The sequence below is a fragment of the Solanum pennellii genome, chromosome 3, assembly GCF_001406875.1.
Source record: "Solanum pennellii chromosome 3, SPENNV200".
In the NCBI taxonomy this organism is placed as follows: Eukaryota; Viridiplantae; Streptophyta; class Magnoliopsida; order Solanales; family Solanaceae; genus Solanum; species Solanum pennellii.
In genome coordinates this window covers 10,238,547-10,298,629 of record NC_028639.1, presented here as the reverse complement: position 1 = coordinate 10,298,629, position 60,083 = coordinate 10,238,547, and the positions used below count along the sequence as shown (strand labels likewise).

Here is a 60,083-nt window from a genome sequence, read left to right as displayed (position 1 = left end):
AGACTTCCCCATCTTCCTTCAGCAGCTGCACTACGCTTCCACCTACGGACCGTCACAGACACGAAGGACCGTCATAAGCTCCGTAGGTGGTCTCTTCTGCATTTTTTCGCTCAAAATCTCCGCATTCAGCTTTGGACAGATTTCCTGCAAAACAAAGAAAAACTTATATCAAAATTAGCACAAAAAGGCTTTTGGACACACTAAACTTAAGGAAAAAGTATTAATTATACTGTGAAACCACGGTATATCAATGACCCATTTACTTTATTCATTTATTGAATATAGTTATATGGGTCATCAGAAAATAATAGGTCCAAATATCATTTAGATGACCCATTTCTTTTTTTTATTGTTTGAATAATAGTTAATGGGTCATCTGAAAATAAAAGGCCCAAATGTCATGCAGATGACCCATTTCTTTTATTCATTGTTTGAATAATAGCTGATGGGCCATCTGAAAAAATCTAAATTGGCCCAAATGTTGACCCATTTCATCAAGACCCAAACAAATTGACCCACTAACACAAAATCTAAACATCTAAACAATTTTCAAGATCAAACACAACAAAATAATGCCGAAAAAAGGTAAAAAAAAATAAAAAATAATAAACATAAGACAAAATAAATAAAAAAAAAATAATAATAATACTTCAAGCAACAACATCAACATGATAAACTTAAAGAACATTAATAACACAAATCCGACATCAAACGACTTATATGGTCAAAAGAAAAAAGATAATGATGAATTTGGATAAAGATTGAGAAAGGGAAAAGATTGACATAACTTCTGGGTAAATGAAGGTCATCAGAACACTTTGCCGGAAAATTTTTTGACGGATTTTGAACTTAAAATTTATATCAAATGATAGCCCTTCAAGAGCTCTACACATTTATGTAAAGGGTTTGGGATGGGAATGACCGAAACTTTATAAATCTAAGGAAAAAAAGTAAAAATTCATATTTGATTTTCCTTAGATCTACGGAGTTTGGCTATAGATATTATGGATGAAAGGTTTGTAGATTTAGGTAGAGGAGGGTTAAAGAAAAAGATGGTAAAATTTTAAAGATTTTTTCGGCCAAAAAGGTGGTGGCCACCAGGCGGTGGTGGCGGCAGCAGTGGCCGTCCGGTGGCATGGTAGTAAGGGGAAGAAGAAAAATATAAAAAAAATCTAAAATAAATAAAAAAAATGCTAATTTTTTTGGAAATTTGTATTTTTGTTTGGGTCCAATAATAGCCCTTAGATCAAAATATCATGAATGGTTGAGATTCAATCTTGACCATTTCTATTGACCGGGTCAAAATCAATTGGGCCATCAGAATCGATCTAAATCAGCCCAATTTAAACAAAATTGGGTCATTTGAGCCAATAAAATAATAAAAATAAACACCCAAAATACAAATAAAAATAAAATTCCTTACTAAAATATTATATGAGTAAAATAAACATGTCAAAAATTAGGTGTTCACACTTATATGAGGGCTACAACGACCATCTTTCATGATATGATTCACAAAGAGATCGAGGTGTATGTTGATGATGTCATAATCAAGTCCCAGGATATTTCGGATCACTTGGCTCATTTAAGGAAGTTCTTTGATTATCTGCGTCGTTAAAACCTGAAGTTAAATCCCGCCAAATGTGTTTTTGGGGTGCCAGCTAATAAGTTGTTGGGATTCATAGTCATTAGAAGGGGCATTGAGCTCGACCTTTCTAAGATCAAGGCAATTCAAAAGTTACCTCCTCCAAAAACAAAGAAGGAAGTGATGAGTTTCTAAGGGAGGTTGAACTACATTAGTCGATTCATAACTCAATCAACTGTGGTGTGTGAGCCTATTTTCAAGCTGTTGAAGAAAGATGCTTTGACAAAGTGGATCGAAGAATGTCAGACTGCTTTCAAATCCATCAAGAATTATTTGGTTAATCCACCAGTGTTGGTTCCTCCGCGAGAAGGGAGCCCATTGTTGCTATATTTGTCTGTCTCAGATAACGTGTTTGGATGCATACTTGGTCAACATGATGAGACAGGGAAGAGAGTACGGTCTATTTATTACATAAGCAAGAAGTTCACCCGTTACGAGTCCGTTATACTCTTTTGGAAAGAACATATTGTGCTTTAACTTGGATTGCCCAGAAATTGAGGCATTATTTGTCCCTTACACTACATATCTCATTTCCAGAATGGACCTGTTGAATTATATTTTCCAGAAGCGATGCCGACCGGAAATTTGGCCAAATGGAACATGCTTTTGAGAGAATTTGATATCGTGTATGTGTTCAAGAAGGCTATAAAGGCACAGGCCTTCGCTGATCATCTTGCAGAAAATTCTGTCGATGAAGAGTATGAACCGCTCAAGACTTATTTTCCCGATGAAGAGGTATCATTTGAGACGAAGATATTGCTAAGGCATACCCTGGTTGGAGGATATTCTTTGATGGAGTATCAAATCACCAAGTAAGAGGTATTGGAGCAGTTTTAGTATCAGAATCTGGTCAGCATCATCATGTAGAGGAAAAACTCCTATTTAATTGCATGAACAACATGGACGAATATGAAGCATGCATTCTTGGGTTGAAGATGGACATCGACATGAATGTCCACGAGTTGCTGGTTATTGGAGATTCTGATTTGTTGATTCATCATATTCAAGGAGAATGGACCTTAAAAAACCTAAATATCACACCGTATGTGCAATATATATAGAATATGTGCAAACGATTCTGCAAGGTTGAGTTCAGATGCTCATGCTACCATCGCTCAATGATTAAACATGCAGATACTGATCATATTGACCCTCTGGATATAGAGATGAGAGAACATCCAATCCATTGTTCACATGTCGAAGCAGAATCAAACGGTTTGCCATGCTATTTTGATATCAAGAACTATTTGGAGTCCGGGATTTATCCTAAGAATGCGATATTTAACCAGAAAAAGTAGATACGGCGTATGACTCTGAACTTTTTTCTGAGTAGAGAAGTCCTTTATAGGAGGACTCCAGACTTAGATCTTCTCAAATATATTGATGTTGCTGAAGCTGCGAAGCTTATTGAACAAATAAATATTGGAGTCTGCGGTACACACATGAATGGACTCACTCTAGCAAGGAAGATCCTATGAGCTGGTTATTTTTGGATGACTATGGAGCATGATTGTTAGAAGTTCATATAGAAACGTCATAAATGTCAAGTGCACGGTGATTTGATTCGAGTACCGCCTCACAAACTCAATGCTATGAGCTCACCCTGGACATTCGTAGCTTGGGGCATGGATGTCATTGGTCTAATAGATCCAGCCGCCTCTAACGGACACAACTTTATTTTTGTTTCCATTTTCTATTTCACCAAGTGTGTGGAAGCAACTTTGTACAAGTCCGTAATCAAGAAAGTTGTAGCTGATTTTGTTCGAAATAATCTGATATGCAGGTTTGGAGTACCAGAATCCATCATTACTAAAAATGGTGCAAATCTCAACAGTCACTTGATGAGAGACATATATGAGCAGTTTAAGATTACTCACCGAAACTCAACCGCTTATCGTCATCAAATGAATGGAGCTTTGGAGGACGCCAATAAGAACATCAAGAAGATTCTGAGGAAAATAATTGACAATCACCGAGGTTGGCATGAAATGTTTCCATACACTTTGTTCGGTTATCGAACGACCGTCAGAATGTCAAACCTGGTGAAGTTGAGATACCGTCCTTGAGAATCATACAAGAAGCTAAGTTGAGTAATGCTGAATGGGTCAGCAAGCGGATTGATAAATTGACATTGATTGAAGAGAAAAGAATGGTTGTTGTTTTTCATGGCCAACTATATCGACAGAGGATGATTCGTGCTTTTCACAAGAGACACAGAGCTAGAATTTTTTAAATCGGTCAGTTGGTCCTTAAGCATATTTTCCTTTATCAGGATGAGCACAAAGGGAAATTTGCACTGAATTGGTAAGGACAGTATTATCTGGAGGTGCTTTGATCTTGTCGGAGATAGATGGCACCGCATGGACGAAACCAATCAAGTCAGATGCGGTCAAGATATATTACGTGTGAAGCTTCAGTTTGTATTTCCTGTCATTTCCTTGTAATTCGCTCTATTTGTGTGTAATTGCTTTATTTAAAATTTTTATCCCTCTTCTAATGAACTACATGTGACCTGTTTTCTCAAGAATGAGATACGTAGGTGGTCGGCCTCCGTCATCCTTTTTTCCCTTTTTAATATTTCTTTGTATTTAACTAGGTTCGACAAGAATTTTTAAGAATGATATACGTAGGCGGCCTATGTCAGCCTCGGTTGGTTTTCTTTGTAAATTTCTTATTATTGTTTAACCTTTGAGGGGTACTACGTTTGACCTGATCCCTGCCTCAACGGCATATGTAGGCACCACAAGAGTTTGGTCATATCTCCCGTAAGATTTCTATTTTTCTTTATAATAGAAACTGGGAAAGAATTTTTGAGAGGGACTCAAAAATTCTCAGAAGAAGATTTTTTCTCAACAGAGCAAGACTGAAGTTACCTTGATATTAGAAACTGGAACAGAATTTGCGAGAGAATTTAGAAAATTCCGTGATTTTCTCACCAACAATTAAAGATAAGCCAAGACAGTTAACTGGGACAGAAATTTGAGGATGGCCTCAAAATTTTCAACATGGGTTTATCGGCTGCCTAGAACAACTTTGATCACTTTTCAGCGGATAATCAGATAAACCTCCAAGCATCAGACTCAAAAGTTTGTTAAAGCTTCACGTGACATGACACTCGGCAATGACCTTTTCCTAAATACTACTTTTTGAAAATCAATTTTCCTTAAAATTTTTTACTTTTTGTTTCATTTATTTTGGCATAAATATGTTGTCCTATCTATCAAGAGGCGGGAGATCCAAAAAATCAATTGGCGATAGCATGACAGGGAGCAGAAGACCGAAATATCAACAAAAATCGGTTTATTTCAAAATCGATAATTTTTCTGTGGATGCAGGTTTATAGGCTCACCTCAAAATCAATATATTTATCCGTTAGTGGAATATGGAGAAGTCAAAGGGGGCAAAGAGCTCCCCAAAATTAATACTCGGTGGATGTAGACATTATTTTGTATTGCTTATATCAAAGACTTGGGAACATAAAGAACATTGTTTCATCCAATTCCCAACAACATAAGTCTATAGTGAAGAAACAACTATGTTCAAAGATGAATCAAACGAAAACCCCAAGAAAGACATTAAGGATGTCATCTGCATCATATTATCAGACATTGATAATGTTACTATCCGGAGGGTCATTTTATTTGTATTTTCGATTTAGATGATACACTACATGGAGGGTCATTTCACTGTATTATCAATTGAGACGATATCACCATCCAGAAGGCACTTGGAAGATCACAATGTTGGACAATTGAAGCATTATCTTCATTTGGTACCAAGGTTATGCATCGCGAAAAATTCATGCATCATGAGAAATTATTCATGCATTGCGGGGAAAGTCATGCATCGCAAGAAAATAGTCATGCATCGCGAAAATTCATGCATCACGAGAAAATATTCATACATCGCGGATAATTCATATATCGCGGAAAGAAGTCTTGCATCGCAAGAGAAGAAATTCACGCATCGCGAAAAATGTCATGTATCGCGAAAAAGATTCATGTATTGTAGAAAGAAGTCATGCATTGCAAGAGAAAAAATTCATGCATCGCGGAAAATTCATGAATCGGGAGGGTCATGCATTGCGGAAAGAAGTCATGCATTGTAAGAGAAGAAATTCATGCATCTCGAAAGAAAGTCATGCATTGCAAGAGAAGAAAGTCATGCATCACAAAAAAAGAAATCGTGCATCGCATGAGAAGGAGATCGTGCATCCTAATAGAGATATTTACCCATCAAAAGAAATCAAGTCAAGTGCATCCCTTTATTTGGCAAGAGCAAACACCAAAAGAATTATCGATGACGACATCGAGAGAAATATCAATACTGCATTATTTTTTTGTTCATCTTGACATCAAATGAAGAAGTGCATTGAAGATTATATTACAGCTAATAGACATAAGCTTTATTTATTTTACATCAAACCCAATGTAGTGACGTCAAATGTTGAAGGAGAGAAATCAAGTGTCAACACGGTAAAAGACACTGTCTCCCTTTTGAATTGCATTTCTATACTAATGAATTTTATCTCAGTCTCTGTCGAGAGTATCCGAAAGGATGAGTTCTCTAAACAAAACCACAGGTGCGGATGACATCAAAAAGGATGCAGCACAATGTGGAACTTTTTCTTAGCAGGAAACTGGGACATAGTCCAAAGAGGAGTATCAAACTCCTAGGACGCGAGCAGAGGCTTGACTTCACCACAATCAAACCACACCCCTATAAGAAGACATGTGGATTTTTCTTTAGGTTCCTTGGTTTCAATTTTGCATCCGGAAGCTTTGATATCTACTGGAAGCAACTTTCCAATCCAAGTGAAGATGCACCAAAAGCTTTGAAAATTATGTCCGTGTAAGTTCTTAAATTATGGGTGTGAAGTGCACCACATTCATGACTAAGAAGTCACAATACTCTTTTTCATATTCGATTTATTTGTCAATCTTTCGGAACCGAAGGCTATCTAGCATAATAGATTTCCTTTTTAACCAATCAAGTCGAACTACAAACAGCCTGATTCCTTAGGTGTAAGGATATGTAGGCGGGCTCAATGTCAAAAACTCGGCTATATCCCTACATTTGCTCTTAAAATCTTGTTCTCGAGCATTCTGATCCCTTCATGATTTGGTATCAGAGTGGTTTTTGAATTCTTTCATAATCGTGCGTTAAGTCAAGCGTATTGAACTACAAGTGGCCTGAATTCTCATATAGCCTGAGATATGTAGGAAACCCATTTCCAGGGTTCGACCATAACTCTTAAAATCCGTACCAAAATCCTTTCCTAAAGATGAATGTGTGGTCGGTCAAAATTGGATTGGTCAATTTTATTTTTCTTGAATTTCTTGCATCAATCCAAGTAAAATGAGGGACAATTTCACAATTGTTATCCTCCCCCATATTAATTAATTCACGAGCTTTTAAATACCAAACGAGTTGAAATAGTTGACTTTATAAAATTCAAATGTTTTTCAAATCATTTTAAAGTAGATTTAGTGGATTTCTATAGTTTTTAAGCGATATATATTTTTTAAGTTTTATATAATTAATTTATTTTATAAATATTCAAAAATTATCTCAAAAAAGATTTTAGTTTTACTTAGCGCTTTGTTAAATTAGTTTTCAGTAGCTTGTAGTTTGCATCCTTAGTGTATAGTTAAATTTATTAGCTTATGTTGTTATAGTTTAAGTAATATATATGTTTTATATAATTTTATATATAATTAGTTTATTTTATAAATATTTGAAAATCGTCGTAAAAGATTTTGCTTAAATTAAATATCGAGTTAATTTGTTTAATCATTCAAATGACTATATTTTAAGCTAATTGATTTATAATTAAGTCAATTATTTTATTTCGTTAAGATTGTGAAGATCTTTAATTAATTCGTATTAATTTATTAGCTGATCCCCTAATTCCAGTTGAGAATAAATTTGGGCTTTGTTTCAGCATTCTAATTCGATATTCTTCCAGCCCACCTCTTTTTCCAATTTTTCCTTTAGTAGCCTAAAATTTCCAACCCATTCCCTGCCATCTCGACCCGATCCAACTTCTTCTATTTCCCTGACCCGACCCACAAACTGGTTCACAAGAACCCAGTTAATTATTCCTAGAAGATGTGAACAGTAGTGGCGCATACCAGACGACCCTGTACGTGATTCCTACTTCCTTCACGCGTCAAAATAAGACAGAGAGCGACTCACAATGCGCCTTCTTCCTTGGTACGATTTCCTTCAGCTTTCAACAATTCCAGCTGCCATTTCTCTGCAATGGCGCCTGCCATGTCGTCCTTGACTTACGTAGATTGGCGCCACTCGAGCTTCAAGGGCGAGAGACTTATCAAATCTGTCCATTCTCCTTTCTTCTTTGGGAATGGGTTCAAGCTTTAGAGAAAAGGTGGTGTCCAAAAATGAATATATAATTCAAGAAGATGGGCCTTGAACCCGGGTTTTCATCCCTTTTCCCTCCTAAAACTTAAACCCTAATTTCCTCCTTTATAAACTCCTTTTCTTCTTCTTTGTGAGGGGGAATTTTCTTTTATTTTGAGGCTGAAAACTTGATATGATAGAGAGAAAAAGTTTCTTTGAGTGGGAATTTTGAGTGATAGAACGGAAAAGAATTTTAAAAAAGTAGTTAGTAATACATAATGCAAATACTTTTTTCACAAAACAAAAAGATAAAAGGATTAGTTGTTTGAAGGTGATATTTTGTTTGGACTTCTAGGTTGTGGTTCGTGTTTGAGTTTACATGGTGAAATCGTCGCTTGTTCGTAGTCTCCGTTTGCTGCCTTCGAAAAGGTAAACTTCTTTCAACTCCAACTCTTTAGTTGAGATTTTTTTTTTTGTGAGCTAAAGTTGTCTGCTGGTTCTTCTTCCTCTTTGTTGATACAGTAGCATAGTAGTTGAGTTAGAATATTCTCCATGTTCATATGATATAAAAAAATGAGCTCTAAAAGTTGTGTCTGTATAAGTCTTAGATTTCTTTCTTCGATGCAACTACCATGTTGATACCCCTTGTTGCTTGCATAATATCTCTAATGTTTTGTGATGCTGCTGATTTATCTTTGGCTTGGCTTCACTGTTCTTTGTGATTATTATGGGAGCTTTTTCATACTCCCTTCCCTCGAGTTAGGCTGTCAGAAGATTACTTGTTGTTTAGTGTATTTCGGTTTATCGTGCTTTTTAGATTAAGTGTTCTTGTTCAATAATGCTATCTTTCGTATATTTGGTCCCGTCTTGTTGATTTTTCTTTTTTTTTTGTTATTTACTTTTATCCTACTATTTTCGGATGTACTAGCTGTGGTTTCGCTACTCTACTGGTTTTGTTTGGGTTTTCGGTTACTTTTCCATGTTGTTTGGAGCTCTCATATTAGCTTAATCGAGTTAGTCATGTGTTGTTATATAATCTGAATGTTTTAGCCAATTTCCTCAGTCTAGTATGAAATCGTGTCGTTCGCTTGCTCGCTGAAGTATAGATATGCAGGGGGTTTGCCTTTTCCTTCTTTAGTCACTGTTACTTTTTTCCCCTCTTTAAATCTCTTCTGCTTTAAGGTAATCTTTTACATACTAAAACTTGGTTCATTGGAGTGTTACATGTTGCTGTTAGTATAGTTAGGTCATTTAAGTATTCAAGCTCAGTTAAATGCTACCTCCTTGTTGATGCGGTATGTTAACATTTGGTTATATTGGTTCAAATTTGAAATCTTCGATTGTTTTGTTCCTCTCTCGCCTATCCTGTCAAATCTTGCTCATAATAAGTCGTCAAGTTTATCGTTTGCCGTTTCTCATCTCAATTAGCATGCTTTATTGTTTTATTTTAAAAAATATGAATAATATATATTCAATTTACTAGCACGTCTTGAATTTAGCTTATCATGTTACAGTTGGAAGCCATTGTGTAATATCAAAAGTGCATTAGTCGCAGCTACATATTTTTTTTTGTTTCATATAGTTTTCCTACTATTTAATATAGATCCTCTTCCCATTTTAATTTATATTAACGGACGATAAGTTAGTATCATGGAGTCAGATTTTCATTTCATTTTGTGATATTGACGTAATCCCTAAAATAATTTGGGTTTGTTGAAGCTTTGTCACCAGTAGTTAAGTTTTAATATCATCCCTGCCCCTCTAAGTTGTGTCAATTGAGCCTTATTTTTCAATTTAAGACAAAATATTAAATGATCTTAATTATATCTTATGTTCATCCTTCATTATCTCATGTGTTATAATAGCTAATCCTGAAGTCAGTATATTAAATCATAATCTATTCGCTAGTGTATTACATTACTTTGGTAGGTTCATAACAATATTAGTTGGACACTAATGTTTTCTTAATCTTTCCGTTGCATGTGAAACCGTTTGAGTCCAATTGAACTCCTATCATCTTCCTTTGCTTTTCGAGAGAGTCGTAAAGGCTCAAATCCCATTTATCGAGTCGACTAGCTATCAAAATCGATGTACAGGTCTCGAAGGGGAAAAAGGCAATGTGGAAGAGTTAAAGAAGTTGGGCCAAGAGGCCTACTTTATTTATTTATCTTTTTTTATTTATTCTTATTGTATTTTGTTGTTTTCAGGTCTAAGCCCTTGTCATCTTTGTGTTATTATTTTGCTAGAATTTAGGACATGTACAAAATTGAATGGGCTTAAGTCCCAAAAACAAAGGGGTTCAAATATCGGTCCAGGCGAACAGAAACCGGATTCGGACCCCAAATCTCTCCTGTCTCTCCTCTCTCTCTATCTCTCTCTCTCTCTCTCTCTCTCTCTCTCTCTCTCTTATTTTGTTGTTTATTTATTTGTTATCAATTGTCATTATTTTAGGGTTACAAATTAAAAATCGCCGCAAGATGCCACTTTATTTTAACGACTTAATCAAATCAAGTAAATAACTTAAATAAATTTTACAAATTAAAATTTACGTAGATAGTAAAATTCGTACTTCACTTCCAAACAACTCTAAATAACTTTTATCTAAAAATTTTAGTTAGACATTTTAACCAAAAAACTTAGTTATTGGATAATCGCCAGTTAGTGAGTATTTTAGGTGTGTAAAAACCTTCCTAAAATATAAATCAGAATCTCAAAACCCCTTTTAAGGTTTTCATTAGATTCCCTATTTAATCTATTGAAAACTAAATTTTCTTGATTTTTTAAAAAAATTAAGTGGCGACACTAAACCAAGTCTCTACAAAATAAAATATTTTCATTTCCGAATAAAACAAGTATCCTCTCCCTCGGATTGACGACTTGTTTGATCAACTCCAAGGGGTAAGATACTTTTCCAAAATTGACTTGAGCTCGAGATATCACCAACTTAGGGTGAGAGATAAAGATATTCCTAAAACAGCCTTTCGAACAAGATATGGTCATTATGAGTTTAGAGTAATGTCTTTTGGGTTGATTAATGCCCCGACGACATTTATGGACCGAATGAATAGGGTGTTCCAGAGTTACCTAGATTCCTTTGTGATTGTTTTCATATATGAAATTTTGGTATATTCGAAGAATGAGGGTGAACATATGGACCATTTGAGAGTGGTGTTACAAGTCTTGAAGGAAAACCAACTATTTGCCAAGTATAGCAAACGTGAGTTTTGGTTAAGGTCAGTGTTATTTCTTCGTCATGTCTTCTCTTGTGAGGGTGTAGAGGTTGATCGATAGAAAATCGAAGCGGTTAAAAAATTGGCGCAGACCTTTGGCTCCAACAAATATAAGAAGTTTCTTGGGTCTAGCCGTATACTATAGGAGGTAAATGGATGGTTTTGCGTCCACTGCATCTCCTTTGACTACTTTGACCCAAAAGAATGTGAAGTTTGAGTGGTCGGAGGATTGTGAAAGAAACTTCTAAATCTTGAAAGATAGGCTTAGCACTGCTCTGAGGTACCAAAGGTTTTGTGGTGTATTGTGATGCATCCCGAGTGGGATTGGCTTGTGTCCTTATGAAATACGGAAAGATTATAGCCTATGCCTCTAGGCAACTCAAGGTTTATGAGAAGAACTACCCAGCTCATGATCTTGAGTTAGCAGTCGTGGTGTTTGCATTGAAAATATTGAGGCATTACCTATATGGTGTTCATGTTGATGTATATACCGACCAAAATAACCTTAAATATGTGTTTACTCAAAAGGAGTTAAATCTCCGACAATGAAAGTAGTTGGAATTGTTGAAGGATTACGACATGTGTGTTCTCTACTACCCCAGGAAGGCCAACGTGCTTGTGGATGCTCTATGTCGTATAACCATGGGTAGTGTGTCTCATGTTGAAGAGGACAACAAAAGACTTAGTCAAAGATGTCCATAGGTTGGCTCGTTTGGGTGTTTGATTGGAATATTCTCCTAATAGTGGTTTTATGGTCCATTATAACTCTGAATTGTCTTTGGTGGTTGAGGTGAAGTCTAAGTAACACCTTGATCTATCATTGACGGAGTTAAAGGAATCGGTTCTTGGTAAGATTAATGAGTCATTATCCTTAGAGGGATATGGTGTTTTATGGTACCAAGGGAGGTTGTGTGCCAAATGTGGATGATTGAGAAATGAGATCCTAGAGGAAGCTCATGGTTCCCGTTATTCGATTCATCTGGGTTCTACTAAGATGTATCACGAACGTAGAGCAGTATTTTGGTGGGATTCCTTGAAAATGGACATAGCGGAATTTGTTGCAAAATGTCCCAATTGCCAACAAATGAAAGCTGAGCACCAAAAGTCGGGTGGCTTACTTCAAGAAATGCAAGTTCCCGCACGAAAGTGGGAAGACATTAATATGGACTTCTTAATAGTTTTGTCTCAAACACGAAAGCAAAATGACTCTGTACGGGTGATTGTGGATAGGTTGATGAAATCCGCTCACTTTATCCCTGTTAAGTCTACTTATTCGCCGAAAGAGTATGCAAGGATCTATATCCAAGAGATTGTGAGTCTTCATGGGATCTCTTTATCCATTATTTTGTATAGAGGTGATCAATTTACATCTTGATTTTGGAGGTCATTGTACTCAAGTGAAGTTGAGCACTGGTTTTCATCCCAAATGGATGGTCAAGCGGAGCATACGATTCAAACCCTTGAGGATATGCTTAGAGCTTGGGTAATTGATTTGAAGGGAAGTTGGGATAAAAACTTGTCTTTGGTTGAGTTCTCTTATAACAGTAGTTACCATTCAGTTATATACATGGCTCCATTCGAAGCTTTGTATGGTAGGAAATGTAGATCTCTGGTTGGTTGGTTTGAAGTTGGCGAGTCTTCACTCTTTGGTCCCTAATTGATATATAAGACTTTGGAGAAATTTCATATCATAAGGAACCGATTGAAAACAGTCTATATCCGACAAAAGTCTTATGCCGACAATAGGAGAAGGGACTTAGAATTTAAAGAAGGTGATAAGGTGTATTTAAAATTTTCACCCATGAAAGGGGTGAGTAGATTTTGCAAGAAAGGGAAGTTAAGTCCTCGTTATGTGGGTCCTTATGAAATTTTACAAAGGGTTGGCAAGGGTGCATACGAGTTGAGATTACCTGGTAAGCTAGCTTCGATTCACCCAGTATTCCATGTTTCCATGCTTAAGAAGTGCATTGGTGACCCCAAGTCCATTCTTCCTATTGAAGGTCTAGATGTGGATGAGAATCTCTTCTACGAAGATGTTCCAGTGGAAATCCTAGATCGACAAGTGAAGAAGTTGAGGAACAAAGAGGTCAGTTCCGTAAAGGTGTTATGGAAGAACCACCTAGTTGAGGGAGCAACATGGAAGGTCGAGGCCGACATGAAGTCCTGTTATCCTAATCTCTTTGCTAATTAAGATTAGTTGTTCCTATTAATAACTAAAATAATGAAAAATTGAATTTGACTTGTTTTGCAAAGATGTGCATAAAAATGGTAAAAGTTTTTGCTAAAATGAATTTTCATGGAAAGATGCTCTTTTGTTTTATTTGCACTTATTTGTGTATTTGGTATGTTGTTGCCTTAATGAAATGATATGGAGCATGTTTATGTGTTGAAATGAGTTTTAGCATAAATGATTCTATATGTGTTGATTAGCTCATGTTGTTGTTGAGAAGGATATTCCTCATGTTGTAATATTGAGCTCTCATATGTGGTAATTGATATTTTGAGTTACTATGTGTACATGCCATGTTGTTATGCTGATTTGAGTTGTAACTCATGTTTATATTATATTGTTGTTATTGGGGTGCTAGTATTAAGTCTATCCTTTCCGTACAAAAGATTTTAGTGTCATTCGGGGACGAATGATCCTGGAGGGGATAATGTAATACTCCAAAAGTCCCAGACCTAATCTAGAGCCTCACATTAGTATCTACGGTTTGTAACACTGTTTTAAGGTTAAAAAAAATGGTTATAAGTCATTTAGTTGGTTTTAGAGTCAAGACGTCAAGAAACGTTCTTGACGTCTGGAAACTAGTGAGAGAGGTGCTAATGTTCCTTAGCCTATTTCAGAAGGTTTTAGGAGTCGAAATTTGATGAAATTTGGTGGAAAGGTGTCAAACATATATTAGAGTATGTTTAGGGTTGAAACGTCTGGGTACGACTCCCCAAGTACCATCCTAAGGGTCCTTGAGGAGGACCCTTACATTTTGGCCAAAAAGTTGTCACTAGGCAGTATCTACCTTAGATTGCAGGCGACGAGGCTTAGGTGGAATGACGGGGCGTCGATGCCTCCATGGTTTGACACTTAGACACTTTTACAAAAGTGGCCAAAAATATGGTCTCTGAACTTAACTACGGACAAGCAGGACAGTGGGGGACAAGGTCATCGACTGACCTATGGCCTGTAGGTCGGGATCTCGTAGGTCAGGCCTGCATTCACTGTTAAGTTTTAAGGGAGTCAATTAATTAGTTAATTATTTAGGGGTTTAATTAGGGGTTAAGGGGTGTTTAATTAAGTTATATAAGTTACTATATAACCTACCCTAAGCCTAAACCCAACTTAACACCCCACAATTCCCAAACCCAAATCGCTATTCCTTCTCTCTACTTTCTCTCTCCCAAAGAAGACTCAATTGAAGACCAAGGTCTAAGGGTTCTAGGGCTTCAAGAATATAACTTTTCTTCATGGATCTTCGAGTGATATCAAGGTATGGTAACCTTTCAACTTTGGGATTCCTTTCCCCAAAGGGTTCTTTCTAAATTGATTTCAAAAAGATGAATTCCATACGAGTTTCTTTCTAATCTGAAATTGATCTTTCAAATTGTATTATTCTTGATTTATAATGATTATTATGATTATATTATGATGTATTATTTTTCTATTATAGTAGTTCTTGATGTTTAACCTAGTATGTGGAATAAATCATGAATTGACCTAAATTCCCTAACCCTAGGTGATGAACTCATGTTCAATTGATTAGTATTGATGCAATTGACTTAGTTATAATGCTAATTACTATTGAATGATGTAATTACACCTATTGATGGATGCCTTAGATTGGTTGAGGGTAATACCAATGATGATGACTTTTGAGGAGAAACTGGTACGACTTTGTGATCTTGACCCTTTACTTCAATTGTGATGGCATTGGCGATGAAGTTCAATTGAAGCATGTCTTGTGATTGGATTAAGTAGGTTTTGGTATGATTATGAAATTGAAATGTCTTGATTATGTGATTGTGAGATTATGCTTAAGATGTAATGATATAAGGTTGGTTATGAATTGCCTATGTGCCTTATTATGACATGATGATGATAATGTGTTGATCTCACATATGAGGGTTGTATTGAAAGGATATTCTCATGCAATTCCTAATGAGATAATAATTATGAATATATAAGGGGTTAGTCTCCTATGGCATAATCTAAGTTATGCTTATTAAAAGATTATCCAAAGACATTTTAAAAAGGGACTCTAGCTTAGCACTGAGCGAACTAGCATTGAGGAGTGTCCCTTCCCAATATGGGAAGGTAGGTTCACTATTGTAGTCATGAGATTGAGACTATAATGCAATATGCATAAAGTGGTCCCAAGCATATCTCCTAGTTCTTGCACTATATTTCCCCTATAGGAATACTAGCAAGTAGATCCACCTAGAATGTTATTTTCATGTTTTGGTACTACCTTGGCAAGTAGTCCACCTTCTTTCGGTGTAGGATTTCATGACACCGGGTTCCATATTTAGCTCTTGTGGTCTATGTCGGTTAATGCAAGTGTTCCTTAAAGTAAAATGAATTAAAGAAGTGAATACTAACTAGGGTGACTTGATGGGTTAACTTAGTCGAGGTAGGGATATGAGACTCTACCTATACATTACGCTAGTTGGATTTGAGGAAAGTCCTAGAAGGTTGTTCTTATGTCTATCAAGTAAATGATTATGTATATTTTGAGTCTACATGTTGATGATCCTATATGATGTTAGTTTCATGTATGAACATGCTAGTGGTCTATATTGTTAAATATGATGATGACTACTCTTGATGCTATGTTTTGTGAGTTTAGACATTGCTTGTGGTCCTTTGTTGGGTTTACTTGGTTGAGTAAGGCTATGGGTCTTTACTTGGTCATTGCACTTATGGACTTGATGATGGGTTATGAGTAAGGGTCTTGTATATGTTTTAATGTTATGAACTCTTATATATGCTTAGTTGTTATAATATGATGTTGGAGTTGTATTGATTATGTACTCAAGGATGCTATTAAACATGTTGACTTGGTTATACTTGATGATGTTGGTCTTGTGTTGTATATGGTTTTGACTTAAGGAATATATTATTATTGTCTTATATGGGTGCTTGATTGTGTATAAGGTTCTTCAAAGTAATTTTACACTGGTTTGAACAAATGTCCCATTTTAGCATGATTGCAAATGTTTTATGTGCATGTTTCCATACTTAGTACAAGTATGTACTAACCCATATTTCTATGTTTCTACAATTATGTAGGTTCCGGCCATTGAGATTTTAGAGGGCCATTGAAGATAACTTCGACTCTCATTCTCCAAATTTGGTAGGTCCTCCCCTTCCGAGGACGATGTCACTATCTACCTATTGGATGTTGTTTTAGTCTTGAAGACAATTTAGTTCATTCTCTTTCATTTGAAGAGTATTATTGAATATTCCTATATGTGGCTTTGTTGTAATGAAGTATGTGATATGCCCGAATATTGTACTTGATCTAGATGGTTTAAATGTGAGACAATTTCCTATTAGAATATCTTTATATATTATTTATGTGAAATAAAAGTAGAAGTCTATGTAATGCTTTCTATGTGAGAAGTTTATATAAACTCCCTATATATATATATATATGATGTGTAAGCGAGAGGTCTATGTAAACCTCACTTGTAGACGTAGATGAAAAATTTTAAATTTTCAGTAATTTAACCTATGATATGTAATAACGAATGCTAAGAGGATAGTCTTAGTCCTCTCCGAGGACGACAACACCGGTTACGTCTAGGGGGTGGTCCCCAGATGTGACATATTATCAACTAAATAATAACACTAATTCACATATAGATCAACTCTCAAAAGTAAGTAAAAGTAAATAAGACCTCCAAATATTTACAATAATAAATCCTCATCATCATCTTCTTATTGTGATTTGTTGTCTTCGATGATATCATCAGCTACAGTAACATCGGTGCTACTAACATCCAGATCATTTCTTTTCCAATTTATGAAGTCTTCATCATCCACAAATCTATGCGAGAAATAATTACAAGCATCTTGTTGAAAGATCTCGTCGTCAATAACACCTCCAGTAAAGTAACTAGAATGACCATTCAAAACAATTGACCAATTGGGATGAAGATTGTCCTTCATATAAAAATTTGTTCTACTTGAGATGCAAGTACAAATGGTTCATTTGTAGCTAATTGTAGCTAATTTTCTCTTACACTTTGTTTGGATCATTGTTACCCATTGTTTCATAATGTATTGTATTGTATTGTACTCTATTGTACTGTATTGTATGGTAGATACAATGTTTGGCTAGATTGTATTGTTTGTTATTGTTTAGTAACATTTTAATTGTTTGGTTTGATTGTATCATATTGTATTATAATTTATAAATTACTTAAATATCCTTAATTACTATAGGGCACGAGGTTTGACTAGATTTAAATAATTAAGGTAAAGGGTAAAATCGTATTTTAAAATATTATGTAAAGATATAATTGAAAAAAGAAATTAAGTAACGATCGAAAAACACCAAATTGGTTGTTCCATAAATAGGGGTTTCCATTGTTACGTAACAACAAAATTTAGCAATACAGTACAATACATTTTAAGTAACAATCAAAACAGACATTGTAGGTATAGTAACAATAGAATACAATACAATGGATAACAATGATCCAAACATAGTGTTAGTGTTAACACTAACATAATCATGTTTATCTATTTTCACTCCATTTCCAGTATTATTAACATCCCACCAATCACAGTTAAACAAAACAATCCGCTTACCTCCGAAATATTGAAGTTCTACTATTTCTGTTAAAACATCATAGTAATTGATATTTTGACCATTCACCACTCCTCTTACTAAAGCACCACTATTTTGCGTCTTCATGTTTTCCTTGAGTAGTTTAGTATAAAATTTAAAACCATTTATTTCATACCCCTTGAACCTTTGAATTCCATCAAAAGGACTTCTAGCTACAGAACACAATTCACTGCTTGCAAGTGAAGTTTCTTCTTTGCGCATTTGGACAATCTATACAAAGAATCAATTAATCAATGATAATAAATAATAATTGCAAATTTAATATATTATAAAGTAAAAAATACTCTATGGAAAAACCAATCATCAAAGTTCATGCTCTTATTGCTCTGCTCATATTCAATGTTATACAAATAAATGTTAATTATATAAAAAGTAAAATTCCCGTTCACTATTTCCTTATACTAGCAGAGGTTATGAAAATGTTAGGTAATGAAACTTTACTATCAAACACTAAAGAATCAGAATTTTTCATGGAAAGATGAAAACACTAGTTTTGCAAATGCACAACATGATCACTTAGAATAATGTTAAATAAAAAAATAGTTAATGAATTTTAGTTCGAGGTAACTTCAAAAATAACTGTAAGAAATGAGGGAAAGCTAACAAAATGTACCGTAGATATGGTTAAACTTCTTCACAATTTCTCAAGGCATAAAGATGAACTTGTTTTAGCTCAAATTCTTCAAGATCTGTTGATGTATCTCTTAATAAAGGAGAACCCTTTTGTTCCAACACTGATAATCCACTGTATTTCTTAGAATGATCAACTTAATGATTCTTGTCCATTCGATAATTCCATTTTGCACTTCCATGTAAATACGTTGAGCAAAGTATTATACATTCTTCAACAATATACCCTTCTTCTGTACACCCTTCCGGATTATTTTTATCACACACATAACATTTCAATATGCGTAAAACTCGGCATGATATAACATATCACTCAAACTTCTTTCTAACATGATAAATTAACAAGCAACATAAAATTAAATCAAAATTATATATTTTAAACATATCGCTCAATAGGATACATCCACCTATTTTGTACAAGTCCGCCAAGCTTAGCCTCTCTTGGAAGATGAATGACTAAATGAACCATAACGTTAAAAAATGCTGGTAGAAATATTTTTTCTAATTTGCTCAGTGTTATTGGAATTTGAGCTGAAAGTTGATCCAACACATCAACCCTTACTGTTTTTTAACACAATTCTTTGAAAAAAATATTTAACTCGGTGATAGCATCATAGACATTGCTTGGCACGACTCCACAAATTGCAAGAGGAAGTAGTTGTTCCAATAAAATATGTGAATCGTGACTCTTTAATCTATTAATTTTACGATCCTCTGACTTCACCCACCGTGATATATGTGAAGAATAACTATTTGGAACCTTAACCACTTTCAAGAACTTGCATATTTTAGACTTCTCATCTCGTGATAAAGAATAACATGTTGCTGGGTAGTACCATCTTCCATCTCTATAAGTTGGATGCAAATCTTTTCTTATACCCATTTCCTTCAAATCGCGACAAGCATTAAAATTTTCTTTTGTTTTTCCTTCAATATCTAGTAATGTCCCAACAATATTATCAGAAACATTTTTTTCAATATGCATCACATCCAAATTATTGCATATTAAATTATTTTTCCAATAAGAAAGCCTAAAAAATGCATTTTTTTTCTCCAGTTATGTATGCGTTTACATTTTTTCTACTTTCTTTTTTTCTGGGTCTGACCAAATTTTATGTCTCCCAAAGCAAGCAGTTGGCGTACAGCATCATCTCCCGATAGAATAGTTGGAGCAGGTTTCTTTCAACTTGTCCATTGAAATCACGTTTATTATGCCACCACTTAAAAATTAGATGCTAAAAACCTCCGACCACCCATGTAAGATAACTTACGACCATACTTCAATCGAGTAGATGGAGTATCTTTGTTGCATGAAGGACAAGCCAAAGCTCCCCTTGTGCTCCATCCAGACAAGTTTCCATAAGATGGAAAATCATTGATAGTCCATAAGAGAGCTGCTCGCATACAAAAGTTCTCTTTTCTTGAACCATCAAATGTATCGACTCTATAATATCATAATTCTCGCAACTCATCTATCAATGGTTCTAAGTACACGTCAACATCATAAATCATTTCATAACATATCATCATCTCGCTCTTTTCTTTTCTTTTGAGATCGTTCGCCTTGCTCTTTTTCTTCTCCACCTTCTTCATCCTGATTAATAATTTTCTTTTTTGGTGCAAATTCTCCATGTTGAAGCCAACGTGTGTATCCTTTGACTATCCTAAAAAGTATTAAATGTTCCTTCACTTTATCTTTAGATCCGTTGGAAACATTATTGCATTGAGTACAGGCACAAGGAATTTCACCTTCTACTTCGGAGTTTTGAAAGGCAAATTGAAGAAAATTATCAACTCCTTTTAAGTAAACATCACTCGACGTGTCAGTACAACGCATCCAAGTCTTATCCATTTTCAAATTTCCTACAAAGAAACAAACAGATAAACATAGTGTTAGCATAAAAATCTCCCATAACAGAAAAAAAAAACAATAGAATGAAGAGGGGCAGAAGGTGACGATATATTATTAAGTGTTTGTTGAGTTCATCGTCCATTTCTTAGGTGATAGAGGTTGTTTTCAATAAATCGACTTTTGAAATAACTAAATCACATTCATACTATTATCCACTTAATGTCAAAGTTAATAGGAGAAAGCCTTTCTTGACAAGTTTAGGTGTATGATTGTGACATTAAGTAGCCTTGGAAATGAGCCTTTTCTCGTAATTCTACATGAAGTACTGTAAGAACCCTTAATATGTAAACCTAGAGGGACTAATATTTTATCATTGATGAATTAGAGTGGACATTGTCAATTGATGTCAACTGATTTAAGTGTTTTGGGTTTGGTTGGTGCTTGTAGGATAGCCTAGAGTTTGTCTCAATTAGACATAGAGCAAGATCAAATAAAGATAAACAAAGCAACATGAGAACAGAATCAAGAACATAAAAAAGATAACAAGGAATAACTGCCAAATTCATTTTCATTGGGTATCATTGTACCAATTTTTACTGCTGCATTTACAGCAAATTAAAAGGTGAGACTGACAATTATGATTAGGATTAACAATTATGAAAAAAGTCGTTCAAAAACCACTAGCAACATATTTTATGCAAAAAAACAAATAAGTCAAACAGTAAAAGACACCAAATCAACATTTGGAAATAACATTGCAAGAGAAGAGTCCAGAGCATGATATAAACAAGTTGTCCCACATATTATATACTCTTTTCGTACTTTTTTACTTGGCCATAATTTACTTGATATACCATTCACGAAGAGACAAGATATTTGTTACACTCAATTATAGTAGATTGAAGAGTATAATCTCGATTCAAATAAAGAATTTGGCTGAGATAAAATATCAAATAAAGGTTCTTCTCATTCTTAACATATCCTCTATGGTCCATTAATAAATAATCGATTTTAAAATATGATGAGAAAACAAGTTAAAGTAAATTTTGCAGTAAAAGAATTTTAGATAGACGGAGAGGAAAAAAAATTACCCTTGATGTGATGATGCAGGAGGAAATGAGAATAAGTTTGAACTTGAACTTCGAAAGACAAATTGAAGAGATGAAGGCTCACTTGAGCTTTGTGATTTGAAATTTGAGCGAGATGCAGTGTAAACTTTGTCTCAAATTTAGGGATTTAGAGATTTTTTTTTTCATAAAAAAGGAAGAAATAACTAATGAGGTCTATATTCTATCAAAATAAAGTAGATTTAGTTCTCTTATTTAGGATATTTTACATTTAACACTATTATATGTACATTTTGTCATTCACCTATTAAGGCCCGTTTGAACGGGCTTAATAAAAGCAACTTTAAAAAAATAATTTTGAAAGTGCTGAAATTTATTTTTAAAATAAGCAGTTATGTGTTTGGATAAAAGTGCTGAAGTTGCTATGCCAAACGTGAAAAGGGAAAAATGGAAGAAAGAGATGTTAGGGTTATGTGGGTAATTTGGAGATTATATAAAAATATTAAAGGCAAAAAGATAAAAATGTGGTCAACTTAAAACAGCTTATAAGCTAAAAAAAAAAAGCACCCCTACCCCAGCTTTTAACTTTTGGCTTAAAATAAGTTTTTTTTTAACTTAAAATAAGTTATTTTGAATATTGCCAAACAGCTAAATAAGTCAAAAATCAGCTTTTAAGCTGAGCCAAACAGGCTCTAAATGTACATATATATGTCAAAGTTGTACGACATACACTTTGGTTCCCAATATATGTGTGTATATAATCACATTGTTTTTTCTTTTATTTTTTACTTAAAAAATATAAAAAAAAATCATGTTTTACATTTAATATTAATTACTTATTTCTAAAAAAATCAAGACTTAAACATCGATTAATAAATATGAATATTTTTGTAAAATAGTCATACCGATAATTTTTTTAATAAATGTGGAACGTTCAAAGTGAATAAGTAAATAAAGCAAAGGAAATAATATGTGTAAATTTCCTTTTGTTCAAATTTCATAATTATCAAATTAATTAAATAATATATCAGTTGATAATAAAGATAACTAAAATATTATTTATTATTGATTTTTCAAAAAGTGTGAGCACAATTGAGGTGAGAAATTTTATATGATATGCGATTAATGTAAATCTTGGGGTGCTATATTTTTTTCCAAACCTTTTCTATCGAACAATACATTTATATAACTAATTCAATAAGAGATGTTATACATTCTATCTTAATTTTGATTGATTAATTATATCAAATTTAAATAAAATCAACTTCTCTAATTCCACCACAAACTTCATCTTGACAAGTGCTTTGAGAATTGTTACTTGATTAGAACTTGTTGTATCAAAGCAACATATTTTGGTGTAATAATAGATGGTCATTGTTAAATTTAATTCATTTTTAAAGATAAATATATTTGTAAGTTTCAAATAGTGGAAAAAGTCTGAAATATATCTGAACTTTGATTGAAATTGTTGTAACAATAATGAACTTTGGAAAAGACCTTTTATCTTCTACACTATTTAATAGTGTATTTTAAAGGTATATATGTGTCTACGTAGAAATCATAAATATTTTATAATTATAAGTAGTAATGCGTCCACGTCGGCACAATATATATACCTTTAAAATACAATATTAAATAGCGCAGGAGGTAAAACATCCTCCATAATATTTTGTTTCGTAACAACGTATTCGGCCAAAATTGGAGTATTTCTTTTTACCCCTTTCCCTTTCAAATAATATATTATTACATTAATAACATGATTAATTCTTATCTTTGTATTGTCAATATATTTGAGAATTTGGCCGTGCAATTTATTCACTTTTTGATAGTTGAACTTTGAAAAAACATATTTGACTATAAAATTTTGGAATCTAACTTGAAGTTGAGTTGTAGAATTTCCAAAAAATTAAAAACAACAAAAATGGCGTTTTCATTTTTTCCCCATTGTTCGGCCAATTTTTTGGCGAGTCATTATGTTCTAAAGAGAAGAAAAAAAAATCACTTTGTATTTCTGACCAACACAAAATATTTATTCACTTTAAAAATGACTATGGCACGCTAAAAATTACCAAAAAAAGTTTTAGTGACAAACAATTATTGTAACTAAATAGAAGAATGTCATTAATCATATTTATCATTGAATTGACAACAAAGTTCTCTTAACTAAGAGAAACAAAGCTTTGGACATGATAAAGTCCTAGCTAATTAAAATAATTTACACATCAATTTTAGATTTTAAATAACATTAATTAAATAAGTGATGAAACTTTTTATTATTATTCTAGTTATTTGGAGGGAAATCTTGATACACAGTAAATTCCCTATCATATATTATAAATAATGTGTCATATCTATTTTTGTAAGAAACACCACAAAATTAATTTTTAAAAAATCAAAATAGAAGTAAAAATATTTCAATCCAAACTTTTTCCCTCTCATTATTTCATGCCTAAATAACACTTTCTTTTTCTATTTTAATATAAGCCAAAGTTTAATAAAACTAGCGCCCAAAAGGAAGTAAACTCACCCTAACATCACTTATTCTCTATATTTAAATGCATATTCTAACTTCTTCTTTTGATTTTGTGACATTTTACAGCAAGTACTTCTTCTTCTTGTCTTCTTCTTCTTCTTCTTTTTTTTTTAAAAAAATTTCTGTCACTTTTTGAATCTATTTTTTTAACTTTTTAAATTTTATGTATATAATTTTTTAATCAAAGATTGATACATTAGCAAAACACTTACTCTTGGTTGATTATATTGTTTAATATGAATTCTTTATTTATTAATATGTGTCCATGTGTTGATTTTGAGTTACATGTTTTTTGTTTTTATAATTTTTATTGAAATTGATTATTAAATATATTTTTATATCTTACAGATACTTGTTTGCAATAAGATATGGGCAGCAATGGTCTTCGAAAAAAAATAGTTTCTTGATTGATAATATTGATGTGAAACTTGTGGAACTTCGTAAGAGTTCTAAAACAATGTGGATAAAAAAAATCCCACCAAACAACATGTTGAGGAACTTGTTTATCAGGGTAGTTAGGGGCCGAGCTACAACCACTGATGGGTGTGCAGATGAACACCCTTTGTTGAAAAAAATATATTGTATATAGAGGTCAAATCAATGAAATTATAATTATATACATAAGTTTGCACACACTTGACGTAAGTAGATCCTCTGGCTCAGTAATAAAGGGTAAGTTAGAAGCTTTGAGCCCCGAGGTTGAGGTAGAAGGTTCAATTCTTGGTGGCTTTAAGTTTTTAACATCATTTTTTATTTGTCAAAACTCACTAAATATATTGTGGGTTACATTTTAAAATTTTGCAAACCCTTCATAAAATATCTGGCTCCGCCATTGAGGGAAGTATAACTTTCTATAATATTAACTTTTAATTTTTTTCAATTAGAGAAATTTACAAAATCATATATAGCTAACTCGTGTTTAATAATTTCGTAGGAAGCATGGACACTAAGGAGGAGATAGAAATTCACTATAATTATAGTGGTTATTTTATAGGTTCCAACATGGTGATAAAAAAAACTAGAGGGCGCACACAATGCATAAAAATAATCAACTTATGGAAATGACAAAAATTATCTGTAGAATTTGATGAGGATAATCAAGCTATTGGTGAGAATGCAACTAAATTTATTTGGTTTTTGGGACAAACAGTTAGAAGCTGAAGTTGACCTTTAAAAGTAGATGGTTGGAAAGAAATTGAGGAGAATAAGATTGACCACATATGGGATTCATATTGGTAAGAATAAATTAATAATTTTATAATTTTGTTTAAGTTTTTACAATTTAATATATATTAGAATATATTATCGTAAATGATATTTAATATATTTTACTTGATGTGTTTGAGGATAGAAAATATGCAATCATTGGTCATATGAGTGATCTTTATAGAGACTATAGACACAAAATGAAAAGTAAGTATTTTGATTCAAAAGCATCTTATCAATTTTACTTGCGGAATAAGCCTAAACGTGTTAGCACCGAAGAATGGAAATATTTGGTTAATCTTTGGAGTGATGCTGATTTTCAGGTATGATGTATTTGATTAAAAAGTTGTTTTATTAGAGAAATTGTTTTATTTTATAAATTAAATAAAGGAATGTTTGATATTTTTTAAAAACATTATTCAGAAGAGAAGTATGCAAAACAAATTGAATAAATCAAAACGTTCCTTACTTCCATATATTGGAACCAAAAGTTATGCAAGACTTAGACATGAAATGGTACACCAAATATATTTAGAAATAAGTTAGAAGAATTCATTGCATTTAATTAATTTAAATAACATTAATGATTGTTAATTTTATAGGCAAAGGACGGGAGAACTCCTTCCTTGTGTTGAAGTTTTCATGGAATTTCACAATAGAAAAAAAGGAAAACAAGTAGATTCTTTTCAACAAGATGTCGTGGTAATTTTAATATGTTAACTTTCCTCTCTGATTAATAATTATTTATTCTCATATACTTTTGATTGTAGGATCAATTTGACCAATTAAAAAAGCAACAATAAAATAGAGAAATTTCTCTAAATGATGATGATATCTTTAAAAATGTACTTGGGGCGGAAAAAAGTGGATATCTTCGCGCATATGGTCCTGGAAAAAATATTAGTGAATATTTTGGTGGTACACCAACAAAAGTATAATTCAAAACAATTAGAATCAGCAAGAAACGAATCAAACGAGCATTTGGAAGAAGTCAAAAGAGAAGCTAAGGAACAAAATTGAAGAAATGAAGAAAGAAACAGATAACAAATTAGAAGAGTTGAGTAAAAGGTGGGAAAAGAAATTTCAAATGATGATTGAAGCTCTAGGTCGACAATCAAATGATACTCTTAACCTAAGAATGTTTCTTTTTTTCAAATAGTTTTTCATATCATTAATTTAGTAAATATGTGAATTATTTTTTGAAAAAATCATATTAATAATTAAATTAAATATTTATTGTGTCGTTTTCTTATGTAATATATTGACGAGACAAATAAATATTATGTCTTGTAAAAAAAATTATGTGTTTGAATAAAATGATGTTTCACTATTTTGAATAACATTTTTGAATCTTTATTAAGTCTTTTCTCCATGTATTGTATTTATTATACAATTCAATATATTTCGCACATTTCTAATATAAATTTCATGTTAAATTAGCATTTACATTGTATGAATTTGTAGAAATGAATATTATTTTAGGTTGAAAAATATGTATAATTGCCACAAAAATATCTTGCGAAGAATATATAATTGCAACTAAAATATTTTAGAATTTTCAGCTACAATTTATATCTTGTGAGCAATGAAGTGTGAAATTTTAGTTATGAAATTTTAAATTCATAGCTATATCTATACTCCTATAATTGCCACGTATAGAGAACTTGGTTGAAATAATTACTTTTTTATAACAAATAAATTGGTACAATACAACCCCTTATGGCTACTTTACAAATATAGATAGAAATTTTATTTATCATGGCACAAGAATAAATTAATTTGCTATAAGTATACTTTTTCGTGGAGGAAGTTTGTATCCATTGCGGCTATAAACAATTTTATTTTGTTGTTATAAGTATAAGATCTTAGTTACGAACCATGTAAAGTTTGTAGCTAACTATTAGCCACGCTACATCTTGCTACGCATGCTACAAAACAAAATAATGTAGCTAAAGTGTTCAGCTATGAAATTTTTTATATTTAGCTACAATGTATTTTGTAGCTTAAAGTACATTTTCTTATAGTGAGTGGGTTTTGAACTTGAAACTAAATCAATTAACATGGCATGTCATTAGTTTCGTAGTAATTACCCTTGGGATGATAGACAATGATTGGGTAGCATATTAACTACCCTAAATTCGTTTGTTAAGTATAAATGTCAGTTCTGACCTAGGGTTTCATGCTTTATGCAAATCATGGCTAGAAAATTTTATGAAATCGAAACCATATGAACGAGAACTAACATATGATATGTTAAAATGCATGTATAGACTTTATTGTTATTAGAATTGGTCCCAAGATAAAATCAGAACTTGAATAGAAAGACGCCTGAAATTTGGCACATGCCTTAGTTACGAGACCTCATCTATGGTCCGTCTTTCAGTTGACGGACCGTCGATGGGGTCTATAGTTTTCCACTCCCAAAAGTAAGCGCAAGTGTCAAACGACGGATGTGGACTATGGTATGTCGATTGATCAATGGGCCGTCCTGCATATCTGTCGCTTCTATCTGAGGGTAGGTTTCTCAACCTATCCAATCAACAAAAGGGTCCATGGACCGTAGATCGGTCTACGGACCGTCAATGGTGCTCGTCTCCCTGAACTGCTACCTAAACTATTTTTATTTATTTCGAGTGTGTCGTAAGTTATGTTGGTGCTAATAAATGCTTCACAGGTACAATGACACCTATGAAATAAGTGGTCTATACCAAAGGGGTAAATCCAAGTCGTTCGCCCCGTCGTATCAATTAATTGATGAATACACCGACACAAAGAAGGACCCAACCTTTCTTCCTCCGGGAACTCAAACACCAACAACATCATCCTAAGTCACTAGGGGCACCCCCCCTCCCCCCCACACACACAAGAAGGTGAACGCTGACGTAGTCACTGCCTCCCAGTCTGATGAGGAGCGCCCACTGATCGGTACACCAATTGGGGCTGCTTCCAGTATAGTAGGGGTCTCAACATCTGGATCCGAGTTTGCCACGATCAAGTTCGACCCAGTCTTCAGGGTCCAAGTCAGCCACTGCATCCGGATCCACCTCTCATGGAGCCACCAGATCAGGGGAACAGGAATAACATGCATCGTCTGATGAGGCCAGTAGCTCGGGAGCTGCACCTACACACCACACAAATGACCCCACTCTGGTAGCAGAGGAACCAAATAGGTGGTGTATTAACGAACAATGGCAAATCTACAGGGTATCTAAGATGATAAACGAAAAGTGGGTGATGACCCGACTGATCGGTGAGGAATGTCAAGTCCTCACATGGAGTCTACATACAGTGCCAGAGGTGCACCGACTTTTTAATCTCCACAAGTGCGATTGTATGTCTTGGGACTTGGGCACATATAGCGAGGAGATTGTGCGGGAGTTCTATGCTTCGTGTGAAGCCACTCTCCGAGGATCCATCGACAAGCGGGCAAAACCCTCCAAACAGGACCCTCTCACTTCTACACTAGTCCAAAGTTGTTGGGTCGACATCTCTCAAGCCACCATCCGCTGATATTTACATGGCCCCCACCACTGGTACAAAGTCGAATTGTAATACTTTTGAGTTTGATTACAGGTGGGACATTGTTTGGGGTGTTGATTTTTATAGGAGTGTCAAGAAGTGAGAGGCGGTGAAAATGTGGTTGGCCCAATATATAGCGGCAGATTGAGCGAACTGACTGGGGCATAGCACCCCAAGTAGGCATCCAGATGACCCCACAGAATTTTATGGCCCAATTCTTGTGGCTTCTAGTCCAAAACAGAATGTCACCACACAGGATGATAAGGTACTCACATGGGACATGGCAATCATGGTGGCAGCGCTGGTAGCAGGGCTAGAGAGTGACTTCTCCCGGATGATGTCGGATGAGAGGGCGTTTAAGACCTCCACTAATTACCCTTTTCCGTGTTTGATCTTTCGCCGCGATGCTGGAGTGCCAATTTGGCACTGTGATATAATTCTCCACCCGATCGGGATAGGTCTCATCAAGTATAAGGCTAATGTGGCAGCACTCCGCAGAAGGCCCCAATTCAAGGTTCCCCCATTGGGAGAGAATTTTGCAAACACGGTGGAGCAGGACAAAGGGGCTGACCCTTCCATACCAGAACATGTCGACCCCACTCCAGCCTCTTCTATGCATGCAGCCAGCAGGGCCATCAACTCGTCCAGATCCCACCACCATCTGAAGCAACAATCTCTCTAGCTAAAGTCCAGAAGCTAGAGGCGCAGATGGACACCCTGCTCCATCATATTTAGTCGTGGATGCAAAACTCCATAACGGAGGCAGAGGAATGCATAGAGAAGAGGGTGATCGAGCAAAAGAAGTAAAAACTTCATGCCGTTCACAAATGCCTTGATGAATTGAGTTGAGTGTTATAACAAGACTAGCCCCCTCCAATGATCTCACTGCCATTCAGACTGAGCTGGCCAGCCTGCGAGCCAATGCTGATATTGGTTCCATCTTAGATTTGCGGGGGACTGAGACGGAGCATGACCCACAGAGCTAGCCAAATATATTGTTCTGAAGGCCTTGTTCAAGGTTCCTGCTATGATACAACACGAACACCGTGTTCCCGGCAAGAGACACCGTTCTAGACGCACCGCTAAAGTGGATATGAGGCCCATGCAATAAAAATGAGTGGGAGGAAATGGAACAGGCTAGGAGGGCCTCATTAGTGGATGAGAAAATTCACCAAAGGAGGGTGCACGAGTTAGATGTTGGGGCATCAAGTTCCGTGCCCGTGAGAGGAGAAAGGAGAACTACTAATTATGTTGATAGAGTGGTGGATGGCACTATTGATGGTCATCCTGAGAGATGTAGGCACTACTAATGGTGACTCTATTGCTGATCTTGCGAGCTTTGGAAAACCGGACCCACCTGTTTGTTGATAGGTCTTCGGCGTTATGCGCAGCAGGTTTGTTTTACCTATCATCATGATGTTTATGATTTATTGTTCATTGGGGACAATTTCACTCTTTTTTTTTGGGGGGTGGGGGTGGGGTAAATGGAATGTTAGTGATAGGGTGAAGTCTGAGTATCCCAACTCAAGGTCCTCTCTTGGGGTTTTCTTGTTTGTGTTCTTTTCCCCCAAGAGACTGCTTAAATTTTTGTTGAACTGGCATGTATTAGTGAGTGTATGTTAGAAGCATGAAAGACTGCAACATGATTGTTAATAAAAAATGATACCCCGTCAAATTGTAGTGCTTGCATATATAGGTTCAGATAAGTGTAATGTGTTGGCTGTAAGCATGACATGAAAAGGCACCAACTGCATAACCTTCAACTAAAACTTGAACCGGGAATTTTGATAATCTGATAGTGCAACGATGTGCCAAGTGAGTGTGAGGATATTTGAGTGTTCAACAATTTGTCCTAACTAGAACTTGTGTGGTTAGTCCTGCTAAAGAATCTACTCTAGAAGCTAGCAAGTGCCCATAGGCCCTTGTTTGAAATAGCCAACATCTAGCCTAAAAGAGGTTGACCAAATGAAATAAATGTCCCTTTTGATCCAAATATGTTGAGCCTGTAATAGGCTATTTTTCTTTTCTTTTGCCAACTCACCTTCTCAGCGTATAATGTTTAGGCCCCAGTCCCTCATAGGATATGTGCACCTCGACTTAGGCCAAAAGCCTAAGTTAAGGGTGGCTAATGCAAAAATTCACCTCGTCTTGGCCCTTACCCGACATCGAGTATTGTGCACCTCAATTCATGGAAAAGCTATGAGTTGAGGGTGGCTATTATGAGAGAAGACCCAAAAATGGGTGTGAATAAAGTTGGATGTTAAAAATAAAAGCATAAGTAAGAGAAGGATGTGACTTGGTGAAAATTAAAGAAAAGTTGAAAAAGAAAGGAAAAGACATAGTTTTCGAAGAAAAAGATATAAAAAGTGAAAGTCACATCTAATAGGGAAATAAGGCAAAAGAAAGAAGAGAAAAGAAATAGGGGCTCAAGAACAATAAAAAGAGGTGGAAATCTTAGCGGTAATGTCAAGGAGGGCAGATATTCACTAAATGTACTCTAATGTACCACATCCTACCCTGATCCTACATTACAAACTAAGAAAGTCCTAACGTGATCCTAGAGTCTAGTGTGGGGAACCTAAGAAGCAAAGATAAGGCAAAGCCTATGGCGTGGAGCACTAACTGTATTTGAACTCATTTTCCAAGCACGTGTGTTGAAATAGATCCTTGTACCCAAAATGTAGAATCACTTTGTAAAAACTGAGGATTTTGTTTGAAGTGAGGGAAGTAGTTACATTATGAGAGAATTGTGTACCTTGGTGAGAGGAAAAACAATAGAGGTGTCTGTTGCATTGTGAATTCGTGTCAAGGTGTGATCCACATGATTTAGCTTGTCGAGACTAAGGCATAATTCTGTTCTAAATAAAGAAAGAGTCAGAATAGATAGCCATGTGATTGCTGGAGCTTAAAGTGGTAGCTTCTATGTAAGTGTCATTTAAGGTCATAGTTGTGTCGCTTGAGGACAAACAACGAATTTAAGTTGAGGGTGTTGATGTACCGTGATTTTCACGGTATTTCTAATGCATTTGACTTAAGATTTGTGTGTGTCTAGAGCCTTTTTGTATGTGTTTTAACAAGTTTTGTGTCTTGTTTTGCAGGAAAGACGTTCAGGCAGAAAAAGGAGAAGACAACTGAAAAAAGTGAAGAAACAGACCTATGGAGGCAATTGATGGACCATCGCTCAATCGACGCTCCGTAGGTAAAGGTCATAGAAGAGAAGCCCAAGCATTGGAGGAAATCATGAAAGTCTGACCAAGTGTGGAACCACGATTGGTATCGACCGTACTGGCGAACCGTAATTTGTGAATGCGAGGGTTCCAATACATGATATTTGAAGAATCTAAGTGTGGAGTAACGGAGGATCATCGACGGACTATAGATGGAAGGACAGACCGTGTTGTTGGTCCATCTTTTGATTTAGAAGGGTGCCATCCAGAGAGCAAAATATTTTTCTACGTCCTTGCTGACAGAAGCAATCCACGGACCGTTGATCAACCGATGGCCCGTAAGTTTTCTCGTCGATTAAATCTGCGTGCCTGAACAAAACTTTCCTTATTTGAATTTCTTTTTCATTAAGACTTTGTTTTCTATAAATAGGGAAAAAAGCCTCATTTTTGGGGTTAGGTACTATTATTTTGTTCTAGTTCTTGTTTTGGGAATTGCTCTTGGCAAGCTTAGACATTTATCGGTTTCCAAAGTTTATTTAAAGCTTTTGATTTGAAATTTAAGTTGGATTTATGGATTTACTAGTCCACTTACGTAAGTTCATAATTCTTTCATCTACAAATGTAAAAATGGGTTCTTGCTAATATGGTTAACTAAATCCACAACTATGGTTGTGGGAACCATGAGAGATTAACAAAATATGACTAGTAATTAAGCAATTCTTGAATAGTGTTTTTGTATGCATTGATAATTCTTTCGCTTAGAAGTCTTTTTTAAGGAGTGCACGCGTTAAAACTTGCCTTGTTGCTACTTGCTGGACCAAGGACGTAGTTAATAAGAAAAGAATTATGAACATAGATTTAGTGTGATATTAGCTAATAGGTAGTGTCGATTGGTGCAAAGTAATAACTAAGTTATACATCGATTATGATGTCTAATATGAGGTAATTGTAAGGGTTAATAAATTATACACACGTAGTCGGACCAAACTGCGCGGTGAAATTCTCTAGATACCGGATCAAGGATTTAGAGATACTTAACTTATCGCTTTGAATGTAATACGCTAGGAAATGATTGGTATTTCTAGGAATATCGCGTTATGAACTTATGGGAAACACACACACCCTAGTTACTTTATTATCTTGATAACAATAAAAGTTTCCTTTTGTTTACTTGATAATCACACAATTGAAGTAATTTGTTTCACAAACACCCCTCTTTACTTACTTGTTTTGGAAATACCTTGACTAAAAAAATATAATCGTGGGTTACAATTAAGTCTAAATCATATTTCTCATAGGATCGACCCCATCTACTAGTTGTGTTCTTTACTTGATAATGATCGCTTATGATTCTTTAGGAAGGTGTAATTTGAGCGTATCAAATAGATAGTTATAAATTGTTAGCTCATGAATCTTTTCCATTTTTCATTTAAATGTTTAGAGACTTTAATTGTCTCTTTTAGCCAGTTGAATGTTTCCTTTATAACATTCTAAGTTCAGTACATGACTTTATCTCTTGAGTTATTTTATATGTTGAGTAAAGTCTTCCGTTGAGTTGTAAGTTAGGACAAGGGTTTGCTTGGAGCAAACAGTGGTTCTCAATTGCAAGTCCAACCCAGGTTTGTCATGATCTGAGAGCAATCCCTAGTCGTAACCGCGTACTCAACAACAAAAAGGTCTTATACAAGCCTCATGCTTGCATACGATACTTAAAATAAGGATGAATTAAAAACTTTCTTCACACACGAAGAATATTTTCATTAATAAGCAAGATGAATACTTCTAAAACATTACAATATGTCTCATAATCATCTAATACTTTAGAGTTTAACATAGGGAATAATCTCATACAAAAGTTAAATAGAGTGTCCTGACCAGGGAGCACCCTGTAGAAGTAACCAGCGTCGTCGACCTTTCGGAGGTCTTGGGTAAGCCTCTTAGCATTCATCCATCACATTGTCATAGAAATTAAGCGGAAAATTTAAAACTTTTTAGAGCATAACATAAAGCTAAAACATCAGTTCATTTAATAATCATAAGTACATAGTTAAGATACTAAGTCTCGTCTTTCTATCTTAAGACAGAATAGAATAAAATAGGGACACACCCCTTAAAAACATAAAAGAATATACTATTACGTGAACTTAAATAACATCTTGACATGAAAGTCCTTGAACCATAAGGACACACTTGAACTTGGAAATAGCTATCCAAGCTCTTCATTCTAGAGAAGATCCTCTAGCCATCACCACCTACACTTTGTGTGAAAAGATGAAGAAGAATGGTATTAGTACAAGAATGCAATAAGTATAATAACCATGCAAAAACATGCTTTCAAGAGGACATTTAGTTAGAAATCATGCATCATGTCTTTTAGTAACTCATGAACATTTAACACAATAAGCATAATATAGTTCACATACATCAATATAGACATGGATACTATTCAACTCAACACATAAATCCACTCACATTCATCATCTTCATAGTATTACCTTTCCTTTTTACCTTAACTTCTCTACCCCAAAGAAACCCTTAGGTAATACTTAGTGCAATGCATGAATAGTGTCACATTCCACCCTTCATATCAAAGCATCACCTTAAGGTCACCAACCTTCATCAATTAAAGCATATATATTGATAAGTACATAGTATATCATAAGCAAAACGTTCACATAAGAACCATCACCTAAGACAACCCCAAATCTCACTAGTGCAATTTGCAAGTAGCATCCTGTAATACTACTTATACTAAGTGTTCCTATGAAGTCATCCTAGACTTAGACACATCACATTCTACAAGGTACAATACATGCATTTAACCTTAGACATAAGACCCATGTACTTCATAGACCATCATATAGGATTGGAACTCATTTATTTATTACATCATAGTCATAATCCATGTAGTCTTCATGAATATCTCAAGACAACATCTCAGTCAATACTACCAATATCATCATAATAAAGTAATACACAACAACATACACATTAAGTAAGACCTTCATCATATAGACATAATAAGACCGATACCATGCATATCATTACAAGAAGTACGTTAACATCATCATATCATACATAAGATACATATACATATACAACTCCTTTCTAGAATTTCCTTCAAGAGCTACTTGTGCAATGTATAGGTAAAGTCTCATCCCCTCACCTACAATAAGAAACATCCCTTAGGTAGTCCTAGTTAGGGTTCATCATCTTACTTCCATTGTTCATTTTACATTCAGGAAAATTCGCCTTAACCGACATTAGACCATTTGAGCTAAACATAGAATTCGATGTCATAAAATCCCACACCGAAAGAAGATGCTCTACTTTGCAAGTTAAAACCATGTATAATAGCTATTTATGTGGATCCACTAGCTAGATACTACGGGGGCACGTAGTTAAGGAACTAGGAGGTTGTTACCAGAAACCTTCTTGATGCTGATTCACATTGTAGTTTCCACCTCATGAGGACATTTGGTAAAGCTACCTTCCTTTTAGGAAGAGACACCACATTTGGTGAACCTACCTTCATTTGGGAAAGACACCTCTCATTGTCAAGTTCACTCAGTGCTAAGCTAACTTTTCCTTTTTTAAAAGACTTTTAGTACTTATTAAACTTTAGAGTATAAGATAGGCTTTCGGAGAATAACTTATTATATAACTTGTACTTAGCTCATAGGTTATATGATGAGAATGTCCTTTCAACAAAAACAACATCATGTGAGAATGTCCTTTCACATAATCATAACATAGTCTAGTAGAGAGTACAACTAAGGAAACCATCCATGAGACTCTCATTTACTAGATTATCATTAACATGTTTCATTCATACATTCATATGTGTATATGTGTACCTATATGAGAAAGCCTTTCATATAAACACATTTAGACAACACATACTCATACTTTATTAGTCATATACATTACCTCATAACATAGTAAGAAGATGGACAAGAGGATCACTTTCAATGGCTCATATTCGCACACTTATCATCATCTCACATACATCATATTCATAGACTAATCATGCATTCATAATTTATGTATATAAAGAAACAAACCTATGAATTATTCCCTCAAGGTCCACATGTTCAATGTATAGGTAAAGTCCCATACCTTTACCTACACTAGTACACCTCTCAAGTCATTCTAGTTAAGATTCATCTTTTTACTTTCATTTATTCAATTGACACAATGAACATATTACACTTTTAGGTAGGCATGAGATGTGTGTGTGTACATATTGGTCATCATGATAACCAAAGAGCGACAACATTGACATGTAGTAAACCACCCTTCAAGGAACACAACACTTATACCATATCCCTCAAGTCATGAATAACCCACATATAGAGTATTATGGGATATAGAACACACACCCACTCTATATCATAGGAGACAATGACATATTCAACATGTGAAAATAAGACTCCTAACATTCATAAGATCACACATTCATATAGGATTACATAGGTAGGGGTCATTCTACAATAGTATTCATCTCCATCAAACATGTAGACCATAGATAACCCTAAAAAATCATTCACTTATACATAACATCCTCAATGCACTTAGATCATGATACTAGAATTGAACTTTATACACATGAATTTCATAGTCAAGATAATCATCATATAGATCCACTTTACATCTATTGCCTTCAAGGCCGTGATCGCAACATATATAGATAGAGAAGAATGTAAACACTGCCACCATGTTGGACCATACCATACAACATCAATTTCAAGCCTATAATTAGGAATTTAGGTTAACTTACCAATTCTCAAAGCTATGATCACCATATAACAATTCTCAAAAATTCATAACCAATTGATATATATATATATATATATATATATATATATGTGTGTGTGTGTGTGTGTGTGTGTGTGTGTGTGTGTGTGTGTGTGTGTGTATATATATATATGTATATGTATATATATATATATATATATGTATATATATATAGGACTAAATAATAGGTTACAATCTAGTGACAATTCAATCAACATCTAATCAAGATCACAAGACTCACATTATAGGCTAATTGAAAGATTAAGGAAATCATGGGTTATTCATGGAATTATATTGGAAATCATCTTAAAAACATTTATGAACCATACATTTATCATTATAATGACTTTGAAAACAATTTGACAATGAACCCATGTTAGATTGAAAGTTAGGAATATTAATCATAGAATCTCTTTTGTAAACCTTTGAAAGAACTCCTCAGATGAAAGGTTAACTAAGGGTAAAGGGTAACAATACCTTAATAGAAAAATATCCAGGAAAATTTTGAGAATAACCCACTTGGAATCCATCCCCTATCTTGATCTTGAGTTTACTCTTCAATGAGGTTCTAGAGAGAGTTTATAAAGGTTTGATTTGAAAAATAATTTGTAAATAGGGTTTTATATTTTTAACTAACTTATAATACCCAAAAATAGGTAAATAACCATCCATGGTTTAATTGGAACGTGGGGTGAATTTCCCAATTCACTCCTTGGTTGGCCGTATCTAGACAGGAAGTTGCAGGTCCAAACAACGACCCCAATGAGGGAACATCGATGGAATGACGGGGCCGTTCTGCACTCCGTCGTTTGTGACTGAGACTCTCTCATTTTGGGTATAAGCTCCCATGGCTAAGTGTGGAGACACTCCCCCATTTGACGGTGCGTCAATCGCACCACTAGTCGTCGATCATGGTCGTAGTTTGAGACTGTCTTGGCAAAGTTTTGCCAATCTTTGTGTCCTTCTCAACGACCCTTAAAGTGTTCCTTGGGGAGTCGTGTCTGGATGTTTTGATCCTAAATGGAAACATATATATGTAAGGGTCCTTTCGTATAATTTTATACACCAAACAACACGTAAAACATGCAAAGACACACTAGCACATACACACGACTAGTTTTCAAACATCTTGGTCGTTCCTTGACGTTTGACAACCAAACATCTTCAAATGAACTATACAAGTTGTGACACACTTTCTTAACATGTTATTAAAACTTAAATCATATGTGAGACTCTAGATTAACTTAGTTTATTTTAAGGGTCCTTATACAAAGACTAAAAAGAAATAAAAGGAACATGTGGGGTCTTGTCCTCGAATCTAATAGGATTCATCAAAAACTTCATATTCAATGACCTTCGAAACCAAATCAAAATCCATACCATACCAAAACTCCAATCCTTACACTTAGCACAATTAAGCACTAAGTATGGGAGACATGCAAAGACATGCAAAAAAGGACATTTAGTATAGAAACATTCTATCATGAAATTTTGATAAAACTTTTTGTCATAAGAGTTTGAGAGGCATAATACAATTCAACATTTACATATAAGACACATTTGATACGCTCAAATTATACTTCCCTAAAGAAGTATAAGCGGTCGTATCAAGTAAAGAATCCAATTGTTAGGTTGGGGTCGATCCCACGAGGAAAATGGTTTTGACTTAACTTCAATCTACGACTACGTCTATTTAGTCAAGTCCTTTCCAAAAATAATTAACTAAAAGGGGGGTTTTGTGTAACAAAATAATTAACTATTTCTAAGTTAGACTAATAGCAAGTTTATAAGTTTGGTGTTTATCAAGTGATGAGAGAAACTAGGGTGTAAGTGTTCCCTATAGGTTCATAACGCGGTAATCCTTGCTATAACAATCCTTTTCTTGTATCTTGCATGCAAAGTGGTAAGTTATGTATCCCTAATTCCTTGGTCCGGTAACTAGAGAATTTCACTCTGTGCCTTGGTCCGGCTACGTGTGTCTACTTTACTAAACCTTACCTTTACCTCATATTAAGCATCATATTCAATGTATGGCTAAGTTACTACTTTGAACCAATTAAAACTAGCCTATTAGATAGTGTATACTAAATCTATGTTGATAATTCTTTTTCTATCAACTATCCCTTTGGTCTGGCAAGTATAAATAGGGCAAGTTCAAACGCGTGCACTCGTTAAAAAGACTTCTAAGCGAAAGAATTATCAATACATGCAATACCACATTCTGGAATTGTTATTTAGGAAGTTTTACCTTGTTAATTACCATGGTTCCCACAACCCTAGTTGTGGATTTAGTTACCCATGCTAAGAATTACACAATTCATAATTGTTAAACAAGAAATCATGTGCTTACTTTAACAAGTTTGAAGAAATCACTTGAATTCACTAAAATATTGAAAGAAATGATTCCAAAAAATTAAAGTGTTCCCCAAAAACCAAAGTTTAACTTCCAATAACACAAATCTGAAAAATTGTAAAGAGTCTAACCTCAAAAACGAGGTTTTTTTCCCCTATTTATAATAATAAAGTACTAAAATAAAAGGAGTTCTAAATAAGGAAAAATTTGTCGACAGCTTCCGTCTATCCATACTTCAATTTTTTTCATCCTCCACTTTTCAACACTTTCGGTTTCCATCAACGGACCAGCAGCACGGTCCGTCAGTAGACCTACGGTCCGTCGATGGCCTCAGTTCCTCCATACTTAGTGGTTTCTTTAAGTCGGTTACTAGGAATACTTTCTGTTACAACCAACGATTTGCCAGCACGGTCCGTCGATCCTTCCGTAGCACCAAACTTAGTCAGAATTCCCTGATTTAATTTCAGATACTTGAACCCCCAAACGACGATCATCACATACAGACCGTCATTGGGTCGACGGACCGTCGGTGGCTCCATAGGTCACCACTTCTGCACTAGTTTCAGCACAGTCTTCAACATTTCCGTTCTGGAAAGTTTTCCTGCAAACACAGATAAAAATACATTAAAACTACTACAAAAAGGCATTATACACACACTAAACTTAAGGAAAAGGCATTGAAAGTACCGTAAAACCATGGTACATCAACAACCTCAACTTAAATTCGTTGTTTGTCCTCAAGCGACGCACTATGACTAACCACAACACCTTTGTAGAAAAGTATCTTCATTTAAGCTTTCGCAATCATCTATCTATCAATCTCGATTATTTTCATTATTTTTATGCATGATATCACTCTTAAGCTCATTCATGTAGATCAGACCATGACACAGACTCACCATGCACCAACACCTCTCCTCTTTTATCTCTCACCAAGGTACCAACTTTCTAATATTGCAACTTGTTTCCTCACTTTAAAAATAACATCCTCCTTTCTCACACAGTGTTTTCAATTTAAGTAAAAGGATTACTTTTCAACACTCGCTCTCAGAAAAACTTCACACCTAATTGATACTTCTTGCAATAGGCTTGCCCTTATTTTCACTTCTTTGAGTTCACCATATTAGACTCTCAGGATAACGATAGGAATTTCTTGGCTTGTACCTTAGGCTCATGGTCAGGTACGGTACATTTGGATGCATTTTAGTGACTTGTTTCCCTCCTTGACATAACTGCTAAGCGTCCTACCTTTTCATCGTTTATTATGCCCTACTCTTCATTTTCTTATATTCTTTGCCTTTCTTTTCTCCTTTCGTGCAAATGACTCTTCTTTTATTTTTATTTTCAAATTTTTCACTATTCAACTTCGATTGAGCAACTTCTCTTTTCTTCTTTCATTTTTTAACATTAATTCTTTCAACCCCGCTTTCCGAAATATTCCTCATAAGATCCACCCTCAACTCATGTCTTTGCCATGGGTCAAGGTACACAATACCCAAAGTTGGGTTAGGTCTAGGATGAGATTGGTTTCTGCATTAGCCACCCTCAACTTATGCTTTTGGAATAAGCTGAGGTGCACATGTACAAGAAGGGACCAGCGCCAATACATTGTACCTAGAAAAGATGAGTTGGGGTAGAAAAGAAAGGTCCATCGTAAGCTCAAATCGTTTGGATAAAAAAAAAGATTAATTTTATTTGGTTTTCTTGCATTTAGGCTAAAGATTAGCTAATTTGAACAAGGATCTATGATCCTTTCCTAATTATCTAACACAGATTACTTTTTACAGGACTAATCGGGCAAGTTCTAGATAGGTAACAACAGTGGACTATTCAACTTTCCTCACTCTCTTAACACCTCATTACCCTACAAGATTATCGGACACCTAGTTTAAGTGTTAGATTGAGGGTCATGCAATGGTGTATCTCTATCTCATGCTTAGAGCCCACACATTCAACATTCACTATGCCTAATAATGCAAGCATTCATTTTAGAATGGATGTCATTGTATTTTGCCATCATGCTTTAGATTTCACATTCATACTTTGTACAAGGTACTAACATACCGGTTGATCAGTAAAATAATAAGTCTGTTGGTGAAAAAGAACACATGCAAGAAAAACCCCAAGAGAGGATCATGAGTTGGGCTACTCAGACTTCATCCTAGCACTCACTTTCCATTTACCCCACCCCCAACAAGAAAGCATGCAATTTTCCCCAATTCATAAGAAAAATAAAATGGAGTGGTAGGTGAAGCAAACCTGAGGCGCATAGGGCCGACGATCAACAAGATGGCAGGTCTGGTTACCTTGAACCCACTCCCTCAGTAGTAGGGACACCATCATTAGTGTCCTCAGCAATGTCAACACCCTCAGTAGTGCTCCTCTCAACATCAAAAATCCTTGAGCTAGATGCCATAGCAGCCAACTCATGATCCCTCATCCGCTGGGCCTCCTCATCCATCAACGAGGATCTCCTCGCAACCTCAAACTCGGTACGCTCTCTCTTCCTAGCACAAGCCTCATCACCCTCTCTGGTCCGGTGCCTCTTGGCATGCTCACGTGGTGGAGGGGGTGGCGCAGCGGTGGTCTGGAACAGTGCAGCAAACACCATATCGTCAGCAGACTCTGCATGTGTGGCCTCAGTCTTAGGTACCCACGCATCAAGAATGGCATCCACATCAGCCCTCAGACTCGCCACAGCAGCCTGGAGAGTCGTCAAGTCAATAGTAGGGGCTGGCCGGGCGAGAACTCTCAACTCGAAGGCATCTAGGCGCTGGTGGACTGCAAGAATCTGCCTCGTAATCTCCTTGGCAATCCTCTTCTCGATCTGATCCTCCGACTCAGCAATGGACTTCTGCATCCAAGGCTAGATATGATGCAGCAGTGCCTCTAACTTCTAGACCATAGCAATCGGGACTAGTGCTGCAGATGGAGTAGAGCGAGAGGAACTCGGAGCTGTGATAATACCCAGGATAGACTCAATCATGGTGGTGCCTGCAGGCTCTTATGTAGCCTGATTATCCCCTTAGGCTTGATCTACCGTGTTCGCCAGGTTCTCACCTAGCAGCTGCACCTCCACTCTAGGTCCTCTATTGGGTGCCGCCTCATTAGCCTCATCCCGGATGAGACCTATATCAAATGTCCCAGTAGGAGTCCTGAGAACATCAATATGTCATATGGGCACTCCAGCATAGCTGCACAAATCGTAAATCAAGCAGGAAAAAAGGGTACGTGGTGGTGGCCTTAAAGGCCCTCTCATGAATGACTTCCAGCAATAGTCTCGAAACATCCACCTTGAACCTGCAACCATGGCAGCTACCAATACTGCTCTATCCCAGGTGAGAATGTTGTCAGCAGCAGTGGGGGATAGGAAGTGACGAACCAATTTCAAGATGAATTTGGCCACGCATGTGAGGTTGGCCTTCTTTATCACATCTCTGTGATCCAGCACTCAATCTGCACCCTCACCATCTGTGCTGGGCTATCTACCTCTTGGTGGTCTCTCTTACCCACTCATCGCGCTGGAAATGACTCTCCTTTATCATCTTCCACCTATAGTCAAACTCAGGGGTAAGGGGATCCCTGGTAGCATCTGTATCAGCGTCGTATAAAAAATGGCGAATAGCGCGTAAGGAGATGTCCACCCTGCGGCCACAGACTCGAACATGGTCAAGTGGTTCTCGTTTGGTGGGATTAGACTGCCTATCCATAGAAGACCGGAGAGTCTCTACATAAGAAGCGTAGAACTATCGCAGCACCTCCTCGCTGTAGCGTCCAACGCTCCTAGCCATCCATTCTAGCTGATGGCGGGTGAAAAGATCTTGTGCCTCAGGGATAGAGTGAAGACTTCCTATAAGAACTCACAGCTCTACTGTTAGAGTCCGAGTCATGACCCTCTTATCGTTGAGCAGCTTGGCATCCCTCTACACCAGGTATTCTCCTACTACACACCACCGGTTGGTCTGATCAGCAATCGGTGCAGGGACGTCGGTCAGGGGTGCTGGAGTGGAATCATCACAGTCAGCCTTTTCAAACGAGTCAAAATGGACCGGAAGCCTCCTTAGAGGCATACTCTCCCTCAGACCCGGAAGCCTCCTTAGAGGCAGATGCTCCCTCAGACCCAGAAGACTCCTCGGAGCCAGACGCTCCCTAAGAAACCGCAGCAGACCCAAATGGTGTGCGGTTCAGTGTGGGCTCCTCATCAGACTAGGAGGCAGTGACTACGCCGGATGCCACCTTCGTGGGCATGCCCCGAGTGGTCCTAGCAGCACGTGTCCGTGTCAGGGTGCCTGGTGGCACATATTCTGGATCAAGATCATTATCCGAGCCAATCACCAACCGACGTGAAGGGGCAATAGACTTTGAACGTCCTCTTGAGTAGACTAGCTCTTGCTTGGGAGCTATTGGTACCTGCAAAAGAGAGTTATTAGTTTCATTGTAAACATCTTACACACCCAACAGAAGTAAGAAAAAATTTTAAACGCAAAACACAGTCAAGTTCAGAATTGCAGAACTGAATGACCGGCACTGCAGATGGTCCATCGATGGAAAGACGGTCCGTCGGTAGGGTCCATCGCTGAACACTTATCAAATATTTTGAAGGCTTCAGAAACAAAGGTTTTGTTAAAGACGATGGACTTGCAGGATGGTCCGTCGATCAACATACGGACTGTAGACCTAGTTGGACACTTACAAAAATTGGAATGGTTGACATTCAAAGTTTCTGTTAAAGATGATGGACGTGCAGGTTATCGACGAACCGTAAATCATTTCCATCGGTAGGCACTTACACAAAATTTTTTGACCCTCAGCAAACAGGGTTCTCTTAGAGTCAACGACGTGTAGGATGGTCCGTCGATCAATCGACGAACCGTAGGCCTAGTACGTTGTTCTAGAGTTGATTAAAATCAGGGGTAGATATCAACGGACCCCATTGACGGTTCGTCGATTGACCGACGGTTCGTAGACGGGGCTCGTACTGTTGGTCAGAGATAGATTTTGGTAAGCCATATTTGGCACCTGCGATTGACAATGTCAAGCATATTAGGACACGTTAGGTTCATATATCAATTAACCCACCATTTGGTCATTCCTAGGGCATCGATTAGTGCAATTTCAATCCTAGAATCTAAAGTACTAGAAATCCCTAAGTCGAAAAAACTAGAAAACTCATAACACCATTCATTGAGACATTAACACCCCCAACCCATTCACTTTCCGTCATACTAAGGGACTAGGGACCCAAGTTCAATAAATTAATCATGCAATTTCATCCCAAGTCAAGACACACATACAAATTTCATCAATTTGGTATGCTAACATTTAGGTGTCCAAACAAAGAACATGAAATCAGTAGCAGATGAGATGAACATACCTGTGTACAGTAGTGGATTGAATGGGGAGATGACTTTTTGCATGAAACAATATTGAGCCCACCTTTGAACACCGACCGGAAGGAGTACAAAAGAATAGGGGAAGTGGGGAGAGAGAAGTTTTGGGATTGAGGGGAATTTTGGGGAAGATGGGTAATCAAGAAATGAGTAGTGGAGAATAGATGTGTGAGTGAGTGGGGTAGTTGAAGGAAAATGGGGAGGGAAACGGTTGGGAAAGGCATTAGAAAGGGTGGGAGGTAATTGAAAAGTTTTAAAAATCAATATATAGTCGGTCGGGTTATTGGGTTTGGGGAACTAACGATTCCCCGTCAACGGACCATAAGTCCATCGACGTTCCGTCAACTGTTTCGTCGACCCCTAACTTAGGAAAATTTAAAAATCGTACCTGGGATCCACGGACGGCATCGACGGTCCGTTGATGGGACGACGACTCGTCGGTTGGTCAATAGATCAGTGCACCAGACCAATTTCTGCAGATTTCTGGTGATTTGATACCTGCATATTGAACACCCAATAAGCTAATCTTTTTTGTGTTTTCTGGACAGTTTTTAGACACGGACCCTAGTTTACTATCTAGCCAACACTTCTAAAAGAAAGTCAAGGAAAATTCATATGTGACATGAAGTAAAAATAGAAATAATGCAACTACTCCTATATAATCAAGAAAACCCTATTGTTGGGTAGACGATACATATTGGGTTGCCTCCCAATCAGCGCTTGATTTAACATAGCGGCACTACGTAAGACTCTTGATTGCTCAAACTTCATCAAAATGGTATGCCTCAACCACTTCATTCGCATTTTCCCCATGCCCGAGGTAGATTTTGATTCTTTGTCCGTTCACTTTGAACCTTACACCCTTCTTGTTCTCCAACTCAACCGCACCATGAGGGAAGACTTGAGTGATCAAGAATGGACCAGTCCATTTGGACTTGAGTTTTCCTGGAAAGAAACGCAACCTAGAGTTGAATAAAAGCACCAAATCCCCAACCACAAAGTTGCGCTTCTTAATTTTTTTTTGGTCATGGTACTTCATCTTTTTTTCTTTGTATAGGGATGAACTTTCATATGCCTTCAAGTGAAACTCATCAAGCCCATTTAACCCTTTCAACCTCTGCTCCGCTGCTTCATTCCAATCGATCTTCAGTTTCTTCATTGCCCTCATGGCCTTATGCGCTAACTCAACCGGCAAGTGACAAGCCTTCCCATATACAAGTTTGTATGGATACATACCAATGGGAGTCTTGTATGTTGTCCGGTAGGCCCAAAGAGCATCATCAAGCCTCATTTACCAATCCTTTCTAGTTGTGTTCACTATTTTCGCTAGAATCTGCTTGATTTCTCTGTTTGACACCTCAACTTGCCCACTAGTCTGAGGATGGTAAGGAGTGGCCACATTGTGGCGAACCCCATATTTCTTCAATAACCCTTTGAACAACTTGTTGCAAAAGTGGGATCCCCCATCACTAATAATGGCCATTGGGGTTCAAAATCTGGAAAATATGTTCTTTTTCAAGAACGTGGTGACACTCTTTCCTTCATTATTTGCAAGTGCTATGGCTTCCACCCATGTGGACACATATTCAACCGCCAAAAGAATGTACTTCATACTATTAGAACTCACAAAAGGGCCCATAATGTCAATGCCCCACACATCAAAAACTCAATTACAAGAATGGGATTTAAAGGGAGCGCTAGCCTTCTAGAAATACCTCCATCTCTTTGACACCTATTACATGCCTTGGCAAAATCATGAGCATCTTGGTGGATGGTTGGGCAATAGTAGACACATTGAAAGATTTTATGGGCAGTTCGAATACCACTATGATGCCCACCCACAGGCGAGGAATGACATGCCTCCAAAACACTGAACATCTCAACTTTCGGCACACCGGCGAATAAGACCATCATCACAGCTCCTATATAAATATAGCTCATCCCAAAAGAATTTTTTCACATCATACATGAAAATTTTCCTTTGATGAAAGGACAAGTCCGATGGGTCGATATCACTAGCCAAGTAATTCACAAAATTGGCGAACCATGGAATCAAGTCTTGAGGCGCGGCCTACATGCTCATAAGGGGAAGTATCATCAATTTCAGCCTTTTCACATAATTCTCGCCTAGCTTCATCCTCTATTCTAGATAAGTGATCGGCAACTTGATTTTCGATCCCTTTTCTATCGTTCACTTCAAAGTCAAACTCTTGCAACAATAATTCCCATCTAATAAACCTCGGTTTCGCATCCATCTTTGCCATCAAATATTTCAAGGCAGAATGATCAGTATGCACTATAACTTTCATGCCAAGCAAATAGGAGCGAATTTTTTGAAAGAAAATACCACCGCAAGTTGCTCTTGTTCAGTCACAGTATAATTCGTCTGAGCTTCATAAAGGGCCTTACTGTCATAATAAATGGGGTGAAGGATTTTATCCCTTATTTTTCCCAATACTACACCAAGAGCAACCCCACTAGCATCACACATAACCTCAAATGGTTTGCTCCAATCCAGAGAAATAATAATGGGCGCAGACACCAACTCTCCTTCAACTCTCCAAATGCTTTCAGATAGGATTCATCAAAATAAAATTTACACTCTTTTTCAAGTAACTTGCACAGAGGATGTGCAATTTTTGAAAAATCCTTGATGAACGTCCAGTGGAAACTCGCATGCCCAAGGAAACTCCTCACATCTTTTACAGAGATGGGTGGAGGAAGTCTCTCTATCACCTTGACTTTAGCTCGATCAACCTCTATACCCTTATCTGAGATGCAATGTCCCAATACAATACCCTCTTTCACCATAAAGTGAAATTTTTTCCAATTTAGAAGGTTGCAATCTTCACATCTTTTGATAACTTCGGACAAGTGATTCAAACAATGATCAAACGAGTCACCAACAATAGAAAAATCATCCATAAATACCTCAATGGTGTCCTCCACCAACTTAGAGAATATGACATCATACATCTCAGAAAAGTAGTTGGTGCATTACACAACCTGAAGGGCATCCTCTTGAATATGGAAGTTTCATAAGGACAAGTAAAAGTGGTTTTCTCTTGATCTTCCAGTGCAATAGAGATTTGGTTGTAACCCGAATAACCATAAAAAAAAAAAACACCACCCCTTTCCTGCAAGCCTATACAACATCTGATCCATGAAAGGCATAGAAAAATGGTCCTTCTCAGTCCATGCATTCAATTTCCGGTAATCCATACACACTCTCCATCAGTTCACCGGCCTCATTGGAAAAAGCTTATTTTTCTCATTAGGGACCATAGTCACTCCCCCTTTCTTGGGGACACACTGTATAGTGCATACCTAACTACTATAGCGATCGGATATATGACTCCGGCATCCAACCACTTAATAATTTCCTTCTTCACTACCTCTTGTATAGGTGGACTTAAACATCTCTGGTGCTCTATACTTGGCTTATGATCGGGCATGAGTTGGATTTTTTGTGTGAAAAAATACCGAGTGGAATCCCAATAATGTCCGCAATAGTCCAACCAATGGCTTGTTTGAAACTCTTCAACACCTTTATAAGACACTCCACTTGCTCTACATTCAAATCCGATGCAATGATTACCTGCAAAATTCACATTTTCCCAAGAAAACATACCTCAGATGATGTGGTAGAGCCTTAAGCTCCAATTTTGGGCCTCCTCAACATATGGTTTCGGGGTGAAGATTCGTGATGTTTTATATATAAATCCAATTTCTTTAGCTTCAACCGAACATCACCTTGATCAAGTGCCGCAAAAAATGACACATACTCTTCGGTACAATCACTCTCAAAATTCATGATCACTGCCGCTAGTGCCTAACCACCAAGACGCTCTTCTATTTGTACCTCGGACGAACTCTCAACATTGTAGGATATCGCAGATACCGATTGGAGCTCACTACTCTACCTCATAGACATACAAATGTTGAAATACAGTTTTTCATTGTTCAGCTGGAACTTCATCTGCGCTTTATCCATATCAACTAAGGCATGACCGGTAGCAAGGAATGACCTCCCAAGAGGAATAGGCACCTCAATGTCCACCTCACAATCAAGAATCACAAAATCGGACTGAAAAATAAATTACTCCACTTTCACTAGCACATCATGGAGTATCCCGATAGGCTTCTTCACCCTTCGATCGGCCATCAGTAGACGCATCAAAGTGGGATTTGGGTCACAAAAACCCAACTTCTTGTAAATAGAGAGAGGAATGAGATTTATACTTGCCCCAAGATCACATAATGTTTTAGCAAAGTCCAACAAATCGATTGTACATGGAATAGTGAAACCACCCGAATCTTCTTTCTTTTGCACAAGAGACCTTGTAGCTATAGCATTACCGTGTTGCATCCGATCATCATCCTCAAAACTAACTGATCTCTTCTTAGTGACCATATCTTTCATGAACTTGGCGTAACCGGGCATTTGTTCAAGAGCTTCTATCAAAGAGACATTGATGGAAAGTTGTTTCAACATAGTAATAAAATGACGGTATTTACCACCCTAGGTGTTTTTCACCAATCTTTGCGGAAATGGAAGTGGTGGTCTAGGAATGGGATTCACTTTTTGGGGTGTCTCAACTTCTTCCCCTGATTTATCTACTAACTCACCACTAACTTTCTCTACCTCATTATCTCCTCTTTTCTCATCTTCGACGCCAGATGGCATAGGTGGATCCATGGTCTGCTTACCCCCTCTAGTAATGACTGCCATAAAATGTCCATCATTTTTCAGATTCTGGATAGTATTGCTAGGAAGAGTACCCGGTTGGCGTGGGTTCACAGTAGAAGACAATTAGGCCATTTGCAACTCAAGATGCTTGATTGAAATTGCATGTGCATCCACCTTTTGCCCAATATTTGCTAAATCACCTGTCAACTCTTTGGTGTGCTCATCACTAGCATCAAACCTCCTTATCATCTTTTGCAACATGTCTTCAACTCGCGCCATACTACCTCCACCATCCCTAGGAGCAACTTCCCGATTTTGAGGTGGGACATAGGGCCCACTTGGATTATTTTTGTTTCCATAGTTACCCCGATTGAAGTTGTTGTCGCGGTTGTAATTGCCATATCGAACATAGTGGCCCTCTCGATTGTAATTTCCATAGTTCTGACCTTGATTTCCTTGACTTTGGCGCCAATAATCCTTATTGGAGCCTTAGGAGTTCGGCCAGAAACCCCCCGTCTGCTAATTCATTGCATAAGAATTTTCTTCATAGTAGTACTCATCAACCAGTAGTGGTGGTTTAGCCAAATGGTTTACCGCATTTACCTTTTCTGCACCCCCGGTGATATGTTTTGACACCAACCCAAGCTCAGTTCTCATTTGAGTCATCTCTTCATGAATCTCATCTGCGGCTGGGTTGTGTGAAGCTTGAACTGCAAAAGTGTTTCTCCAAGTATCATATTTCCTAGTGCTCTAAGCTTTATTATTTCGAGAGATTTTCTCTAACTTCTCAGCGATCTCTGCGTAAGTACACTCCCCATAAGAACAACCACAATCGTATCAATCACCACTTTATTATATCATCTTGCCCCCGATAGAAGTACTCTTTCAGTGACTCATCATCAATGCGGTTGCTTAGGACACTTCTCAAGAATGAGGTGAACCTATCCCAAGAACTGCTTACTGACTCCCTTGGTAATGCCACAAAGTTGTTCACCCTATCTTTGTCGTTTAGCTTCATAGACATCAGATAGTAACGTGCTAAGAACACATTCCCAATTGGTTCCAAGTACAGATCGAGTTATAGGAAATCTGAGTAAACCATATAGCAGCCTCTCCCGTCAGTGAGAGAGGGAGCACACTTAACCCAATGACATCAATGTCCAAGTCAGGCCTCCGTATACAAATCTTACACACCGACCTCAGTTTGGCAATGTGAGTATGTGGATCCTCATATGGAAGCCCAGAAAACAATCCTCTAGCGATGAGCATCTGCATCAAGCTACTAGCTACCACGAAAGCATGACCATGTGGTATAGGAGGTAGGACAAGTGGCCCATCAGAGTCAGTGATGTTAACATTTCCCCTATAGTACTCTTGAGGGAGTGGGGCAATAGGTTTCCTCCTCGGATTACCTTCACTAGGGTTATCAACAATCACTTGATTATGAGCATCAACCAGCGGAAGTTGAGGGTTGATCTCATCATCGATATAATTGGGATTGTTTTGAATATTCATTCTGTGAAGTGTACGGTTTAGTTCTGGATCAAGTGAAAGTATTGGTTCTCGACTCTGTGTGCTTGGCATATACTAAAGCTAGACCTGCGAGAGACAAAAATAAAAAGTAAAATTAGGAATTTGTTGACCAAAATTCAGTAATATGCTTAAAGTTAATCTAAAAGCCACTTTCCCCGACATCGGCACCAAAATTTGATACGCTCAAATTATATTTCCCTAAAGAAGTATAAGTGGTCGTATCAAGTAAAGAACCCAATTGTTAGGTTGGGGTCGATCCCATGAGGAAAATGGTTTAGACTTAACTTCAATCTACGATTACGTCTATTTAGTCAAGTCCTTTCCAAAAACAATTAAATAAAAGGGGGGTTTTGTGTAACAAAAATATTTAATTATTTCTAACTAAGACTAATAGTAAGTTTATAACTTTGGTTTTTATAATGTTATGAAAGAAACTAGGGTGTAAGTGTTCCCCATAAGTTCATAACGCGGTAATCCTATCTATAACAATTCTCTCCTACTATCTTGCATGCAAAGTGGTAAGTTATGTATCCTTAATTCCTTGGTTCAGCAACTAGATAATTTCACTCTGTTCCTTGGTCCGGCTACGTGTGTCTACTTTACTAAACCTTACCTTTACCTCATATTAAGCATCATATTCAAGTGAATGGCTAAGTTACTACTTTGCACCAATTGAAAATAGCCTATTAGATAGTGTATACTAAATCTATGTTGATAATTCCTTTCCTTTCACTTACCTCCTTGGTTCGACAACTAGAAATAAGGCAAGTTCTAACGCGTGCACTCGTTAAAAAGATTTCTAAACGAAAGAATTATCAATACATGCAAGACCTTATTCTTGAATTGTTATTTAGTTAGTTTTACCTTGTTAATTATCCATGGATCCCACAACCCTAGTTGTTGATTTAGTTATCCATACTAAGAATTACACAATTAATAATTGTTAAGCAAGAAATCATGTGCTTACTTTAGCAAGTTTGAAGAAAATCCAGAAATATCACTTGAATTCACTAAAATTTTGAAAGAAACAATTCCGGAAAATTAAACTGTATCCCAAAAACCAAAGTTTAACTTATAATAACACAAATATGAAATATAGTAAAGAGACTAACCTCAAAAACGAGTTTTTTCCTATTTATAATAATAAAGTCCTAAGATAAAAAGGAGATCTAAACAAGGAAAAATCTGTCCAAAATGCGTCTTCAATTGATGACCCAACTTACAGTCCGTCGATGGAACGACGGACCGTCGACAGCTTCCGTGGGTCCATACTTCAAATCTTTTTCAACCTCCACTTTTCAACACTTTCTGTTACCATCGACAGACCACCAGCACGGTCCGTCAGTAGACCTACAGTCCGTCGATGGCCTCCGTTCCTCCATACTTAGTGGTATTTTCAGGTCGGGTACTGGGACTACATTCTATCACAACCAACAATTTGCCAGCACGGTCCGTCGATCAGTTGAAGGTCCGTCGATCCTTCCATGGCCCCACACTTGGTTAGAATTCTTTGATTTGATTTCATCTGCATGAACCCCTAGTCGACGATCATCACCTACAGACCGTCACTGGGTCGACGGACCATCGGTGGATCTGTAGGTCATCACATCTGCACTGATTTCAGCACAATCTTCAGCATTTCTATTTTAGACAGTTTTCTACAAACACAGATAAAAATACATTAAAACTACTACAAAAAGGCATTAGACACACACTAAACTTAAGGAAAAAGCATTGAAAGTACCATAAAACCATGGTACATCAATATTCAACTAGCATCAATATATAATACTGAATTCCATATTCATCAAGTAACCTTTTCATCATTTTGACCCTCTACCTAAGGCTACTCTAAGACCGACTTAAGTAAGACATGAAAGGGCTGCCCATACAACATTTTCAAGCAAAACTAATTGTTTCTCAAATCCACCCTAGGTAAGAACCTCTCTATTTTAATATACTATATTACATTTTCAAGCACAACTAAGTGTTTCTTAAATCCACCCTAGGTAAGAACCTTTATATTTTAATATACTATCATTAGGAAAAGATTCTTTACTTTAAGTCATTTAGGATTCAATTATACTATTAGGGTACGTCAGATAATGGTCTTTAAAGACCTAAGGAACTCACTTTAGCATCTTCAAGACCTACTCGTGCCATATGTATATAGCATTCCATAATACTACCTACACGTCATAAAACATAACCAATAACTAGAGTGTACATCCCACATGATGGGAATAGACATTAAACGACATACACCACACTAGCTAGGTATGGAATCTAGAGTTTACCCTACTCCGTTGAGGGTGTTCTACTTGTCAAGGGTATAACTAGGACACATCCCATGTTGGCACATGGTTTAAGGGATATCAAAAAACTTCTTTGTACTCTAGTCTCACACTCAAGTAGAGCTACTATCTTAAGCATATCCACTCGGTGCTTTGCCTTAGTTCACATAGAGTAATTTCATTCACATATATGTATTAGAGAGGGTGTCATTTTTAGGCCTGCCAACTCATAATACCTTTACCAAGAAGAGCACCACAGAGGATCTACCGATCAAGGTTCTTAAGGATAGCTCATTGAATTCTCATGAAGGGGTGACATAGGCCTACCGGTTCAAGACTCATCATTAACCTTCTTAGAAAGGGTGACATAGGCCTACCAAGTCTTTACAATTACTTAGGTTTCTAGACGCATCATAAAAGGGAATCATGCTTAGGTCTACCGGTTCAACCCATAGACGAAAAGGCCTCATTTATCATTCATAGAATGGCTCCAACTTTAGGTCTACCGATCCTAAACATTCATCCATTCATTTATTTCTCAAGAATAATATGCCTAAGCTTACCAAGTCAGGAGATCACATTCAACATAACTTTCATGCATCAAGGAGGAGGCACCTAAGTCTACCAAGTCCAAGAGTTCATAGTTAAGAAAATGTCAAGTATCAATAAGAGGAACCTTAGTCTACGAAATCAAGGCACAACATCAATATATAAAGATTCTTCATAATCTATCATCTTCACATATAACATTTAGAGATCTCATGACTTTCATCACGGTTCACTCACTTTATACAATATCACCTTCACATTATATTCACATCATTCATATGATAACTTTCAGCTTATACAACCATCTATACAATAACATGATGACAGCCCTTCGATTCACCACATAGTATCTTTAAGGCCATATTCACAATAAAAGACAAGAAGTAAACACCTCCATCATAACTGGATCAAACCATACTATAGAAATTCTATATCAATTCTACACTTAACAATGACATTAGATCAACTTATCATTCTCCAAAGTCAAAATCATCATCATTCAATTCCCAACAATTTTATCATCACAAAAAGACTTATCCCTAAATTTCCCACAAGTCCATAACTCACAACTCATCCATATACTAACAATTTATCATCAATAGGTATAGATAAAAATAAGAATCAAGAATATAATTCAATCTAACCCATCAATTTCCAAACATATCATAAAAACCACTTCTTAGACAAATTTAGGAATTTAGGGAAGATCATGGGTTTATGGAGTTCTCATCTTAAAAATATCAATAGTAACGTATATAATAGTTTCATGTCAGAACCCATGAGTTTGGGTGAGAAAATGGCTTTTTCATAATCTTTGAAATCTCTTTTGAAATTGGCTCTAGGGTGATAGCTAACCCTAGATAAAGAAATAAAATACCTTATTAAATGAATCCACACGAAAATTTAAGAAGAAATCCTTTGAAATCCACAACCCTAGCTTGAGCTTGATCTTGACCTTCTATGGTGTTCTAGAGAACACTTTAGAGAGAGAAGGGTTTTGATTTTTGAATAATGAAATCTAATTGGGGGTGTAAATGTTTGAACCAGCTCAAAATACCTAAAAATACATAAAAACAACCGAACATATATTTAATTATCCAAGGGTGGATTTTACCAACCAACTTTGGCTTGGCCAAACAAAGACAGCAATTGCAGGCATTGACTTACGACCACCACCTACAGACTGTAGGTGGTCTGACATAGCATGATGCTCCTCCGTCAAAATTTAATGAGGAATCAACATGGAGGCTTGATCCTTAGACTAAGGCAGGACCTATTGGTCGTAGTTCACCCTATTTTGCAGCTCTTGGGGTTTAACTTAGGGTCTCCCTCAAGGACCCTTAGGGTGGTCCTTGGGGATTCGTACTCGAACATTTACACCTTATACATGCCCATATAGGTACTAGGGTCAGTTATACTAGTTTTAGACACCAAACAACACTCTCATTTCAACAACACACATTAGAACACACTAGCACAAAAAGGGTCAGTTTTTGAACGTTTTGGTCGTTCCTTGACGTTTGACGTTGAACACAACTAGACTGAATTATAAACTCATTTTATCATTAAATCAACAAGTTAAAAACTCATAAAACTCATGTGAAGCCCTAGTTCATTTTTAGGGTTGTTATATAATCCCCCACTTGGGTACAATGCATCCTAAAATGACACTTAAAACACAAAAAGTAAGAACCAAAGTAAACAACCCACATTTATACATACAATATCATATACAATTCATATAGTTAAGAGGAACATAAACTCCACATAAAAAGTCTCATTCATCTTCATGCAATTCAAGAAAGTAGGAACACACCCACCAACTCATTATGCATCATCTTTACCATTTTCTCATTTCTTTGGAGGAACTTCCTTACCAAGTCACCTCATGCTCATTTAAACATCATTATCATGCAAATTTCTCATCAAAGCACAATTATACAACATTTTCAATAAGACATATTCAAGAAATTTTCTCATAAAGGCTTAACATGCAGTTTTTCAATAACACATTAGGAATGTTCAACAAACAACTCATGAAACATCCAGGCAACTCATTATAGATGCATATCAACATGGGGAACATAAATTTCCTTTTTGAAAACTCATCTCTCCTTTAACAAGAATTCAGCTAAAACATGCACAACATAAGGAGGCCATATGGAAACTCTTTTTTTCACACAAGATTCCAAACATGAACCAAGCTACTAAAAACTCTTTATTCTAGGATTAAGTAACCACACAAGGAAAAGATAAGTATATTTCACTCTCAATAAAATTACTACTACAGATATCATCCCCCACTTAGAGTAAATCAAACTAAGGTTAACATGACAAGAGAAATTCATTAAACAACACTTGCTCAACTTAGTCTTACCAACACCACTCAATTTCTTATATAAGTCCACCACACCGGGTCTAAACTCCTCAACTCACTACGCCTCTTGAAATAAAAATATCAATCAAGCCTAATTCATGAACACCAAAGACTCTCAAAATGCCTCACCATCTAGCCATAATATCCCCCACTTAGGAGAAACTCATACTAGCTCTTCCAAACATCATCTCCACCCATTCTAAGTCGGATCAAGACAACATTAAACATTTGCACTCATCAAACCTATATATTTCTAACACCACATTTCATCATCTTTTTCAACCTACCTCAAAATACAACATATCTAAGTCGGGTTCTACCAAAAATACACACCATCATAAGGAAACTCATTCTACATAAAGTAAACATTTAACCATGCATCTCTCCCCTACCAATTACAAAGCCATAGTTCGCATCACAACCAATTATTCTCTCCCTCAACCCCTTCCAACACAACCTTTACAAGGGGATCACACTAAATGTACCATCACATAAGGAACAAGGAAAGACAATATAGAGCAAAACACTTTGGCACGACTAAAATAATATTAATAAGTGAAACTTTCTAAGTACCCAATAGTCTCTTATTCATAATGTGGAGCACTTCACATTACGAACAAGAATCTAAAAGATATGGTTTTGAGACAACCTAAGACCATGTCAAAAACTTTATGCTCTTATACCAAGTTTTTCACAATTTGAGAGCAACCCCTAGACGTAATCAGCATACTTGACCTCGAAAAGATTTTATACAAGCCTAATGGATCATACATTGCATGCGATATTTAAAAATAAAGAAGAATCGACAATTTTCTTCACACACGAAGAATATTTTTATTAATAACCAAGCGGAAGACTTCTACAACTTAACAATATGTCTCATAACCATCTCATACTTTAGAGTACAACATAGGAACTAAGCCTATATACAACTTAAACAAAGACTTAAAAGGCATAAAAGAATCAGTGGGGTTTTGTTCTCGAATTTTTGAGAACTCATAGTACTTCATCTTCAATCACCGTAGGAACCTAACAAACATCCACAACACACCAAACCTCCAATTTCTACACTTTAGTCAAAAAGGGAAAAAAAGAGGTTAACACAATTAAGCAATAAATATGGAAGCCATACAATAAGGGACATTTAGTAGAGAAACATGCTTTCATAAAATTATTATAATACCTTTATCATAAGAGTTTAAGAGACATAATACAACTAAACATTCACATATAAGACATTCAACTAGCATCAGCATATATAACTCAATTAAATATTCATCAAATAACCTTTTAATTATTTAGACTCTCTACCTAAGGCTACTCAATACCCACTTAAGTAAGACATGAAAGGGCCGCCTATAAAACCTTTTCAAGCACACCTAAATGTTACTCAAAGCCACCCTAGGTAAGAACTTTTCTATTTCAATATACTATCATTAGGAGAACATTCTTTACTTAAGTCATTTATGAGTCAATTATACAATTGCGGGACTTAAGATAATGGTCTTTAAAGACCTAGGGAACTCACTTTATAATATTCAAGGCCTAATCGTGCCATGTGTAAATAGTATCCCATACTACTACCTACACGTAATAGAACATATCCAATAACTAGAGTGACCACATGACGGGAATAAGTATTAACCGACATAGACTACATTAGCTAGGCTTTAATCCGCAGTCTACCCTACTCTGTGGAGGGTATTTTACTTGCGAAGGGTAGAACTAGGACACATCTTATGTAGGAACATGGTTAGGGGAAATATAAAGACTTCTTTGTACTCTAGTCTCATACTCAAGTAGAGCAACTATCTGACGCATGTCCACTCGGTTCTTCGCCTTATTTCCCATAGATTGATTTCATTCACATATATGTATTATAGAGGGTGTCGTTCTTAGGCCTGCCGACTCATAATACCTTTACTAAGAAGGGCATCATAAAGGATCTACCAAACAAGTTTAAAATGAATAGCTCATTGAATTCTCTTGAAGGGGTTCCATAAGGCTACCGGTTCAAGACTCATCATTAACCTTCTTAAAAAGGGTTCCATAATACTACAATTCAAGGCTATACAATTCTTAGGTTTCTACTCTCCATGAAAGGGCACCATGCTTAGGTTTACCGGTTCAAGACATAGCCTAAAATGCCTCATTTATCATTCATAGAAGGGCACAAACTTTAGGTCTACGATCCTAAACATTAATCTATTCAATCATTTCTCAAGAAAAGGATGCCTAAGTTTACCAAGTCAAGATATCATGTTCAAAATAACTTTCATGCATCGAGGAGAAGGAACCTAAGTCTACTGAGTCCAAGATTTTATAGTTAAGAAACTATCATGTGTCAAGAAGAGGCACCTAAGTCTACCAAATCAAGACATAACATCATCATATAAACATTCTTCATAAACTATCATCTACACATATAACATTTAGAGAGATCATACCTTTCATCGCCATTCACTCACATTACATAAGATCACTTTCACATTATAGTCATATCATTCATATGATCACTTTCACCTTATACAACCATCTATACAATAACATGATAACCTTTCAATTCACCACATAGTGCCTTCAAGGCCATATTCACAACAAAAGACAAGAAGTAAACATCTTTACCATAAGTGGATCAAAACATACAATAGATATTCTATATCGATTCTACACTTAACAATGAGATTAGATCAACTTACCATTCTCCAAATCCATAATCATCATCATTAAATCCCCAATAATTCTATCATCACAAAAAGACTTAACCCTAATTTGCCCACAAGGCCATAATTCCCAACTCATCCATATACTAACAATTTGTCATCAATAGGTATATATAACAATAAGAATCAACAATACAATTCAATCTTAGCACAATTCCATCAATTTCCAAACATAATCAAAAAACTAAATTCTTAAGAACAATTTAGGAATTTAGGGAAGATCATGGGTTCATGCAGTTTTCATCTTAAAAGCATTAACTAAACATCAATAGTAACGTATATTGTCAATTGAAATCATTTCATGTAAGAACTCATGAGTTTGAACGAAAAAAAGGCTTTTTCATAATCTTTGAAATTGGCTCTAGGGTGATAGATAAACCTAGATAAAGAACTCCTATACCTTATTAGATGAATTCACGTGAAAATTGAAAAAGAAATCCTTTGAAATCCACAACCCTAGCTTGAACTTGACCTTCAATGGTATTCTAGAGAGAAATTTAGGGAGGGGAGGGTTTAGAAATTTTGATTTTTGAAGAATGAAATCTAATTGAGGGTTTAAATTTTTTAACCAACTTAAAATACCTAAAAATGCATAAAATAACCGACCTTATATTTAATTAGCCAAGGGTGGATTTTACGAAACCATCCTTGGCTTGGCCGAACCAAGAAAAAAATTGCTGGCATGGACTTATGCCCACCACCTATAGATCGTAGCTTGAGCTACTGGCCATAAGTCGGGGCCGTAGTTCACCCCATTTGGCAGCTTTTGGTGTTTAACTTAGGGTCCTCCTCAAGGACCCTTATGGTGGTCTTTGGAGAGTCGTACTTGGACGTTTAAACCTTACACATGCCCATATAGGTACTAGGGTCACTTCCACTAGTTTTTGACACCAAACAAAACACTCATTTCAACAACACAAATTATAATACAAAAGCACAGAAAAGGCTAGTTTTCGAACGTCTTGGTCGTTCCTTAACGTTTTACCACAAAAACAACCGCAATGACTCATAAACTCATTTTATCAATAATCAATACGTTAGCAACTAATAAAACTCATGTGAAGGTCTAGTTCATTTTTAGGATTGTTTGTAACGACCCGTTTAGTCGTTTTGAGCAGCAGATTTTATTTCTGGAAAATTGGCTGAGGAAACGGACCCCACGACGGAACGTCACAGGCACGACGGACCGTCGCAGGGTCTCGTTTCAGCATACTTAGAAATTCTGAAATTGGGTACTGAAAATCGACTCTCTGTAATCTGTGACGGACCTGCAGGACGTGCCGTCACATCCACGACGAGCCGTCGTAAGCTCCC

The 60,083-nt window shown here is 36.3% G+C and overlaps 1 protein-coding gene across 1 annotated transcript; it reads right to left on the bottom strand.

Moving 5' to 3' along the window:
- Positions 1 to 41,515: 41,515 nt before the first annotated feature.
- On the bottom strand, positions 41,516 to 42,073 carry LOC114076530. Its single transcript, XM_027915676.1, has one exon. The coding sequence runs from the start codon at positions 42,071 to 42,073 to the stop codon at positions 41,516 to 41,518; it is 558 nt and encodes a 185-aa protein (XP_027771477.1).
- Positions 42,074 to 60,083: the final 18,010 nt, after the last annotated feature.

Coding starts and splice junctions, on each gene's coding strand:
- LOC114076530 (XM_027915676.1), bottom strand. CDS start 42,073: ATGCAGAAGTCCATTGCTGAGTCGGAGGATCAGATCGAGAAGAGGATT.